General features: G+C 37.0%; 1 protein-coding gene across 10 annotated transcripts; it reads right to left on the minus strand.

Moving 5' to 3' along the window:
• Positions 1–17,575: 17,575 nt before the first annotated feature.
• On the minus strand, positions 17,576–54,278 carry POSTN (periostin). Of its 10 annotated transcripts, XM_013128668.3 has the most exons (24): positions 54,120–54,278; positions 52,527–52,625; positions 45,333–45,397; positions 43,911–44,068; positions 43,111–43,275; positions 42,154–42,300; positions 39,870–40,011; positions 38,487–38,699; positions 38,198–38,332; positions 37,969–38,117; positions 37,303–37,439; positions 36,436–36,566; positions 34,372–34,502; positions 34,094–34,196; positions 33,630–33,697; positions 33,010–33,055; positions 30,272–30,319; positions 27,093–27,188; positions 26,397–26,486; positions 25,037–25,114; positions 24,535–24,615; positions 21,662–21,748; positions 19,078–19,119; positions 17,576–18,819 (listed from the first exon to the last, which is right to left on the minus strand). In XM_013128668.3, the coding sequence occupies exons 1-24, from the start codon at positions 54,239–54,241 to the stop codon at positions 18,779–18,781; spliced, it is 2,574 nt and encodes an 857-aa protein (XP_012984122.1). In that variant the 5' UTR covers positions 54,242–54,278; the 3' UTR covers positions 17,576–18,778. The 10 variants fall into 10 exon arrangements, with proteins under 10 accessions (XP_012984122.1, XP_030903594.1, XP_030903592.1 ...); XM_031047734.2 differs by lacking the exon at positions 27,093–27,188; XM_031047732.2 differs by lacking the exon at positions 24,535–24,615.
• Positions 54,279–72,089: the final 17,811 nt, after the last annotated feature.

Here is a 72,089-nt window from a genome sequence, read left to right on the forward strand (position 1 = left end):
CCAATGTACTGAAAATGTGTTTGCACAGTTCTGTGTCCAAAAATTTGCTCACTCTGTAGGACAAGTGTCCAATTAGAGTATGATGGGATCACCAATGAATTCTTGGTGTGTGAGTGTCTGAGTGACTAAAATACATAAAGTTGTGCTTGCAATCATTTTATAACCTAATTTGATTTCCCCCCCCCCCCCCCAAAAAAAAAAAAAAAACAATGGATAAACCATCGTTCTAATACATTACAATAGCAGTCAGGTCCTCTACCAGTTTGTGTGACTGGGTGTCTTTTCTCATAGTACTATGAAAATGCAGTTAGAGCTGTGCTAATGATTAACTAATAAACTGTGCTGAAAAATCATTAAGGAAGGAATCATTAAGAAATGAATCTCTTCTTGTTTTCTTTGTTAAATGAAGAATTAAAATAGCATGACCAGGTTCATAATAAATATTCAATAAGTAAACCTTTTTTTTTTTAGCTGTTATTTGACTTTTATTGATTTTAACACACAAAGATATGAAAACACTGAAATAAACATTTCCTCCATTTTTAATCAAAATTATTGTGTGATCTTGATATAGATTTATGTAGAAGATTAATCCAAATAAAATTAGAGGTTTTAGGTTACTGTAGCTGTTATTCATGTGAATACATTTCTTCCTCTCTTCCCATTAAACACCACATAGCTTCATTAATTTTGGTTCTTTGAAGTTTTAAAGTCAAATCAGTAATGCACAGGTTAGCTGCTTTCAGTACAAATACATGGCAACAAGAGATCCCAAGGTTTGTGAAGAACAGCAGCAGGACAAATGACTCATGAAGCTTTTTACATCTTAACACACTCTTGTATGGAATTAATGAGCCAGAGCTACTGGTCTGCCCATTAAAATGGATCACCAGAGAATTTTGGTTCTGTTTTTTTAGAAGGAAACCAGCTTTTTCTCAAAGTATTTATCGCATCCTTACTGCAGTCTGTGCTTTCTTTATAATCACTACAGTTTCAGTTAAGAAAGTTTAGCTTGATTGGACCCACAAGAGCCAGAAAATGTCCAAATTAGTGGCAAAGAAATTCAAGTTATATATTTATTTCTTTGGTTTTTTGCTTTCATTTTTTTCAACAGCACAATCTGGGAGTGTATGACTTACTTAAACTTTATTTTATAATCTGGACATCAGCTTTTAAAGCATTTCCCTCTTCATCCAACAAATTATCAAGTGATATAAGAAATACATTGGTAGCCATAACTGGACAAACCACTGTTGCATGCAGTGCTGCAATACTTAGAAGTCTAGTCTGACTGGGATGAGAAGTTATGATGCTCTCCCCTGTGGGGGAAGATGCTGTTGTGACCAGGAGGATTCTGACTGATTTCCTGTTTACCCCATGAGAGACCTTACACAGAGCTTGTGTTTTAAGCTGGACACAGGTTTGCTGGGTGCTGAGCCACCAAAGCTGTGCACTCTGGAAAGCTTTTCTAGTCCAGTTTATGAATTAGCACCTCCAAAGTTATATGGCCCAGTGGGAGGAAGCTGTTGTCCAATGAAGGCTGGAGGGCGGACACTGCTGAAGTACTCACCTGCCACTTTATTTGCCAGGTCTCATCTGGCTCTGCAAGCTGAAATCTCTTCCTTGTATATGAGAAACTCCAGGCTCTTTGAGTGATTTATGGGATTATGTGAAGCCATAAATCTTCTGCTACAGCTAAATGCAACCCTGATACTGTTTGTATAACAATTTGCGTCAGCTTCGCTTGACCACATCTGTGTCAATGCAGAATTGCTGAACAACTGAGTAATGGCTGTACTGAAAGCGTGACTAAAATAACACCAGGATCCCTGGCCACAGAAAACTGTCCCAGCTTCATCTGGTTCATGAGGAATTACCAGAATTTGCATAAACAGAGATGAGTAAAAGTAAAAAAAGTAAAAGTAAAAAAAAGTAAAAAAAAAAGTAAAAAAGTAAAAAAAAGTAAAAGTAAAAGTGCCAGAAAACATGTAAGAAATATTCTACTTGGTGAAATTTACAACCTACATTTGTAAACTAATACAATATTTAGATAAGCTTTTGTTTTAGAATAAAATATTTGGCCCATATTAAGGATGTGTGTACTATAATGAGTGTGCGCTAAGACTAGCCCTTGACAAAATTAGCATATTTTCAAATGGTCCATTAGCTGCCCATAGAATACCCAATTATGGAAGCAAAATAGTAATTCTCAGACTGAATCAGTGCAGACGATTTCAAAGGCATATCAATAATAGCTTTTTCTATGTAACACTCCTTCTTACTATTTTTTGTACACAATGTCTATAACATAGACAAATTGTTTTAGGAACACTTAGAGAGCTTACAAGACACTAGTGGCAATGCTATTCTTAATGTGGTCCTCTCCTTGAATCCAGAAAATTTGTTACCTAGAAGAAAACTACTTTTTTTTTTTTTTTTTGACATGAGTTGTACTTGGTTGTGCTCTCAGTAATGGTTCTCTTTGTTAATTACTATCTGCTAAAAGATTGCTTCCTCCAGAAATTTTCTAGGATTAAAGTTCTTTTCCAGAATTGAACTGAATTCTATCCAATCAATAGGACTGAAAATTCATATTTTCTGTTTTCTCCCTTTTTAGAAATACCTCCCCCAGTGTTCTGATACTTTACCCTTCTACAAAATATCCTCAAGATTCTTTGGCTTCTAAGGTTATGTCTATTTCTTTTATTTCCTACAACTGCTTGGTGGCTCCTTTACTGTGTAATTTGGTGTTATGGGGAGACCGTGTATAATCATCTATGATGCCTGCTGTACAATTTGCTGTCTTCTTCACTGACAAGGAAAACCAGCCCTAGAGGACCACCATTTTTTTAGCTGCCTGTTATCTTTTCTAAGAATTTTTTAAATTATTATTCAGTTTTCTTTTGTGATTTTGTAAAGAAATCTTCATTGTGTTATGCTAAACATTTATAGTTTATGAAAGGAAAAAATAATTCGAAAGAACTGATCTCTTCATCATATATAAACATGTTTAAAGAGTATGATCTGATAAAAGAGGAAAAACTAGTTTGCTTTTTATGTAGACATGATAAGAATTTTCTTGGATAAGAGTTCTCCTTTTCCATTGCAGAACACTATTTAGGTACCGCAAAATTGCAGAAAGGCCAATTAAGTTTAAAGAAGTGTTTTTCTCAGGACAAAGGGTATGGGTGGCTATAAAGGAGAACTATTAAAGTTAAAGTCACAATGAGGTTAAGGAGAAGCCTATTAATATTAAAAATATAGACACATTACTTATTCAGCATAATTGTCCTGTGTCTTGGAGAAATGGCTTCAATGTCAAACAGGAAATGAAATCACTTTTCAACAAAGGCTGCAGCTTGAAAAAAGAGTGCATGGCTGAAGGTGAAAGTGTAAGAAAGGGTCAGCAGTTATTTAAATGAATAAAACAGTAGTAGCAGAATTTAAAATTGCAGCCTTTGTGAAACCAAAACTTTCAGACTTGTTCTATGAACATATTAGCTTTGATATCTTTATATCTGATTTTATTCCAAATGCTTAGATTTTCTATCATAACTAAATTTAAGCTTGTGCTATACAGTCAAAATTTCAGAATCTTCTTTTTATATTGACTGCAATCCTGTGGTCATGAGGGTAATTTAAGAATTTTGCTATGAATAGATTTACCATCTTTGGAAAATGTTGATATCCATCAACCAGAAGGTACCAATATGGCACATTTACTAAACTGGTCCATTATTTGATATTTGTTTTAGATGAAAGTTTCTACATAAAGTTTTGTTTGGCTTTTCTACTCCCATCTTTATAGAAAATAATATTCCTTATGGCATAGCTTCCAATTTAAAAAAAATATTACAGAAATTTCCTGACCACACTCTCCAGAGCAGAGATATTTCACCTCACATCTTACTCTTTGCATGTGGCATATACTCTCACTCAGTATGAAGACTACATACATTGTGAATGATTCAGCATTTCCTTTAACTAAGGAAGCAGAATCTTTCATAGGTTTCTTCTTCAACAAGATAGGATGAGGCATGAACCAGACATGGCCTTTTTTTTTGTACATGTGGTATGTATTTAAAGTATTTGTATCAGTGACCTCTAAGTATTTTTTGAGGCCATGAGGGTGTATGATAATTATTATTGAAGAGAATACTCTTTACCAGAAACAACAGAAACAATGCTTCTTTATTATTGTTAATTATGTGTATAGGATTTGTTGGCTACCTTTCTCCATACGTTTTCAAATTATAGACATTCCTTCAAATATTTTTACATTTTTACAGCTAGTTAAAAATTGAGACTGCCTAAATATTTTGGCAATGATGTCTAAATACTAAAGATTGATTCTGACACTGGGTACCTTAAAAGACTTTAATGAAGAGAGCTGAATATTGAGCACTCTGTGCATCAGGCTTACGTTCATTACAGTGTCACTTCCTTTTTTGGCTTTGTTTCACTTGCTCAGGCTAAGTGAGACAAAGCAAATTCCCAATTTAGAAACATGAAGTATCGCCTGGATAGCTCAAGTGTTTTTATTACTTACTGAAAAGGAGATTGAATTCAATATAGAGAGCTTCACTCTTGCACATATCTACTCACAGCAGAAAGCCTTGTTACCAGAGGTTAGTGTGTCAAAGGCTTTCTTGCAGTCCAGGCTGTCTGTATCTGCAGGCAGAGCACACACAGGGTGATCACACCAGCACCTGCACTTCCGCTGGTTTGTGGAAATAGTCATAAAGTGTTGGAGAATGCTTACATGAACACATTCATGCCCATGTGCAAATTGCTCAAACCAGCCATTTCAGCTAGCACCACGTATTGGTGCATTTTCAGCTGAGACCAGCTTGTGCATTGAGTTTAACCTAACCACTAACAAAAAATATAATGATACAAGTGATCTGACTATATTGAGGTGGAACTGAACTAGAGGGAAGAGAAATTTTTCTCAAGAATAACTCAGGGAAGGAGATACAACTTTAGCGATGGGGTGACATCTCACAATATAACCTGCCATATGGGATGGGATCAGGGCCATGGTTTCTGCCTCCTCTTTTACTGCAGTATTAAAGATCTATTCTGGGAAAAACTGATAGGGCAAAAATGCTACCCCAGAATTTTCTGTCAGTATGTTGGAACTATCCCTGTGTATGAAGATTACACTTCATATAACAATCTGGGATCTTAAGTTTCTGCTACAAAGGTCTTTCTGCCTGAAAGTATGCCTGCAATCAAGTGAGCATCATGTCATGGAATCATAGAGTCATAGATTCAGCTAGGTTGGAAAAAACTTTTATGATAATCAAGTCCAACCATTACCCCAGTGCTGTCAAGTCCACCACTAAACCATACCACTAAGGATCTCATTTACACAGTTTTTGAACACTTCCAGGGATGGTGATTTCACCAGTTCTCTGGGCAGGATGATTTGGTTAAAAGCATTCCTAAGACTGAATTAGCTGCGCCTGTTTCAAGGAGCTCTGAAATGCTGTTACCTTAAACAGAAACTTTCTTTAAGAAGCAACACCAGTAGGCCAGATTGCCCAGTTATACTATTGTTTCAGTAAGTTATTCTCTTGAAAAATAAAACTTATCATAGTAATCTACATCAAGCTGTATTTGAAGTAATCACATTTTAGACCACAATCAAAATGCTGCATTTTTCACACTGGTATCTGAAGGCTTGTTATTTCTGCAGCTTCATATAAGTTATAGTCATAATCTCAGACTTTCGTGTTTACTGTAAAGCAGATGACAGACTTAGGCATCTATCTCAGTTTCTGAGTCCAAGAGGAGAGTAATATACATCCAAACCACCTACCCATCAGGGAGCAAGTAATAAGAGCAAGATGTAAAGGGTGAGTGTCAGGATGGTGAAGCTAGGTTTTTTTCAGTGATGTCCAGTGACAGGACAAGAGGCAATGGGTGTAAACTGGAGCATAGGAGGTTCCACGTTAACATCAGAAAGAACTTCTTTACTGTAAAAGTGACAGAGCACTGAAACAGGTTGCCCAGGGGGGTTGTGGAGTCTCCTACATTGGAGATACTCAAGGCCTGCCTGGACAAGTTCCTGTGTGACGTACTCTAGGTTACCCTACTCTTGCAGGGGGGTTGGACTAGATGATCTTTCGAGATCCCTTCCAACCCTTGGGATTCTGTGATTCTGTGACTATCTCATATATCTAGTAACACACTGAGACAATGTGTTTAAAGGTTTAATTCACATCCGGAGTCACAGATCCTTCTCTTCAGGTAACATAATAGGTGAAGATTGAAGGGATAGTACAAAAAGAAAGGGAAAATACTACAATGTAATTTTGCTGCCACTAAAATTAATGACAAAACTCATAGAATCATAGAAGAGTTAGGGTTGGAAAGGACCTTAAGATCATCCAGTTCCAACCCCCCTGCCATGGGCAGGGACACCCCACACTAAACCATATCACCCAAGGATCTGTCCAACCTGGTCCTGAACACCACCAGGGATGGAACATTCACAGCTTCCTTGGGCAACCCCTTCCAGTACCTCACCACCCTAACAGTAAAGAATTTCTTCGTCATATTCAGTCTAAACTGCCCCTGGTTAAGTTTTAACCCATTACCCCTTGTTCTAGCACTACAGTCCCTAATGAAAAGTCCCTCACCACCATCCCTATAGCCCCCCTTCAGATACTGGAAGGCTGCTATGAGGTCTCCACGCAGCCTTCTCTTCTCCAGGATGAACAGCCCCAACTTTCTCAGCCTGTCTTCATATGGGAGGTGCTCCAGTCCCCTGATCATCCTTGTGGCCCTCCTCTGGACTTGTTCCAACAGTTCCATGTCCTTTTTATGTTGAGGACACCAGAACTGCACACAGTACTCCAAGTGACGTCTCACGAGAGCAGAGTAGAGGGGCAGAATCACCTCCTTCGACCTGCTGGTCATTCTCCTTTTAATGCAGCCCAGGATATGGTTGGCTTTCTGGGCTGCAAGCACACACTGAAGCCAGCTCATGCTCATTTTCTCATCAACCAACACCCCCAAGTTGTTCTCCACAGGGCTGCTCTGAATCTCTTCTCTGCCCAACCTTTAGCTGTGCCTGGGATTGCTCAGACCCAGGCGTAGGATCTCGCACTTGGCATGGTTAACTCCCACCAAAGTCTGCAGGGTTAAGATGTCTCCTTCCAGATAATATCCATCTACTGTCTCTAATCAAACAGCTGGCACAATCTTTGTCCCATCCTTTTAATCTTTCACATTAAGCTTATAAAGTGATCTATACTCCTGGTTCTGTGTAGGTCAGGTAGTGACTGCTTTCACTTCAGCCCTGACAAAAAGTTTGTGCATCTGTATGTCATGCTATCACCCTCATGTTCAAGTAAGCCTGGATCATACAGAGATTTTGTACCTGTGATGCAGTTTCCCTGAGGAGGATGTGGTGACCAATGGGGAGAGCAGATCCAGGTCACCTTCTGATAGTTCTTCATCACCCATAAATGATTAAGAAAGCCTTTAGGAACAGAAGTCATACAAAATGTCTGATTTGTATCCTCAACATTTGTTACTCCTTATGTGGTATTTTTGACTGCAAAAATAATTTTAATAGCATTCACACAAAAACCACAAAGAGTTAAATCATAAACTCACAATCTGATTAGATGACAGTGTGGAAGCTTGGATAGGGAGAAAACAAAATATCCAAGTAATCTGGGTTTAGGACCTTCATGTTGACCTTCATTGTCAGTGGCATACATTTTAATGATTAAACCAGAATCTACCATTGAACTGCCCTTGAGCAGAAGGAAGACAGTTCATGATTAATGGCCTGTGTTAATTCTTTAGCTTTTCTAAGCCATAGGCACATATGTAGCATCTGCCTCTGGCTGCTCACATGAAATTTAGTGAGTTTTTTGTCACTTAATGCTTCAAAGTGCCTGGTTGATGTCCTAAGTTCATTTGAATCATACTGTAGAACTGGGCTGTAATTTTTGACATTTGCAGTTGAGTACAGTTACAAAATGCACAAAACTAATAACATGGTAAATTCATGGTGACTTTGTCCATGGTCTGTATGGGCAGATGTAGCAGACAATCTAAAGATTCCCAGTGAACAAACTGCAGATGCATGTACTTTGCACAGATGGCTTATTTTCTTTTCTGTGATCAGCTAATACAGCCTGGTTTTGTCTTGTTATTTCAGTCAGCTGTGCTCCTACTCACAAGCAATTCTGGCTGTGAACCTAAAAGACTAGGGCCTTCTGCACTTTGAATCCCAGGGTTTAGATGCCAAGAGCCAAATTGAAATGGTTTTCTGCTGCCTAATTCTTGGTAACCCTGTTATCTTGGTTGCCAGGAGATGAAAACTTTCAGACCAGTAAGATTTTCAGTGATGAAATGGAAAGTAATCCTGAATTCTATAGTGATTTGCTGTCATACTTCTCCTGAAACAAATCTACCTGATTCATGAGTAGTGCCAAAAATTACATGAAATATTTTGTCATTGCACTGGTGTTAGAAAAAATTTATTTTGGTGCAAGGGAAATACACGGGGGCATTTCCAGCTAAAAAAAAAAAAAAATTTCAGAAGTGCAACTGAGTCTTTAAGTATTTTTTAGAACTCTAGTTGACCACTCTGGAGAAGGGTGTTTGGACCAGATGGCCTACAGAGATCTCTTCCAACCTTAAACATGCCATAATTCTGTGATTTCATAAACCACATATCCTGAACTAATATGGCATCATTAAGAAGGAAAAGGAAAAAAGTTGGCAGCCTTATGAGGCCATACAAAAAGTAAATCAAAGTCAATAGTTTGTTCAACACCAAAATAGGTCTCCAATTGTACAGATATTTCATGAAAGTATGAGCAAGTTCATTACTGTCACATTAACAAGACTGTTCATCCTTATAGCTAAACCAGATGTCTTTTCTGCTGAAGCACTTGATGGAACATGTCTGTCTAGCCTGATGGCAGCTAAGCCAGAAGAGGAACAAAATATGGGAATGTGGCTCTGAGGAGGGTGTGAGAGAATGACTGTGGGAAGTCACCACTTGCCTGGGCAAAGCATTATGGACTGTAATACTGGGGAACAATCCAGCCTTGGCAAGGAAATTGATAACATGATCTAATAAGAGTTTTCCATCTGTGATGTTTCTGATCTACAGCTGGAGAAATAATAAATTCACATTTGATGTACAGCTGTTTTATTCCAGACTCACTTCTGTTTGGATTGTTGCTTGTCTTCTCCCTGGCATTAGGGTATATTTGAGACACACATGAAGATCCACTATCTTGAAAACACTCCTGAGGCTTCTGCAGACTTGTACAGGAGGTATGTGCCTTTCAGTGATCACATGTGCTTTTGCCATGGTCTTAACACTATAGAATAATCTTTTCCAAAGACAACCACATCAATATCCAGTTTCATATGAAACTGCAAAAGGAATAGAAAATAGCTATATGCATCTTCTTTTAAAAAGCTCTTTGCGACGATTCCTCTTTAAAAACTGTTCTTACATTATTCCCTCTGTCTTATCAGCTAGTATCTAGAAATGAGTTATCCTTCTGCCCTCCCCATAAAACCAGTCCTTACCAATGAAGTCATAGCTGCTTTTTTTTTTTTTTTCTTTTCTGGAGATGGAAAAAGGAGGCTCAGCAATCTCATTTACCAATCTATCTATATCTTCCACAGCTGAGGGACACTTTGTAATAAAGGTCTTAATAAAAGACAGAAACAAGCCCTGCTAAGTACTCCAGACAAATAGATTAGAGCATGTAGCAAGCTCACTGCCCTGGACTTCAAGAGAGCAGACTTTGGGCTCTTAAGGAACCTGCTTAGCAAGGTTCCATGGGATATAGCCCTAAAGGGCAGGGGGCCACAAGATTCTTGGTTAATATTCAAGGATCACCTGCTACAAGCTCAGGAGTGTTGCATAGCGACTAAAAGGAAGTGCAGCAGGAGGGCTACGAGACTCCCTTGGATGGATAAGGATCTGCTGAGAAAAATTCACAGGAAAAAAGAGGCTTATAAAAGGTGGAAAGAAGGACAGGTGGCCTGGGATGAATACAGGAATATTGTCCAGGAAGTTAGGGACCAGGTTAGGAAAGCTAAGGCCCAATTGGAGCTAAACTTGGCAAGGGATGTTAAGAGATAACAGGAAGGGATTTTATAGGTATGTAGCGTCTGAAAAACAGACTAGGGACAACATAGGCCCCGTCTGGAAGCTTTCAGGAGAACTGGCTACACAGGATTTGGAGAAGGCTGAGGTTCTGAATGACCTCTTTGCCACAGTCTTCACTGGCAAAGGCTCTGACTGCACCACACAAGTCTTGGAAGGTGGATGCAGGGACTGTGAAAACCTAGACCTTGGGCCCACTGTAGGAGAGGATCTGGTTTGAGACCATCTTAAGAACCTGAATGTACACAAGTCCATGGGACCTGATGAAATCCATCCACAGGTCCTGAAGGAGCTGGCGAATGAAGTTGCTAAGCCGCTGACCATCATATTTGAAAAATCATGGCAGTCAGGTGAAGTTCCTGATGACTGGAAAAAGGGAAATATAACCCCCATTTTCAAGAAGGGGAAAATGGATGACCCGGGGAATTACAGCCCAGTCAGTCTCACCTCTGTGCCTGGTAAAATCCTGGAGCAGATTCTCCTGGGAGGCATGCTAAGGCACATGAAAAACAACAAGGTGCTTGGTGACAGCCAGCGTGGCTTCACTAAGGGCAAATCCTGCCTGACCAAAGTGGCCGCCTCCTATGATGGGGCTACAAAAATGATGGACAGGGGTGGAGCAGTTGACATCATCTACCTGGACTTGTGCAAAGCGTTCAACATTGTCCCACACGACATCCTTGTGTCTAAATTGGAGAGACATCAATTTGATAGGTGGACCACTCGGTGGATAAAGAACTGGATGGATGGCCGCACACAGAGTTGTGGTCAACAGTTCAATGTCCGGCTGGAGACCGGTAATGAGTGGTGTCTCTCAGGGATCAGTGTTGGGGACCGGTCTTGTTTAATATCTTTGTCGCTGACATGGAAAGTGGGGTTGAGTGTGCCCTCAGCAAGTTTGCCAATGACACCAAGCTGTGTGGTTCGGTTGATACGCTGGAGGGAAGGAATGCCATCCAGAGAGACCTCGACATGCTTGTGAGGTGGGCTGATGCCAGCCTCATGAAGTTTAACCATGCCGAGTGCAAGGTCCTACACGTGGGTCTGAGCAATCCCAGGCACAGCTACAGGTTGGGCAAAAAGGAAATTCAGTGCAGCCCTGTGGAGAAGGACCTGGGGATGTTGGTCGATGAGAAAATGAACATGAGCTGCCTTCAGTGTGCGCTTACAGCCCAGAAAGCCAACCGTATCCTGGGCTGCATCAAGAGGAGCTTGACCAGCAAGTCGAAGGAGATGATTCTGCCCCTCTACTCTGCTCTCGTGAGACTTCACTTGGAGTATTGTGTGCAGTTCTGGTGTCCTCAACATAAGAAGGACATGGAACTGTTGGAACAAGTCCAGAGGAGGGCCACGAGGAAGATCAGGGGACTGGAGCACCTCCCGTATGAAGACAGGCTGAGAAAGTTGGGGCTGTTCATCCTGGAGAAGAGAAGGCTGCGTGGAGACCTCATAGCAGCCTTCCAGTATCTGAAGGGGGCCTACAGAGATGCTGGGGAGGGACTATTCATTAGGGACTGTAGTGATAGGACAAGGGGTAACAGGTTGAAACTTAAACAGCAGAGGTTTAGATGGGGTAGAAGGTTTAAATTCTTTACTGTGAGGGTGGTGGGATACTGGAATGGGTTGCCCGGGAGGTAGTGAATGCTCCACCCCTGGCAGTGTTCAAGGCCAGGTTGGATGAATCCTTGGGTGATATGGTTTAGTGTGAGGTGTCCCTGCCCATGGCAGGGGGGTTGGAACTAGATGATCTTAAGTCCCTTTCCAACCCTAACTATTCTATGTTTCTATGATTCTATGATTAAGGTGTCTGTAGACAGATTTATCTGTACTTGCCATTGAGAACTGTCACAGCCTGGATTTGATATAGATCATGGTGACCAACTGACTGATGGGCAGGTATGTAAGTGCTGGGGATTGTAGGGACAGTGATGACCTTAAGAGGTTTCCTAGACATCATCTGTAGTACAGTCAGTAGCCTGAAGGGCCTAGGTAAACTGCAAATCACACCTCAAGTCACTTTTGTCTATACCACTGAAAATGTTCCTCTCTCTTGCCAGTAGTTTTTTCAATTAATAAACATGCTGTTTTGATTCCATTTAACATCACATTCACATCATATGGCTTCAAGGTGGCCCTGACTTAGAAAAGACAAGTCCCTGGAAAGGAATAACCTCAGTTACGAGGACAGCCAACTGTATCCTGGCCTGCATCAAGAGGAGCGTGACCAGCAGGTCGAAGGAGGTGATCCTGCCCCTCTACTCTGCTCTCGTGAGACCTCACTTGGAGTATTGTGTGCAGTTCTGGTGTCATCAACATAGAAAGGACATGGTACTGTTAGAACAAGTCCAGAGGAGGGCCACGAGGATGGTCAGGGGACTGGAGCACCTCCTGTATGAAGACAGGCTGAGAAAGTTGGGGCTGTTCATCCTGGAGAATAGAAGGCTGCGTGGAGACCTCATAGCAGCCTTCCAGTATCTGAAGGGGGCCTACAGAGATGCTGGGGAGGGACTATTCATTAGGGACTGTAGTGATAGGACAAGGGGTAACAGGTTGAAACTTAAACAGCAGAGGTTTAGACTGGATGTAAGGAAGAAGTTCTTTACTGTGAGGGTGGTGTGGCACTGGAATGGGTTTCCCAGGGAAGTAGTGAATGCTCCATCCCTGGTGGTGTCCAAGACCAGGTTGGATGAAGCCTTGGGTGATATGGTTTAGTGTGGGGTGTCCCTGCCCATGGCAGGGGGGTTGGAACTAGATGATCTTAAGGTCCTTTCCAATCCTAACTATTCTATGATTCTATGATTCTATGACAGGCTATGGGGTTACTTGCTGGAAGGCAGCTGTGCAAAGGAAGACATTTGGTCCTATTAGACAGCACTGTGTTTCCTACAAATAACCTAAACAATGTAGTTTGTAGATAAATGTGATCACCTCACACAAGTGAATGTCACGCATTTGTAATGAGAGATTAATTAATTATTGAAAATTAAAAAGAAAGGCATCAGAGCAGTCCATAAAAGAATACCTGAGATTTGTAATGTTTTATTTTTTATTCCCCCCTCCCATTCAAGTATGCTAGACCTATGCAAATATTACAGCATCTCATTTACACCAGCTCAGATAAAGTTAAACATGGAGTACAACAGATAACTAGCCTAATTCATAGTTATATGGATCCATAGCTATATACAATATAAAAAGTATATTGAAATGAGATGAAACACCAGACACAGTATTCTGCTATGCCTTCCATAGAATGGTTTTGGCACATGCCAGCTTGCAGTTTTTGAGCCAGTCATCTCATGCATTAGACTGTGAACAACAGATTCCAAGAAATGTTCCAACAGACAGCATAGACAAGGCTGCAAAGGTTTTGCTTTCTCTCTTCTTCCAACCCTTCAGGCACTTAACTCCTGTACACTTTACCACAGTTCATGCAATGCAGAACTTCCGTGTCACATTAAAGCAGCATCCTCAAAAGCACCATGTTATTTCACACGTACATTATAGCAGTGAAAGCAAAAAACAAAGCGTTCCCTAGCCCTTGCCAAGAAAATTGAACCACATGGGCACCAGGTGATAAAAGAAGCTGAGGACAAACTTGTGTAGTGGGAATGCACACTGCATGTGCCACTGGATCTAAATACACAAGCAAAGCCTCTAGTTCTGTTTTAGAATCATAGAATCATAGAATAGTTAAGGTTGGAAAGGACCTTAAAATCATAGAATCATAGAATAGTTAGGGTTGGAAAGGACCTTAAGATCATCTAGTTCCAACCCCCCTGCCATGGACAGGGACACCTCACACTAAACCATGTTTTTTTTTTCATGTGCCCTAGCATGCCTCCCAGGAGAATCTGCTCCCAGATTTTGCCGGGCACAGAGGTGAGACTGCAGTATAGATATGGAATTAAAATCAGAAGTCAAGAAGTCTGAGCAGGGAAGAGATGCATGAGATCAGTAAGTGGAACAAGAATGCAAAACCCAGCACATGAGAATGGGAGAACTTTATGATCCAAGGTATAATTGCTGATTCCATTCATCTGAGTTGCAAGTTCCATCAGAGAGGTTACTTCTGTTCAACAAGAAAGAAATCCATAGAAGAAAGCTTGAGCTCTGTGATATTTAAAAGATGACAGTTAAAGCAGCAAGAAAAGGAGCATTTTAATCTAGTATGACATTAGGAATAAATTTCTATGGCTGTAAAGGAGTTTGAAAAAGTCTTTTGAACAAAAAGTACTGCTACTTTTCAATAAAGAATGTCTGGGCTCCTGATGACATAGTGTCATCTTGATTTCTTCCTAATCAGTTGTACCACGAGGAATTATCCTCCTTTCTAGGTGGAATCTGTAGCTAATATTTCCTCTTCCGTGGTAGCAGTTGAACACAAAACTCATACATCACTGAATTTTATATTAATGCTGGTTAACAAAATGCTGATCTATTGATGTGAAAATTTTTGTGTATGTCAAAACCAGATTATTGCTATACTGAAAAAATCAACCTTTGGGAAATGTTTGACAAGTATTTATGCTTTCATACTTCCATTTTCTTGAAATGCTGTAAAAACACATTTGGAGAAAAGTGACACAAAGGAGAAGGTAAGCTTTTAATATCTTCATGCTTGTGGTTTATGCAGAAGAGACACAGAGGCAAACCTTCCTTTAGTAATTGAACATGAATCCCTGTGCCATCATGATTTTCAAAAAAAAGACTACATCACAAAAGACCCAATTACAAAGAGGATGGAGTATTCCCCGTGTATCTCATCGAACTCATACAAGGAACTTCTGCAGCTCAGTATTCAAAGGAATCATGTCACCTTTTATTTAATCAGTGCCTAGACTGTTATGAGGGGTAACAGGTTGAAACTTAAACAGCAGGGGTTTAGACGGGATAGAAGGAAGAAATTCTTTACTGTTAGGGTGGTGAGGTACTGGAATGGGTTTCCCAGGGAGGTAGTGAATGCTCCATCTCTGGCAGTGTTCAAGACCAGGTTGGATGAAGCCTTGGGTGATATGGTTTAGTGTGGGGTGTCCCTGCCCATGGCAGGGGGGTTGGAACTAGATGATCTTAAGTCCCTTTCCAACCCTAACTATTCTATGTTTCTATGATTATTATCTTCACTTCTAACGGAAAAAATAAACAGATATATGTATTAAACTAAGCACAGTTAACATGACTGCAAAGGACCAATTTAGGAATATTTTGACCACATAGATCCATGCCAAAGAAGTGTTCAAGCATCCTTGCTGGTCATTTCATATTGCAGATAAGAAAAAGAGGAAGAGAAGACTGAAGTGATCATTTTATATCAAAAAAACCCCACATATTCAGTGATCTAGAATAAGACCTAATTCTGCTAGTTCAGGTATTTGCCCACCTCTTAATTTTCCTCCAATAGCAACTATGGCCATAAGACGATTGTTAAATTTTCAGTCTTCTGACATATTTTTGTATATGCATTGGTCTGCACCTCAGTTTTAACTTTATCTGTAAATATTTCTCTGTTGAAACCTTTGCTCACTAATCTCAACCCTGGCAATATTTTATTTTATTTTATTTTATTTTATTTTATTTTATTTTATTTTATTTTATTTTATTTTATTTTATGTTATTTTATTTTTTACCCTTTAGGACTTCCATTCCATTTATAGCTTTGTGGTTGAAGTCTTTCAGTGACATTGAGAAAGAGTTTCTTGCTGTGACAATTTCAAGTTCATTTTTCATCAGCCCAGTGGATGCTACTATGATGATATCCATTAGCCATAATTTCTCTGCCTTGTGGCTTCTACTTGCATTCATTTATGTAATATATGAAAACCATTCACCATAGTCTCCTCTGTTCAATTCTTGTCAAATTATGATTAAGAATATACACCCTCTTTCATCACAAAGAAAAGCACATAGATATAATTCCTAGTTTCCAGAAAATCACAAGGTAATGATTAAACGTGTAATTCTAAACTTTCATTATTTTTAAAGAAAACATTAACATTTAGTGGTCTTATAGATCATGTATCTGACACCTACTGCTGACAAAACTGACAGATTTGGAAGCATTTCCAGTTAAATATTCCTTGGCATCAGTTTTTCACACAGGATACTAAAGGAAGCAGATAAAGGCCTTTCAGAATTCCATCACAAACTCAGCTGGGCATTCCTACTTATAAATGCCCAAGAGATTACAAGGAAACATCAAAGAGAAAAGTGAGCTCTCTATTATTAGTAAGCATTCCAACTTGGTAGAATGTTAATCCTTGTTTAATCACATGACATTAATTTAAATTACTATGAGGTGTGGAGAAATAGATAATGGGGCAGAAGAAGTTGTAGTCACAAAAGTTCTCCAGTTCTGCTCTTTGGTGAAAGACTATGCTGAGACAGAAATTACTAACTATATGAAAATCAATTGAAAGAACATGTTGATTTTCTTTCTACATTGAGTTGTGGAAGGATTCTTGTTCAGATTAACAGGAAAAGCCACACCATCAGTGATGGAGATATCAGTATACAGTGCAGGTAGGCGGACAAATTCTGTGTCCAAGGAAGGCCTCAGGGGACAGAGTGTATCAGGAAAACAAGTATTGATGGAGGAGTAGTTGCATTTCACTTGGTTGATATTAATGAAAGGTGAAGTACAGAAAGATATTTTGGTGAGTCAGAGAGGCTCTAAATTGTTATCAAATCAGAAAATATTACAAAATTAGTATTCCACATATTTATTACCACTTGAAAAGTTTAAAACATCCTACCACATGATAGGTTTTAATCTAATATCTTGCCGCCTTCTGATTCCTCCCCAGTTCCTGTACATACTTTATTTGTCATTTCCACTTCTTTTTCTTTCCCATCTCCTTATTTATTTTTGGGAGAAAAGAGCACAGGCATATTCCTCCCCTAAGATAATGACTGACAGCTCACTGTGGCACAACAGTGAAGAAAGCAGATTAAAGTTAATGATTTAATGACAGTCAAAGGTTGCCAGGGAAGATGACAGCTTTAGTTTATCCTCTAGGCAGACTTAAGAGTTCTCATTCTTCCATGTTATCTAGCTCTTAACCAGGATTAAAAGCTCTCCTTCCAACAAAGCCGTATGAGAGTAGATACTGAGATCACCTTATTGAGAGAGTCTGTCAGCCTAGTAAGGCTGTGCAACATATCAATCCAGTGCCCAGATAGCTTTGCCTTTCAGGGAGCAGTGCTCGTGGTATGTGATTATGGAATTAAGGAAGATTTTTAATTGTGTTTAAAGAAAGTAATACAGTTTAAGTGCATTAGCATGTGCTAGGTGAGAAAGGGAAATATCAGTCCGCTTCTGTGAAAGCATACGTTTTAACTAACACCACACTAAAAGCTTAAAAATATTTAGACCTTGTCTTACAAATAAAAATAAATATTTACAAAAGAAACCAAGCATAGTCAGCCAAATTCTTTATTGAGTATTTCTTTGAACCCAGAAGTATAAAATCACACTAGACAACTTGTCTGAAACTTTGGTCTGCAGAATTAAGGCACTTTGAACACATTTTTCTACTCCATGAGTAATTGTTTGCCAACTTTTGTTAATAAAGGCAAAGAAGTTTTATGAGTACAAAACTAGAGGTATAACATTGACATAATTTACAGACAACTCCACATTAGTACCAGGCATTAGCAAAACATGCTTTGATATAAAAGCTTTCAAGACATAGCCTCATTTTTGTAAAACCTTTTTTCTATGCTGAGTTAACTGTTTGCATGCATTTTATTTATCCCTTTTATAATCTACTTTAATAATCAAAATTTATTTAAGAAAATGTGGGAAGATGCTGAAGAATCTCAGTACATGTATTGACATAGCGAATGATTTTTCTTAAAAAGTCAACAGGATCTAAATTACATTTCAAGAAGCTCATAATGCTTGCTTTTCTTCTTTTTAAGAGCTTCCATTAGCCATATTACTAGAAGGCATTTGGATATGCAATGCAGAACAAAAAGAAAAGGATACATTTAATATAAGACACATTTGTTTGTTTAGAAAAGGTAACATTACTGGTGTCATTATGACATTAAACACATGATGAAGAATGACTTATAAAAAGCATACAATATTACTGAACCAAAAGTGCTATTGTAATATCTTGTATTTCCTTAGATTACTCCAGAAGTCCCTTGATGTGATCTTTTTTCTAGAAAGGATCAAATTTCAGTTATATTTCTTATTTAGAGGAAATAGTATTAAAAATAGTATAAAAAATACATTCTGTATTGTTCCCTGCTCTTTTTTAATCCAATTCTGCAAACACTTAGTAGCCAGCAAAAGAAGGAATCCTGGTTCTACAGAAGTTCCAAGATCCCACCCTGAATAGTGCTAACTATCAAGAGCAGTTAAAGCACCAACCAATGGAATACTCCTTGTAAGTACTGCATTAGCAAACAGCATCTGCAGCTTCACATCTTTTTTGTGAATTCGTGGTTCAGCTTACATTGTTATTGAAACAATGTCATTTTCTAAGGATCTTGCTTGGTTGTTTTTTGTTTGTTTGAGTTTTCCTTTTTTTTTTTTTTTAACCAGTTTCTCTTCCTCTCAAAGACCATGCTGTTAATTTATAATTCTGTGGATTCCATCTTGGAAAGCTTTTAGTGGTTAGCTAGTCTTGTCCTCCTTCTTGTTGTTCCCCCTTGGAAAAATGGGAAAAACCTGATAAGTATTACTTATACATAATATAGTTCCAGTGTATACTGCATTTACTCGTGAAACAGATGTAAAGAGGAAAGATGAAGCCCTACATTAAAATTTCTTTATTAAAAAAGCATCAACACAACTCTGACCTTTTGAGTTGTTTTCTTAAGAGTTTTTTTTTTCTCATGACTATCAACATAACTGAGAATAATATTTGATGCATGTTAGCACATTTAAATATATGTTTTGCTTTTACCTTGTGTCCTCCTGGTTGGTTGTGCTTTGCGTACAGGTGCTTCTACAAAATTAGAAATGTTGGTCAGAAATTATTTATAAAACCATTTTAATTAAAACTCATTAAAAATGTTGGAAACCCATTGCTGATTTGTGAAGTTTGTTCTTTTAGGTTTTCAGTAAATTAAGAATTTAATCCCATTAGCGTGTTGACTTGATGACCTGAAACAAGAATACTTACACAATTCACACATTTCTGTCATGTAACACTGTCATTCCTCCAATTCTGTCATGCACCAAATCTTAGCAACATTTCAAAAGTATTTTTACATTTTAACGGTATGAATTAATCCATTATTCACACCACTGATCTGCTACAGATGGTTACATGACGTAGGCAGGTGCCAGGATGTTTTGCCCATGCTCTTCAGCAAACATCATCTGACACTGTCAGCAATGTACAATCTCAGGTTAATGTACAGCCCAGGACTCATTCTCAGCTTTTGGCAGAGGATGCCCAGGTCTGATGAAGAGAATTACTTCAGGAATTATTAGTACTTCAGACTCAACCCTCATAAGATGGTGGCCACATTTCCATCTGTGTTTTGGCCTTGATTTGTAACTGCATTTTGAGTCCACATTTAGAGTTCAGTTAACTTTTTCAGAGACTATTGTTTTAAAGCATAGAATAGAGCAAGGGCTATTTAATACATACCACTCCCATTAATGGATACATGTGTTTTACAAAATACTGATTCAGTGAAACTATGGACACTTTTTCCTCTGTCTCATCAAAAAGTTGAGACATTTTTTAAACCATATTTCTCCTCACTGGGAGGATAAAATTTCACAAGTATAAAGAGAGAATTGTTCTGTAACTGTCACAGAAATGTTAGTGCAGTATTTTTCATTCTTTACAACCATCAAGTATTGAATTTTGCTTAACCAGCTGCAGTCAATAGCATTTTTATCCTGAAGCAGGGTATATAAATGCATAATCCTGAAACACTGGCTTCACATCATTACATCTGAGGCTAAATACTGGGTATCTGCACCAATATATTCAAGCTTTGCACTGCCGTGAAAAGAACAGAACATGGTCCACCCAAAGTATGATTTCCACACTTATATGCTGTCCATATAATTATGCTTTCACATAAATCTCATGGTTGAAGGTCACATCTGTTTGTCTTTTTCAGGCAATACTTGACTTTGTTGTATGCTTCATACTACTCAGCACTGAAGTCATGCAAACACTATGGTATAATTTCAGTATTTAGCATAGACTTCAAAATTAAGAAACCTACTTATTTAACTTCATTCTCCACAAGCCATAAGATTTTTTCCTACTGTGTTCAGTTCTGGGGCCCCCAACAAAAGAGGACATGAACCTGTATGAGTGTCCAGAGGAGGACTATGAAGATGATCAGAGGGCTGTAGCACCTTCCCTATGAAGAGAGGCTAAGAGGGCTGGGGTTGTTCAGCCTGGAGAAAAGAAGGCTCTGAGAAGACCTTATAATAGTCTTTCAGTACCTAAAGGGGTCCTACAAGAAATCTGGAAAGGGACTTTATACAAGGGCATGTAGGGATAGGACAAGGGGAATGGCTTTAAACTGCAAGGGGATAAATTTATATTATTTATAAGGGATAAATTCTTTTCTGTGAGGGTGGTGAGGCACTGGCACAGGTTGCCCAGAGAAGCTGTGGCTGCCCCATCCTTGGCAGTGTTCAAGGCCAAGTTGGATGGGGCTTTGAGCAACCTGGTCAGGTGGAAGGTGTCCCTGCCCATGGCAGGGAGGTTGGAACTAGAGTGATCATTAAGGTCCCTTCCAACCCAAATATTCCATTCTACAATTTAGTTCAAAGGCGGACAGCATAGTTTATTCTGCCTTATTTGAATCAGAGTTGGAAAAAGACATTCATACAAATATGAAACAAATCCCGAATAAGCTACTTCTTAACTTTGACCGAAGTACGTAAATATATGTTTCTTAAACTTGAAGAACAAATTCCTTGTATAAAGCCAGACTGAATTGTATTTGGTTCTTGTAAGAGGTTCATTAACACCATTCAGCTTTTTCAAACACAAGAACTTCCCTCATTATAAACAGGATAAAGGTAGAGAAATTCCAGAATTTTGTGAGATATTTACTCAACCCCAGAGGTTATATTCCCTCCATCTTACACCCTTTCACCAAGATGAGAACCCCTCACATGAATAGATCACATTAACACTGACAAGAAATAACTCAAGTTAAAAACAACTCACGTGGTCTTCTTCTGGGTGTGCTGCTTAGAGTCATGGCAATTCTTATGATGCTTGTTCCTTCAAAAGTTTTACCTAAGCTTTTTTGTTAGACATTTCTTCTTGTCTACTACACTTGCCAAATGTTTTAGTCACTTTTAGCCACAAGGTAAGCCTCAACATTATTCTCTGCAACATCAGTGAAAAAATTCTTTTCCAAAACAATCGTAAAACTCTTCTTGCTAAAATGCTGGCTTTAGACCTAAGTAATTTTTGTGAATAAATACTATAAAACCCCACCTGGAATGATCACTTCAGACAAAGCAGGTCTTGGTGATACTGGATTTTTAGACAAACTAACCTTCCAGATGGACCTTCTTGATTTCTCTCTCGATAATCTGTGGCTCTCTCTCAATTACTTTAGTAACCTTGGTGTACTCAGTTCCAGCTATGGTAAGCATTAAAAACAAATGAGTTAAATCTGGCATAGAATTTTTCCATATGCAAGGAGCCTTCAGTGGAAAAAGTGTCACTTTGGGGGAGTAGGAGTATGCAGGCCACCATATTATTCATGCTGTAAGGTCCCTCTCATTTCCTTGGCCCTGCCACAGGTGATTCCTTTTGTAGGGCTGAGTGTCATCCATTGCAATCTTGGCTTGAAGCTTTGTTTCAGCAAAGACTGCCAATTGTAATAAGTAGTGCTGGATATTGTGTAGCGTTACAGCCCATATCAAATCATCCTTTTACATTAGACAGCAACAATACATTTGTTTGTGACCAGAGTCAGATTTAAATGTTTAGGAAATCTTCAGTAAAACAGAAGAATTTTGATGTAGACAAGATGTCCATAAAACATTGTCACTAATAGCCACAAAGCAGCATGTGTGTCTGCTTCTATTGGCTAAAAGCATAGTAAGGTATTATCATGGCAGCCAAGGGTAGCTGACTGAATAGATAATGGAAAAGATAGAGAAAAATCAAATTAAAACAAGAGACAAGTCTGTCTATTTGTTCCATTGTAAAGCAGGATGCTTATGCAAACTAACATATAATAGCAAGGAAAAATAGTAAGAATTCAAGAGACAATATTGTCTTTTCCAAATATTCTAAAAAGAAACTACTTGTCTCTTTTCCATACTCATATAGGATCCCTGTGAGATGTGTGTCTACAGATTATGTCTATTTAATTGTGTATCTCTGTAACTGGAGATGTTTACAATTACAATTAGAATTGTTAGATTCTAACATAAGACCTGTTATGAAAATTTTGAATAGGTCTACAGATCCTGCAGGTAGAAGGAGGTGATCCCTCCCCTCCACTCTGCTCTTGTGAGATCTCACTTGGAGTGTTGTGTGCAGTTCTGGTGTCCTCAACATAAAAAGGACATGGAACTGTTGGAACAAGTCCAGAGGAGAGCCATGAGGATGATCAGGGGACTGGAGCACCTCCCATATGAAGACAGGCTGAGAAAGTTGGGGCTGTTTAGCCTGGAGAAGAGAAGGCTGTGTGGAGACCTCATAGCAGCCTTCCAGTATCTGAAGGAGGACTATAGGGATGCTGGAGATGGACTATTCATTATGGACTGTAGTGACAGGACAAGGGGTAATGGGTTAAAACTTAAACAGGAGAAGTTTAGACTGGATATAAGGAAGAAGTTCTTTACTGTTAGGGTGGTGAGGCACTGGAATGGGTTGCCCAGGGAAGTCCTGAATGCTCCATCTCTGGTAGTATTCAAGGCCAGGTTGGACAGTCTTGGGTGACATTGTTTAGTGTGAAGTGTCCCTGCCCATGGCATGTGGGTTGGAACTAGATGATCTTAAGTCCCTTTCCAACCCTATCTATTCTATGATTCTATAAAGTTTGATCTTTCTCTTCATTGGTTGGTTGAAACCTATAGAACATAGTCCACTATATGGAGGGATTTTCTTGCTATAATTTCTTTCATTTTCAGCTCTCAGTGTTCCTTGTAATTATTCAACACTTACAATAGGCATGTCCAGAGAGTAACTGTTTTCACATATTTAGGAAACTTAGGATAAAACAACCCTCTGGAAATTCCTATTTCTCACCAGTGATTATAGGCAAATCCTAGCTTATTAAATCAAATTATAGGCAAATTTGTAAAACTAAGGTTTAGATGTCTAAAACAGAAGAAAGAAATACAGTCCACAGTATTCATAGCCATATCTTGGCTTTTCTCTAAAACTAGCTCTATTACCAACTAGCATGGATCATTTATATTTTAGTAGAGAGCTGTTCTGTTGTTCAGCATCACTGTATTTTTTACTTAACTGAAGACACATCTACACCATAGTGTTTTTGAACAACTACATGATTTAGTTCATCAAACACACAGCTGGCTGTGAGGTACTTCACTAGTGGTCAAGTTTGTACCTTGATAAGTATTGAACATAAAATGAAGTGGATTCAATTCATTTATGCCAAGAGAAACATACATACATATTTTTGAGCTTCTGGCTCAGGTTTAAGCTAACATTTACTAAAAACACATCGCTTGAATTCTCTTTTTTTATTCCCCATTGCTATTATATGTAGTTTTCCTAAGCTACATTAAGCACAGAACATTCCAAATTCATAAATAAAGATTAATTTTAAGCACAAGTTCTTTTACTAGTTTTCGATAGCTACTGGTTATGTATTGCCAAACTGTTAGAATTAAGAGAGAAAGAAGGAAAGAAAACCATTCCTTGGAATGCTATATTTGAAGAGAATTATAGTTAATGCCTTGATATCCATCACCTTTAAGTACTGAAAGAAGGATGTTAAACATGCCTTTAATTAACTTGAGGGCAATGAATATTCATTTCTGAAGAACTGATAAGTAAGTTGAATTTGGCCTATTACAATACTTTCCACTTCATAAGTGCTTTTCACAGATTTAAATTCATTGGGGAAAAAAAAATAAAAAAGCTAACAGAGGAATAAATCTTCATTGCTCCCCTAAGTTTTAATTAGATAACTTTTTAAAGACTGAAAACCACCAAATATATTTTTTCATGATCAATATAATGAAAAAAAATATTAATCAAATTTCGGTACTTATTTCCATTTCACAGACATCTGAACTTTCATATACGGCATTCTATTTTTCATGCTATTAAAATTACACTTCTGCTAAGTCAGTCTTTAAAATGTTGAGATCAACATATCTGAGAGGCATTTCAGTTATCATAACCTGTTGCAAAAACGTTAGTTATAGTACACTGAATTACCTCCCTGCAGAAGTCTTTTGATTTCTTCATCTTCAAGTAAATGACCATCACCTTCAATAAATTTGGTCACCTTGGTAACCTCTGATAGAATACAGGTTATGGCAAGAAGTTGATTTACAGAAAACATTTGACAATTCTGTAACAGCATATTGCTGAATTAATCCTGTCATAGATTTTGCTGAATTACAAAATTAATCTGTTATAACATTAAATTCCATGTAAAAACTGAAAACACTATTTTATGAGACACATAGCCTATTATGTACTAAAGCCAGGCAGCATCAACTCTGGGCATGGCTGAATCATGAATATCAGAGACCCAAACCAGAACACTAGATTTAGATATTCCTCAGGTTCTGAGGTTTAATCTCTAGGTATGATTTTGCAGTATGAGCACCTTTGTTGAAAACATGAAGCATCCATTTAGTAATTACTTAAGTAATACATTTTTTAATATTGATTTTTTTTTTTTAAAGAAAGGGAAGAAAACAAGGATACTAACCTTCTTCAAGCAATTTCTTTAACTTTTCTTCATTGTCTGAACCACCTGCAGTAATTCTGGTATATTTTATTTCAGGACCTGAAAAAAAGATGTGTGAGACAGTGCTTTAATCAGATATAACAAGGCTGCCTTTAAAATTAGTTTTTCCTGTTCAACACTTAGGATGGTTCCATAGTTAAGATTCTTTAATCTGATTTTATGATCATTTACTTTCACTGTGTCCCAAATCAAAGTGCAAGAGGATTACTAAGACTTTTAAATCTATTCAGGAAAGTACTTAGACAAATTTAACATACATACAGTAAGTAAGTAAGATACAGTAAATATCTGCTCACAAACTTAAATTTGTGAGGGATATTAGTGAAATTTGAATTTGAAAAATGAGAAAAATGTCATTTTATAATTTTGTGTTGAAAAATATACCCACTTTTACTAGAAACCACTAATGTTTTTCATTCAATTATTTCCATTGTAGCAAATAGTTATATGGGAATAACTTCAGTTTCATTCTTTATTTCTCTTTTGATTGAATGACTTCCTGCTAAGTCACTATATTCCTATAGTTCTGTCTTTCTCTTACAGCTGCTCTGGTAGGCAGAATTTTAATGGCAGCATTCAGACTGATATTTAACCAAGCAGACCAAAATGTGTTAGCAAAGAACTTGAAACTGTTTAAACTTGCCCTCTTTCCTTTACAATTTCTGTGAATTTCCTAGAATTCTTAAAGAAATCTCTATTAGATCAAATATACTTGAAATTGGCCAATTTCAAGTATATTGGCCAAAGAATTTGAAAGTTAGTGTGGGAGAAGATCAAAGCACACAGATGCACATTAATTTTATCTTATATTAGCTGAATACAAATGGCAATGGAGGCCCCTCCTTACTAAGAAACAGAGAAATTTTTTGGAAATGGCTGTCAAGGAAGCTTGGAATGACATGCAGAAGTAGGTATCTACACACTGAAGACGTACCGTTGGTCAAATGAAACCTACCTGGAGATACACAACTCCAAAATTCACTCACACACAAAAATGTCTTCTATCTTAAAGAAAACCAGACTAAACAAATGCAATTAAAGCAGTCTCATCTCAGGCATTTAGGAAAGACAAAAAAAAAAGAAAAAACAAAGGACAATTTTTTATTGTTGTGCATTCTGTTAAAATATTCTTGCCATTTCTTTTATATGTGTGTGTATCACACACAGCCAGAATTTGGGCCATACATAGGCAGTGGGAAGCATTAAAGGAAAATGACCTCTTCAGGAGATGCAGTTTAGGCATTAGGACCAAATTTAGGTTATATTACGATTGTATCTAATGGTGAACTTTAATACATTTAAACAGCTTGGCATAATTTACCTTGAATAATTCTTTCTTCTGTTACTTTTTTCTCTGTCACTTCCACAGGTCGCCCATCAATGATTTTGGTGTATGTTTTAATAATTGGTTCTATAAGGATTTTTAAATTGAAGACATTAAGCAAGTAATGAACAGTGTTATAAGAGCTGTTTTTGAGATGCTGTAACTTACTGAAGGACACAAGGAAAAACTATAGCGTATTTTACAAAAAATAAAAATGTTCAAAAAAGACTAGGAACTATTTTTTCTCAAAATTTAGGGTGGTCAGATGCTGTTTTCCTTTTAAAAAAAAACCTAGATGTGAACTTTCAATGTCCCTTGCAAAGCAGAAGGCAAAATCTATCTCTCTAGCTCAAAAAAATTGCTTTTCTACCACAGAATCACGTAATGCATTTTTGATTGCAGGAAAAAAATCAACAAATAATTTTTAAGTGAGACATGTTATGTCATCATGCGGAATATTTCTGACAGTGTCTTGACCATAACTATGGGACACAGCTAGGCAAAAAAATTCCTTTTTGAAATGTACAAGTGAGAATGAAATGATGCAATAACATTACAAAGTTTCAAGAATGTGTTGTTAAAAACAGAACAGGTTTTTAACAGAACATCACCTACATAATTAGAAATTGACTGTGAATAGTTAACGATTCAGATTTTAACTAATACAAATTGAGTTGCTGAAAGCATACCAACCTCCATGAATCACTTTAGTTACTGTTTCCCCTTCCCTGACTATTTTGAACTCAGGTTCCCCTTCAATTAATTTAGTGAGTTGTGTGATAGATGGGTCTGTGACATAGGAAAAAAACAACATGTTACATAGTCATAAAAATATTCCACAGGGCTGAGATGAAACTAAAATTGTTCCCCCTACACTAAATAAACCAAATGACTACAACAAAGGATTTTTAAAATCTGAAAAACCATTTGCATTGATGCTGTGCAGTCTTTCATTTCCTCCCATGCAATCTTAAATTCAGATCCTATTGCATACTTGCTATTTACAATTTTATTACTTTTACATATCTGATTATTTTTAACATCTGTTGACAAGTGTCAGGCAAAAACCAGATCCTCAGAATCTCAGAGGAAGTCTTCCTCTCCATATAGTGGTAGAGAAAGCTACTCTGCAGAACTGCTGGAATCTTACAGCTATTGCTCCATGAGTGATCAGTGTGCAAACTACTGTATGAAAGCTTAGAAAAGAAATAGAGAAATGTTTCTCTTGTTATTTGCAACTAACTGTATAGGTATCCAAGAGGAGACTATGTCTTTTAATCAGAATTCCCTTATGGTTAATTTATGTATTTATTTATTATTTGTTGTTTTGGGGGGTGTTTTAGCTTGTTTTAAGAGGGTTTTCAATTAGACTTAGCCAGTGGTCACCCAGCTTAAAGAAATAAAAGTAAACTTCAGAATCAACTGGAACAGCTGTAATGATATCTACCAGCATTAATGTCTGACATTCTTTGAGTTGCATGGGAGAGGTCATCTTGATTTCAACAGACAAAACAAACCTCTTAATCTTGTGCAGTCCCTATAGACCACACTGATGCAAACACTATCTCTGTCTGAAACACTGGAGCACCGGATATGAAGTAAATTAAGAACATACCATTGATGCAGTCATTTAACAGGAATAACACAGTTCTGTAATGAGTGTTACAGCAACACTTCTATTTAAGAACTTGCTGTAGCAGACAGTTTCTTTATTCACTTTTCAGACTTAGAAACTTAACACAGTCCATCTCTTTCACTTTCATTAAAAAACACTTAAAAACTGTTCTTTATACAAATTTATGTAGAATTCAATACTGCATAGATTTATTTGGTTTTTAATTACTGACCAGGGTGTAACAGTAGCTTTCAATACATGTCCCTGGTGTTAATTGCTGAAAACAGTATAATCCAGGCTAACTAGTGTCCTTCAATAGTAACAAATCCAAGCAGACATTTTTGTTTGCTTTTGCAGCAGATGATTGTATAAGTTAGAATTTAGAGCTAAATAATTCATTTATTTGCTGCAGAAGAAATTATATGACAGGATCATAATGATGCCTAGTTATTTTACAGTTCTATTCATTTGTTCTACATTTTAAATAACTGAACAACCCATTGCTTTTTCTATTATTTCTAAATTACTGTACCTTCCTATGTGATCGATACAGCAGATGTATGCAAAATAAAAGGTACAACCATAGTTTGCTATACTGCCTACTCTAAGATTAATTCTTTGAAAATTTAAACCATTAAGATTTGGGTTTCAATCAGATTTAACTTTTAGATCCCCTTAATTTGCCTATGTATGGACAATGAAAGCAAAACTCAAGTAAGAAACACTGAGATAGGAAAAGGCAGACATCACCCTCTGAATTTGGTGGTGGTGGTTTTTCCTTTTTTTACTGAAATCTTCTTTCCATCCTGATCTGCTAGAACTTACTGACACGTTAGACAAATTAACATGCAACCTTGGCAGCTCTTTTTCTGCAGAAAATCGTGAGCTTAAGTGGTTTTGATGTGAGCTGCTACTCTCTCCTGTTACTACTGGTAAGCTCAGAAAGGCCAGAATTGGCTTTATTGGTGATTCTGAATCATCAGCAGGAAGTCTGTGCTGGCCAGAGACCATTCCCTGGAGCATGTCCCAAAGCAAAAATACTATAATGGCAGTGGAAACTCTTCAATACTCACTAACATATAAAACTACTTTTTCTCTTTCTGGTGAATAATATTTAGTTGTATATTTGACTACAGAAGTGCTCAGACATTCAATTTTTTTTGTTTCAGTTAACATTCAACTTCCAAACATCATGCAAATCAGCTAAACTATATACCTTGTCTTTAACATAAAAGAACAGGTATATACAGAGAGTGATTCACCTTTATCATAGGAAGATTTCTAAGATATCTTGGTTGAATAGCCATGTGCAATCATCTATCTATTTATATTGCTCTGTGGATCTGATCTTATGATGCAAACTAGGCAGTAAAGATCAGCAGATACATGCAAGATGGTGGCTAATTCTAAGTGGCATGAAGCATAGAGAAGCTGCTGAAAAAGCAAGATCATGTCATTTCTGCTGGGAGTCCTCCCAGAAACAATGATTAAACAGTCTGGACTTTTTATACTGCCTTTCTCTTCAGCTGGGCTCAGCAAGATTCCCTTTGAGCATTTCTATTTCAGTGGGGAACTGGAGCTCATTAGCTATGTACAGGATCTAGGGAAACCAATGGATGTTTTAGTCAAGTTACAAATCACGAGTGATTTTGGCAGTGCCAGCTCCACTTGCTGTTTTTTTCAGTTTCATCACTGATCTTCAAGTCATGCTTTTGTCTTGAGAAATTGAAAAAGTTTGGCTAACTGTCCTTCCCAGGCATCTGACAGATATTGGTATTTAGAACTGACTGAAAACCATTGAGAAAAGAACAGATATTGTTTTTTTCCTTCAGAGTATTAGAAACAATTCTAATTATTTTTTTAAATTTTTCAATAAAGAAGAGTTTTAATTAAAAGGCTTTTTAAAATGTTCTAATAAAAATAATCTAAAAGGACATGTTTTTACTGAAATTATGCAAAGATTTCAGGCACATCAAGAAATGGTTTAAAAAAAAGATTATTTTAAAATTATTTTTTTAAATGCCCATAGAAAAAGGAGAGAATCTATTCGGGAGAACAACTGCAGTAAACATTTTTATACAAAATGTTTCAGCCAGTTCTAATTGCAATATTTGTATCTTTGCTTTTCTAGCAAAGTGCTGAATGTCTTGGAGTTGTTAAGTACAAAATGCATCCTATAACACAAATACATGCAATATATATTCTATATATGTATTTGAACATATACAGAAATATATATACTAGGGGCCTCATTTACCTTCTTTTTTGATGATGGGCTGAACATTGCTTTCAATTATGTTAATTTCTGAAAGTATAGAAAATGGAATGTAAAGCACATTCTTACAGTTTCTTCATGGTAATCAGTTACATTTGGTCTGGTCAAAAAGATGTGGGTAAAATAATAGATATCAGTGGATGAAAAACTAAGTCTAGGAATCTAGAGTATAGATTTCAGTTCTAGTTATTAAATGGTGGTGTCTACAAGTCACCTGCAGACAGAGTCTTCTGCCATGCTATTTGCCTTTCTTTGTGCCTTATGATACAGAATCACAGAATCACAGAGTCCCAAGGGTTGGAAGGGACCTCGAAAGATCATCTAGTCCAACCCCCCTGCAAGAGCAGGGTAACCTAGAGTATGTCACACAGGAACTTGTCCAGGCAGGCCTTGAATATCTCCAACATAGGAAACTCTACAAGCCCCCTGGGCAACCTGTTCCAGTGCTCTGTCACTCTTACAGTAAAGAAGTTCTTCCCTATGTTAACGTGGAACCTCCTATGCTCCAGTTTACACCCATTATCCCTTGTCCTATCACTGGATATCACTGAAAAAAGTCTAGCTCCATCATCCTAACACCCACCCTTTACATATTTGTAAACACTGATGAGGTCACCCCTCAGTCTCCTCCAAGCTAAAGAGACCCAGCTCCCTCAGCCTCTCCTCATAAGGGAGGTGTTCCACTCCCTTAATCATCTTTGTGGCTCTGCGCTGGACTCTTTCAAGCAATTCCCTGTTCTTCTTGAACTAAAGGGCCCAGAACTGGATGCAATATTCCAGATGCGGCCTCACCAAGGCAGAGTAGAGGGGGAAATACCCACTAGTCATGAAACTCATGATAAGGTGAGGCACATAATAATAACAGCTCATACTGTTTCCTGCTTAAAGATTTGCACAATTCCCTGACATATCTTCAATGAAAATCTTGTGCTTTTCTTTATTTCAGGGAGCTGACCTGGTAAATGGGAAAAACCCTCTGACATTCAGAACTATTCTTACACTTGATAGAAGGTCATGGAAAGCACAACAGTGGTGCCCTTGAGAAATTGAGTTCTCCCTGTACACCTAAGACAGACTCAAATATTCATTGAATAACTCTGACAGATTGTTATTTGACTTGTATGCATTCAATGGTAGGGAAGCCTTTGCTGGTAGAGGGGTTTCATCCTTTCCATTGCCGCATTTAACTAAATCAATAGCTATGGTTTGATGTCTGACATTGACCTCCCTTGCTGCAGTTCACAGGCATTGCTTCTTTCTACTCTACTCTTTCTATCTATTTTCACTCACCATAGGAGATAGAATCATAGAATCACAGAATATCTCAAGTTGGAAAGGATCTATAAGGATCATTGAGTCCAACTCCCTATTCCTCAAAGGACTACCTGAAACTAAACCATATGCCTAAGAGCATCATCCAGACACTCCTGAACACTCAGGCTTGATACCATGATCATTTCCCTGGGGAGCCTGTTGCAGTGACCTACCACCCTCTCAGTGAAGAAGCTTTTCCCAGTGACCAATCTGAACTTCCCCTGGTGTAGTTTCATTCCATTTTCTCATGTCCTTTCATTGATCACCAGAGAGACATCAGCACCTCCCTCTCTGCGTTTCCCCTTGAGGGAATTGTAGACTGTGATGTCTTGCCTTTGAGGCTTTTCACCCTCTTGATTGCCTGCTTCTGGACACACTGCAATAGTTCAATGTCCTTATGCTGAGGAACCCCAGAGTGCTTGACACAGGGTTGCACCAGTGCAGTACAGAGCAGAACAATCACCTGACACAACTGGCTGGCTATGCTGTTGCTGGATGCACCCAGGACATGGCTTGCCTTTTTGACTGTCAGGGCACACTGTTGGTTCATATTCAAATTGTCATTAAGATAATTTCTTTTTTTGTTTCAAGAGTCTTTTAAATTCAGTGTGTCCATTCTCAATTTTCAAAAGCCTCATGTGATGTTCTTCACTTCTACTGAGAAATGTGTGTAGAATCCCATAGAAATTTCATCATCTGCCTGAAATCACATTTCCTCACAAGTCAAAGCTTCGGCAGGACCTTTGACTTCTGACAGATTGCTTCAATGGGTTTTACCTTATATGTAGAAGCTAAAGGGAAACCCTGAGAAAGGCTACAAGAGAGCAAAAATGGTTCATTTTTTTACATTTACTCCCTAAAGAGAAAATGGTTAGAATAACCACCTCTCTCACAAGCATCATATTTGCATGGATGGGAGACAGGTAAAATAGGTACATTCTGGAAGCATTTATGAAAAAAAAAAAACAACAAAAACCCCCAACATTTCAGTTCAGATTTTGGTCAATGCTACATCTTGGACAGTCAGTACAGTACAGTGCTACATCTTGGAGAGAGAGGCAGTACAACTCTGCTATGCACCAAATATTGAACCTTGGCTGAAAACTTAAAAAAACCTCAATCGTTTCCATATGCATCTTGCCTACTCCAAACAGTCTGAATATCTTACTTCAGGGTTATTTTCCTGTCACACATCTGGAAAGGGAAAAAACATGTACAGTAGCACAGCAGCCAGAAATATTCTACTTTGAGTCTTTCTCTTCCTGTGCTTCACTAGCACATCTTACTTTCCCAGAAATTACTTTCTTTTTGATTGAAAACAAAATAGATCTGCAATTCAAGATTGGAATTGGCAACATTTAAAAAGCAATCTCAAACCCATCTTGTAATATTTAAAATGAACTTACTGTAAAATGTCAGTGGAATCTCTTTGAAGTTACTGTCACGAACAAACTATAAATACAGAAAAGTAATTTAAAAAATGAAAAGAAAGAGCACTTTCCTTCTAGTTTCCTAATGAGTTTCAGTAGGATTCACTGCTTCGTTTATCTAGAGGTTTGTTTAGATCCTCTCATTCATTGTTGAGGGCAAATATAATCTCAAAAGGAAAGCTGAGATAGATAAAGATGCCTATGTGGAGAAAACCACATGCTATTGAGGCTGGTGGTTGTAATGAATAGCAATTTAGCCACTCAGCATTTCTTTCACAGACAGATTGCCTCAAGAATTTAGAAGTGGTTGATTTTGCTGGAGTGACAAAGTGTGCCTGAACCAAAGAACAGATTCTGGCAAGTTCACATTGGAGTTATACAAATGCAAATATTCTGCAAGTATTTGGTGTTGAGAAACATAAATTCTAACTATTAACTGCAGGGTATGACTCATGATTATATTTGGGTAATTGAAAGAAATTAAATGTGTTGTCTGCTGAAGAAACTGAGGGACCAGAAAATCATTTACAAATTATAATGTATACAGCTTCACAGATCCTGCCAAAAGAACAAAGGGATCATTATTCAAAGAGTACCTTAATTTGAATGTACTTAATCAACTTCTTCAGGATTGTGAGCAACTGATCATTTCCAACAGGCAGATCTGACAAAAGAAATAGGCATGTAAGAGAGAACATACATCTGTGTTCATTTTGCTTTAATTTACAGTGATCAGGAGATGCAATCATTCTCAAACACTCACAAAAATGTGTACTTGTACATATACATTCTTCCATATGAGTGGAAAAGGTAGCCTATGGCATGTTGTCTACCATTTATTGACTGTTGTTTACCATTTAATTGACTTTCACAGAATTTTGAAGAGTTTCCATGGTTTTAACCAAGGTTTTTCCACAAAATGAGTAGTGAGGTAAATTTTCAGTTTCTTATTCCACGCAGAAATCCTCTCTTCAAAGGAATCATATTTTTTGGAGTTATTTCACCTATGTAACCTGTTAAGAGCTCCAGAATAGTGTGTATAAATTCCATGAACTGATACCTGCTGGATATAGGAGTTTATCAATAACATGAATGACACCATTGGTTGCCATGAGATCAGATTCTCTTGATTTCAGTTCATTAACAAGAAGGGTATCATTTACCTGGTAAAAGATGAAAAGAGAACACAAGTTATTAGGGACATTAAAAAAAAAATCAACCCCAAACCCTAATATAATGTTCAGAGAAATGCATCCCGTTCTGTAATATGGATAGACATGGAATGTCAAATCTGTGTTACAAAGCTGTATCAGTGACACTTCTTTTTCAACACTTAACTGTTTTCAAGTAGAGTTTCCCTCCTTGGATAGTTTTAAGAATGTTTGTCACACCAGGCTCAAAGCCACTTCCAACGAAAACTCCTTGTGTTAAGTGATAAAGAAGAATATTCCTGAGAGCATTTTTGTCTCCTATTTAAAAAGAAATGTAGAAGTAATAACTAAGCAGTTCTAACACACATCTGCTTACCATTACATGTAATATTGATCATGCTATTACAAGTTTCATATTAATATTACATGCTGATATTGACTGTTATTAGGAGTTTCAGCCTTGATGAAACTGCAATGGAAAAATGCTGATTAGAATTTTTTACTGATGTCTCTTGCGGAGAAAATTTTCTTACTCTGCTTTTTGTTTTGATCACAGATATTACTGCAATTCACTTTACTACTGAAATGCAATTAAATGCTCTTATGCCTACTAAAATTAACACTGAGATTTTCTGACTGGACCATTCATGGACAGCGTCAAGTTACACGCAAAGCTTAAACATGGCCATTCAAAAGCTGATTTCACCAACTATCAGATTAGCTCTGTTCTATGCTATAATAGCTACTGGTTAAATTAATCTTTGTTTTATGTCTTTCTTACAAATTAAAAAAAAAAAAGTTTTTATATTCCTTAATAAGCAATGTAATGTCTTAAAAAAATCCAAGACAGACAGAATTCTAGACAGAAATCTGACACAAAAGATGGACATTCTGCTGTAAAAAAAAAAAAAAAAGAAAAGAAAAAAAAGGAAAGGAATAAAGAGGGTAAATTAAAATCTCATTTGCCAAGCAAAGTAAGTAGAAACAGAGTAACGACAGGAAAAGATAGTACATAAAGCCTTTGTAAAGCAGAATATAATTATATTCTTAATTACAGAAATAATCCAAAAGGGCATGGGCCTTGAGTACCACATCAAATTGTGGGTTAAGATAAAAATAATAGACCTGATAAATTCAATCTTTGTTAATAAAATAACTATAGCACAGAATCACAGAATACAGTCCAATCAAACAGAACGATGTCATTTACCCAGCTACTTCAGGTTGCAGCCTTGGGAAAAGCTTAAATTCATTTTATAGCTAGATAATATTAGTCATTTAAGTTGTTATTTTACTGTTAGTCACTAGAGACACACAACACTAGATGGTAATTTAGACCCTATCAGGACTTTAAAGAGATAGCTAGCTAAAATTCACAGTGCCTTATCAATGAGATAAAGGCTGTAGAGAGCTGGGTTGCTGCTTGTCAATGCTTTGAGCTGGTTTCTTTGAAGGCATTAAGGATTCATGGGATTTGGCTTCATGTCATCAAACTTTGACCTAAAAAGTGCTGTAATGGAAAATCTGACTGACCTTCTGATGTGGGATTCAAGGCAATCACTCCTGTATTTGTGCACAAGCTATGTTCACATTACTCTCAAATAAACTAAAAATAGTCTTAGTGCTGTGGCCACAGTCTACCTCTCTAGTGGAAAATTCTGCAGGAGATATGGACTATCCAGTGTTTCTTCTCTTATGGTAATAAAACATGATGTTAAAGAAACTACATAAAATTGAAATTACATAAAATTGAATTTAACAATTCATATTTAATATTTAACTTGTAGAGCACAAGTGTTAGAGATCACTGGGCAAAGAAGAGAAAGGAATGATAGGAAAGTCAGTATTAAATGTCTTCTACTGCAATGGCCACAACTAGAAAAGAAAGAGAATAGAAGAGACTTTTCAGCTGAAAAAAAAAAAAATATAACAAGGTTGAATAATGACAAGTTAAAACTAATTAAATGAATGCAGGTTTTAGCTTTGATGGTAATTACATCTTGGAATAATACTATATCAAGGATTGAAGTTTAAATTTAAATTCCGATTGGTTGTTGTTTGTTTGGAGTTTTTTTTTTTCCAAAGATATTTTCTCTATTCCCCAAGAAGGAATGAATTTAAGGATAGCCTATGACCTGCTCTTAGTCAAAAGTAAACTTTTATCAGATAGCTTTTGTGTGAGAAAAGCATTAGCAACCTTTCCCTTCAGTTTTACCTTTGCTTATATTTCTATTTTCCTTATGTTACTTACTTATCAGTATATCCTTATCGTCATCAGTCAAACCTTTAAAGGCATCATTAGTAGGAACAAATAGAGTCCACTGTCCAGGTCGTGACAGGACATCATCTAAATCTGCAGCTTTCACCAGACTGAGGAAAACACTGTTTACCACAAAGAAACAAACAAAAAATAATAAACTGCACGTGGGTTTAGGCATTTAGTTTCCTCATTTTTTGATAATGAAACGATCTCGCTATTTCTCAGAAGTGGAAGCAGGAAATCAGAAAAAAAGGACAGTCTTAAAGTAGCAGACTGAAGAAAAAGGATTTGAAGCGGAGGAAAAAAATAAGCTGTCAGACTGTATCAGGGCAGAATTTATCAAATTAAGTCCCCACCAAAGAGATGAAGAGAAGATGACAAGGGTGGTTGTTCTTTCTAAAAGTATTGACATACTTGCAGGAAGGAGACAGAAATAAGTACTAGAAGGGCATAAAATCATGCTGCACCCATATGGAATTGTACTACTCATTAATTAAACCACCAGACTGCTGTATTTATAGTTCTGGAGGTATTACCCAATTTTGTCTGTTTACTTCTCTGTCTCTGGGGTATTATGGATAACTATGTACCTAAACAACCATTGTAACATGAAGTCTGAGAGCCCTGTCAGCATATAGCTAGAGAAGAACACTTTCTTTTTCTTCCCCAACCTCCCACATTTTCCTTCTCCATTTTTCTTTTTTTTTTTTTTAGTAGGCAATAACGTCTTCCCTGTCCTCTGTGCTCCTCAAAATCCAGCAACCCGCAGTCCACAATTATTTCTCAGACCAGCTGTGCTGTATATTGTAGAGCTGTTACCTCTAGGAAAATCTCAGGGCTGTCAAAACCACTGCTCACCTAAAACGTTTATCATTCCTCAGCATTTCATGCAGAGTCTTTTCTGCTGGATTGATGATCTCTCTGAAGATGTGAATAAAACCATTCCTTCCTTCTTTACTTCCTCTGACCATGCAAGAATTTTCAATACATACAGCCTGATTAAAAGAGAAACAAGTGCAGCTCTCACACAGTGACACACATTTAAACATGCCTGATAAAATGAGATGGATACATACTTCCCAAAAGGTTTCTAAATTTAAAAATAATATTCATATGTATTTCCTACAGTCCTATTTTGTGTTCTTGCCAGGAAATCTGGTATTGCTTGAGAAAGCAAAAGTAGCAAAATCTGGAGTAAGTTAATATGGTGAAAATATTTCCAAACTTGATTTTTTAGTTTCCTTTGAGAATTCTCTTAACTAGTTCTAAACAAACAAACAAAATGTTAAAAATTAACTAACAGAGTGCCAAATATGGAATTCTGCTTTGTTTTCACAAAGTGTCTTCCATGCATGATATAGATTAGATTTTCACAGTTTCTTAGCCTGAAATCCATGAATTTTTTTTGCTAGATAATCATGTTGGTAAATATTGGAGATTTTATTCAGCTTTGTCTTTTACCCTTTCGTGAGTCTTCATTTTCATAGTTGGGATACATAGTGTTAGAAATCCCCTTTCACTTACTGTGCGATACACAAAAACTCTAAGCAATTTTCCTCCAATTGTCTCCAGCTCTTGTCCATTGTACAGTTCATTGAGCCCAACTTTCACTTTTATAATGTGATTCTGTAGGATTGTTTTAAGAAGGCGTTGATCCATCCTTAAGGTGTCATCTATAAAAAATATAAATATTAATATGTAGCATATATTATTTATTTTGACATCCAGAGCATAATATTTTGTGACTACTAACCTGAGAAAGCACCATTCAGAGGTGCCAGAAGAGTGTATTGGCCTTCAGGTCTTAGAGAAGATGCAAGTCCTACCTGTGTCACCAGGTCTGTAAAAGTTGTCTGCTGAGCACCACCAAGCTCAATGACTTGCTTGGCTGCCAATAAAGTAACAAAAGAAACATTTTAACACATAGTTTATTCCGTTTCCTGGGTTTTCCATGCTTATCCGTAACAGCAGATCTGAGGAAATATCGGTAAGATTGTAGAAAACATATTCAGTATAAGAAGCTTTTCATACACATCACTGACCAGAATCAGGAATTAAGACTTCATCAATGAGATGGATAACACCATTGCTTGTCACAATATCTTTGCGTTTTACCATCTTCACTCCATTCACAGTTAGACTTTCACCATCACAACCAACTTCAACTGTGTTTCCCTCCAAGGTCTCATAGACAGCTCCACCAGTGATAGCTTCAGAGCACTGGAGAGTATTTAAAATATGGAACTTCACTAGAGCTGTGGAGAAAAGATCAGGACATTAATATATAGGTACTTAGATACATATATTTTTATATATATCCATATATATACACAAAATACACATATAGGTGGGGGATAAAAATATCTACACTATTTTTAATAGCTTACTAGCTTATCTAGCACATATATTTGCACTGATAGATAATTTATTGAAAGTTATTTATTTGACAATTGATCCCACAGGCCTCTAAGAAACATCTATGATCAAATATCTTTGTCATCCGTCATATAATGAAAACTATACAGTTTCTGTGACAACCTGCCTGTAACAGAGTATATAACTTAGTGACTGTAGATAATATGCTCCAAATAGACTTCTAAGTACACAACTGTATAGGCTATGAAAATCCAGCCCAGATTTGTATTTTATCATGTTTTTCTATAATAATTGAGATTCAGTGTGCTATCCTCCGTGAGTACCAAAAGAATCAGCCAAAATTTCTGAAAGCAAACTGAAAAAAGTTAATAAAAAGCTACATCAAAAATATTGTGTTATTTCAGAATTACATTTTTAGTTATCGTCTCACATTAAAACTAGCCCAGATCCCTCTTTTCACCATTCTTCTTTGACTGACTTCATTGACTGAGTTAATCAAGCTAAAATGAAATGATTGAGAACCTGTTTAGGGCAGTGGAGAGCATAAAGGAGATGACAGAAATGCAGCTTTCCATTTCTTAGTAGCCCATTGCATTATTGTTCACATAACTGATTCAGCTATCATTTGGATTTCCTGTAGTTCTCAGAAAAGTAAGTGTGCTGACTGCTATAGTTTGTCAGAATATATAGCACAAATTCAGTTCAGCTTGGAGGGCCAAACTTAGCTTTTACAAGAACATTTCTTTTTTGTATGAAAAGCTGTTGGTGAGAAAGCTATGAGAAGCTCACACATTCTGTTAGCCCTACATTTCTAGAAGCAGTAATCTCTATCGTAACTGTGCAACTGAACTATCAGAAACATCAGTGTTTTGGAAACTAGGTTTTCAGTGACTTCTAATCATTAGGTAATTGGAAAAATCAGAGATGAAAGAAATAACTCCTCCAATATGCATGAAAGTACAGGAGCTTAATTTCAGAGCCGGTAGGATAAAGTTTCTACCACCTGATCTAGTCACCTCAGTCAGAAGGTTGAAAAAAAGGTTACATACCTTCAGAAGCCACCTTGTCACCCATAATCCTCTCTAGAACTCCCCTTGGAAGTCTCTCAAAAGCTTCATTAGTAGGAGCAAAGAGTGTGTAATGGCCAGGCCTCCCAAGAGTGTCCAAGACATCTGATGCGATGGCAGCAGCCTAGAAGATAAATTTGTTTTTAATGCTGATTATTTAAAATATTACCAAAAAACATTATTTGTCTTTTTTCACCAGATACCCACAGGTACTTTAATGCTTGACTAAGATCTGTGTTATGGACAGACAAAACTTACAATAAGGAATAGAAAACTATTTTTGTGGGGAAAATATGTCTTGATATACTGAGTTACCTCCTTAATGTAGCACACAATAATCAATAAATTCTGACAGTGATGACAACAAGGCAGTATTTGGAATTATTTTGGCCTGAATTTTTGAATGAAAAAATGTGAACATTTTGACAAATGTTGACAAATCAGATCAAAACTAATAATTTGCCCTTGAAATAATAAAAAAATATATCACAGGTGTATGACTAATTTGGTTGAACACAAGGAAGAAGTTCTGAATCACAAGAAGAGTCTGAGGAGCAACCTCCCTGCTCTCTACAGCTTCCTGAAGAGAATAAGTGGAGAGGGAGGCACTGATCTCCCTGGTATCCAGTGATAGGATACATGAGAATTGTTCAGTTGTGTTAGGAGAGGATTAGGCTGGACATTAAGAAGTATTTCTTTACTGTGAGGGTGGTCAAACACTGGAACAGGCTTGTAGGAAGCATTTCTTTACTGAAAGGTGGTCAATTTCCCAAGCCCATCAGTGTTTGGACAATGCCCTTAATAACATGGTTTAACTTTTGGTGAGCCCTGAAGTGATCAGGCTAGATGATCCCCGATCAACTTCCAACTGAAACAATCTATTCTATCCCATCTCAGGCTTTGAGGCTAGGAAAAATTATCTCTGGGTTTTGCAACCTCGTCTAGTGGAAGGTGTCCCTGTTCAAGGCAGGAGGTTGGAACTAGATGATCTTTAAGGTCCCCTTCAACCCAAATCATTCTATGATTATATGATTCTATAATTGTAAATGTTACTCAGCTCTGGACATTTAAAAAGTAATTGTGAGAATATATGATGGATTAAAAGGGTACTATGAAAGAGTATGCCAATATGAATTATTTGCAGATTTTCTAGAAAAAGAGCATATGTAAAATTGAACACATCTGGACTTGAGTAAAAAATTTACTCAGTTAAAGATGAAATATTATTAGCTCAACCTAAGACAGAGTGATAAAGTGTATATGAAACTCGTGAATTGGAAGATGGGAATAACCATCCTAAAAAAATGCCATATTAGAGTCTGAGGGTTGATTTTGTTGTGAATGGTTTCATTAGCACACTTGCTTTTGGAGCCAAAGTCATTAAAGCAGTATTAAGGGCAAGGGCACACACACAGTAATTGGCACGTGAATGTGCTATAAACAGGCAATTCACCCTTTGAAACATCAGAAAGGCAGAGTTTAAAGTGATGCAACTGAAAGAAAAACAAGTGATCCTAGCAACTAGAAAGTGTTTGTACATTTAGTTTTTTGAAGAGATTAAATGATGTGGTCGCCTGTCATGGACTAGATTTGAAGGATTCAGAAAGTCTTTTCCAGATTTATGCTCTGCATTTATAATTATGAATATTTTTTAAATTAAAGATATGGGGAAGGGAAAAGGACAACAGCTACTTGTGAAACTATGGCATGTTCTTTTAAACATGTGCAGCATGAAATCCCATTACACTAAGCAGACTCATCTCCCAGAAGAAAGAGAGATTAGAAACCTGGGCAGAAAAAAACTGCTTCCTCTCCACAAGAAAAATCTTTCTTACATTTATCTACTCATTCTCCAAAACATGCTATTAGTTAGGTTCTGGAATTTGTTGGGTTTTTTTTTTCTACCATTTTCTACCATCCAGTTTGAACTTTTTCTTATTTATTTAGCAGCACCAGATGGTAACTTACGACACACGTTGCTTGTGCTTGAAGACACAGTGCTTGAAGACACACTTTTTATGTACAGGGACACATTATGTTCTACTGATGTGGTCTTATTTGATCCACAAAAGAGAATAAAAAGACTTTTTATGTAAAATATACTTTGACTTTTTATATAGCCAGATTGGCAACATTAGTTGTAGCTCATAATTTAATTTATTTCTCTCTCTTTCTGAACTTCTTACTTCCAACTATCATACACAAATGGAAAAGAAAGAAAAAACCTTACAAGACCAGAAAAGTGTTTTTATTTTTGTCCACTTACTCTAAGAGATGAAAGATCATCTTCGACCTCAATGAAATCTTGAATAGTATTTCCAACAGCGGTGAGGACACGATCAATGACATGAACAACACCATTGGTAGCAATCTGGTTGCCATGGATGATCCTGGCACAGTTAACAGTAACAACCTATATTTGGACAATCAAGCAGAACATTAAACATTTGTTTGATCATATACTTGCAGTCTGATTCTTACAGATTGGCAATGTATGGACTGTACTTTCCATATTCATTGTTCCTTCAGTTTTTATTTAAAGTTTTAAGTAAAAACATGTAAGATTTCAAAGGCTGACTAAGCTTCTGGGAAGCTAGCAGTAGATTTATTCAGGCAACATTTATTTCATATTCATGCTTAATTTCTTAATGCAGTTATTCACTTCTGGTTTTGGTATATGCTTAATACAGTGATTGTATGAGGAGTTTTTACTAATGTAAGCTGTAGTCCAACATATAAGTTTCGATGCCTTTAAGACAACAAAGATCAGTGAATTAACTGGGAGATTTCTAGCATTTATAAAAGTTATTTTGTTTCTATGTCCCCTATGTTCTTAAATGCTTCTATCATGCACTCCAACTCAAATGAAAGATCTGATGTAAAAATTATCTTGTAAACACATGAAGATTAATACTAGATTTTCTCCCCAGTTTATTATGATCATATATTTTGGACACAAAAAGCTTTGTCTTTTAGGAAGAAGGTTTTGTTCATTTGAACTTTGATTTCTAAACAGCAAGAATGCACATTATTTCTTAGTGATTAGTCTACGTAGCAAACAAAATATTTTCAAGAGAAATTTTTTTTTTTTGACAGTGGCAACTGATTTGCTAGATATTAAACTTTCTGTAACCAATTTTCTTAGCTATAGAAGGAAAAAAAGGAAAAAAGTAATGGCTATAACTGAATAGATTTTATGAAAAAAAAAAGAGAGTAGACTTACCCCATTAGGATAATGGTTAATAAGCAATTTCTGGTCATTATACATAGACACCAGAGTCATGCCATTCTTAAGATCTTTTGTCAACATACGCTTGTTTACCATGTGGTGGTGGAGAGCATTATACAGTTCAATATTTACATTGTCAACCAAATTCCTGTGAATTTCCTGAAGAAGAAAGGAATTTCATTACTTAGAAGATTCAAAACATTCTTCTAGTCAGAAAGATGTACATATAGTTATTTTAACATATGCTTTCAATACGTACTGCAATGGGTATTTCCTATTAGGAGACACAACTTTTAATACTAGTCAGTCTGGCTCTACTTAAATGATACTTTAGTCTGATTTGCTCACAAATAGAAGACAGGAGTTCTCATCCCAGACAGGTTATTGAGCTTTGATTCAATATCTATTTACCTAAATATATCACTAAAAGGACACCTGAATCACTGAAAAAGTACAGTTGTAATCTACATCATGCAATTGCTGGAATTCCTGTGAATTTACCCCAAACTGAGCTAATAGCACTAACAATATTAATATTTTTCATGGAAGCATTTAATGAAGAAACACAGTTGCTTAGTACTACTGAAAACAAATTCAGACTCTAGATTCAGCCATGCATGTTAAACATGAAAATGAAAATAATTTTATTACAACTTGTGCAATGTGCTTTTATATCTAAAATATCAATATTTTTCTGGTCTACCTTATCAGACTATCTGTTGCAGCTAAAACATTAACTGAAAGAGTAATACAGTTTAACGCGTATATGTATGCATGAGCATACACACACTTACTGAATTTAATTGCTCCCAGGCTTCATTGCTTGGTGCAAAGAAAGTGAATGATCCTCGTCCTTCAATCTCTTCTCTCAGCTTTGATATGTCAGAATATTGCTGTGTGGACGTAGCTCCCACAATACCAAGTGTGCCATATACATGATCAATAGGAGCAACTAAAATAAACATAAGAACACTGTAAACTCTTCAGTCATCCATTTTCTCACAATCAAATGTATTCTGTTTCTTTTAGTTGGACAGTAGTACTATCTTTCTGAAACTGTTTAAACCATATTAAAACATTGTGCTTGGATTAAAATTCCATTGTTAAAACACTCAAAAACATCCAAACACATCTGCTTCTTTATTTCTTCAGTTTGCTTAATGAAAAATTAGATCAAACAAAACTGAATATTTTCATGTTTTCTTTAGAAGAGCTGTTTTATTTTGTGCCAACCCAACCTGAAATGGGTGTCTATCCTTTAAGGACAAAAGAAAATTCCATATATAATCACAAAAATTTCAATTGGGTGGGTCTCATTTGGTCATGGTGGAGCAGAATTGTTCTTGTGAAGCCTCTTGCTCTTCCAGTGTGTGGTTTATGCATAAGCTCTCGTCCAGAGAGTAAGGATGTCCATAGGCTCACAGTTAAAACAATGCTACATGAGACCTGAATTCAGCTTTCCTACTTCTAGGTTTTGAGAAAAAAGACATCTGTATGTGAGCTAGCTGTTCTTGGTTCTTTTTAAGGTCATGGAGAGTAACAGGAAATTCTAGAGTATGACTGACCTCATTCTAATGTCAATATCTAAAGCAAAATTTATTCATCTAAACAAACTCTGCCTTAGGTATGCCTAAATCTATTACTGAATGTAAAGGGCATAGTTCAGGTATAAGGATCTGAAGTTATTAATTTCTTCACAGATTACTTTTCCTTGCTTTGATTAATTTTATTTATGCAAAACAGAGTAGCAGAAATAAAGAAAATCAAGAATTTAAGTAATTAAGTCATAATTTTCATTCCTTGGTTTATTTAAAGCCTATAACACTCTTCTAGTAAATAAGATTCAAGTCTTCTAGGGAAAAAGGAATAAACAGAAGTTAGATATGCCACACCTCATGCCCTTGACTTCTGACCTTACTGGTACACTTTTAGGTTACTCTGAGATGTGGTGGAAATAGGAATAAAAGTTCTTTGGCAGCTTTGGGAACTATCATTCCTTTCAACTGCAAGGAGCTGGGAAATTCAACTTAAACTGAATGACCAAATTCAGTGCTGGCTAATTTCTAACTGTGTGTGCTGTATGCAAATTAAGCTGTGTATTCTCAGGCAGTAATTCTTAAAAAAAGGCAATAATTTCCCAAGATGACCATCTTTGAAAGTCTTCTGTGCTGTGATGGTTCTTATACTGACTCATCCATATGAAAACAAGCTTGCACCTGCAGGACATCCTCTTGTACCATCCATCTTCATATAGCCAGGACAGCACTCATATAAGACAGTTCTGTGGGATACAAACAAAGCACAATAAAAAATGTACAGGATAAGTGAATACTAATTTTAGCTAAGTCTAATTTTTAATTGATTTCTTATTGCTAAGTACACAGTCTCCAGTTCTTCATCCCTTTTTAACATTTAACCTTTTCTTTATAGACTACAGATTGGTTGTATTTTAATAAATACAAGGTTTTAGAATTTACAGAATGACTTCTATCATGAAGTATAAGTGCTAGGAAGGAAAATAGGATGGGATGTGGAACTTGTATAGAGTTATTAAAAGATGAAGCAACTAGAACAGCAGCTGAAGAAAATTAATTTAACTGATCTGTTTTGAAAAGATTAGATGGGATTGAAGAAAGGGAAAAATAAAGTGAAGACATTGATAGAAATTGGTGGCATCAGGGTTGTAAAGGAAAACAAATAAACAGAACAGAAATTAAAATGACAAATCTACATGATGCCATGTACATACTGGCTATAGGAACTAACAGGTATTTAGAAGAAAGTCCTGTGTAGTGTATGGTAATAGAAAGTGGGATGAGAGAGCCTCAGTTTTTCAAGGAAGACTGAAGAAGCTTAGGAATGAGGGAGAGAACTAATTAAGAACAGGCATAAAGCAGGTTACAGAGCAGGAAGTCACTAAAGACTGGATGGATGAACACAAGGGCAAGTTCACTGGTAAATGTAGTGAGGATGAAAACCAGACAACAAGAAATCAAAAACAGAGCTAAAGGATATGCCATCACAGTATACACAGAATTTAGCAATTCCTGGGATCAGGAACTGATATATAATGGTGTAAATAAAATATTCTTATTCTTGAATATGTGTATGCTACACATAAGAGCAAACTAGGGGTTAAATGATAATTCTAAACTGTAACATACAATTTACCATTCATGCTCCTATAAGATATAAGGTCTTCTTCATTAAAATGACAGAAATAAAAGGTCTACTACTATACATCTGTGACAATTTCTCTTCCCTTACACAAAAGTGCAGATTCACACAAGTTATCACAGTCTTGATTTTGGCTCGAGAGAGGAAATGCTGACAAATTATACAATCTTACAAAAGGTATAAAACAAATTTTAAGACAATAGACTCATATTACTTTTCCAATTATGGTATGCTGTAATCGACAAATTAAAATTAACATCACAGTTTTGCATAGTATATATATTTTTGTAGGTCTGGCTGATGTTGGAAGTGATAGAGTCCTGATCACTAATTTCCTGAAAATTTTGCTGAGCTTTTACCACCACATTCCAGCTTTACATTTGTAGGCACTTTGGTAGCAGCTGAGTACACTTCTCTCATTTTTCATAAACTAAAGCTGACAAAACATTAACCACAAGTACATTAAAATAAACAGCTTATTCAAATGAAAAGTTGATCTCAAGACCTTCAACATCCAAACTCCTTGAAGAGATTAAAAAATTCCAGACCAATGACTTTACAAAGCATGATTTTAAAAGTGAGGAGTATAATTCTGAAATTGACAGCAATGTGAAAGATCTGGCAAAGATTAAATAATTGTTTTTAAAAGCAGTCTTTTTTCCATGTGCATCTTTTCAATTGAGAAGCCCTATATTTAAACTACTTGTATAGTTCTTTTAATACATATTTTTCTTTAAAGTAATTCACTGATTTTTTTTCCTTGGAAATACAAGATTATGATACAATTTAGGCTACAGACTTTCTGATTAATAAGGAAATTAACTTTATATTCTTCCTTTTTGTTGCATCCCTGCCACAAGCTAATAAACCCCCTTAAACTGATTAAAGAAAACTGTGTAGTAGAGTAGGAGTCATAATGTTCTCTCAACTGTGTGACCTGCTTTGTCATGAGAAAATAATTTTTCCTTCCATGGAGCAGAAAAATCTCTCCCCATCACCCCATCAGCAGCTATGAAAGACTGGATTTTGCAGGTTTAATTAGCTTTTGAAAAAGGAAAGCGGAAACAGGGTTATCAGCATAGAATAAGACATGGCAAGTTTAGTCTGTTTACCGTACCCAACAATGACACAATTAATGAAAGGCAGAAAATTGGCTTAAGAACATAGTTGAGAAAGAAAATGTTTTTTTCAGCCAAGCATTACAAGATCAGTGCCTTTTTTACCATGTAACTTTTTATATACAGCCCAGGATTTCTTCTCAGCCATTAAAGGTTACTGTAAGCTTCTACTTACAGTATTGCTGTTCTCTTACAGTTAACTACAATTAGAATGCCATACATCAGCTGTGCTCAAAATGTAATGAGGAAGATGTAATGAGAAAAAAAGAGTTTTGTATGGAGAATATCATAATGAGGTTAAAATCAGATAAAACTCAGTACAAGATGCAGTTCCTCAGTACCACAGTACTCAGGTGAAGTATGATCACCCACCATAAGTTATACTCATTCCTATCTCCCTACTAGTTCAATATAAGATGGTGCCCAAACAAAGAAAACAGTTACTCAGATAACAAACAATGCTACATTCTTGAGGCTTTGGAGGCTTTGGTTTGTTTTATTTTTTTTGGGTGGTGGGCTTGGTTGTTTGTTTGTTGGGTTTTTTTTTCAATGCAAATTTGTTCTGATCTCATCCAAATGAGTGTATTGCAAAGGAAAAAGGGGAAGAGAAACACTATCTTAAGTCCTTGTTATTCTTGGCTATAAGAGACAGTTTTTAGTTTATTCACATCAGCTCTGTGACTCATCTGTTTCTACTCCTTGCTGGCATGGAGAAAAAACACTGCAGAGGAACAGTGGAAAGACTTTTGGCCCAATAGACTCATAGTTTAGCATCCCACCTGGATCTAATCTACAGCACTGGGTAGGAAGTGTAAATAATAAAAGCATTTTTAAATTAACATTTTATAGATCACATATACAAGTTAAGGAAGAGTTTGTAACATGTAGATATTAACATGAGAAGAGCCATTGCACGTTGCATTAGCATTCTTATTATAGTAACCTCTTTAGTCATGTCTGCATTTCTGTTTTGGATACAGAGAGTATAAAACTTCCATTGACAGCTAAGACTAAGTTATAACAGAAGCTCTACTTCAGTCACAACAAAAACCTCAAGAGTTCTACAACTGAACTTAAAATCATAGACTCCTAGAATGGTTAGGGTTGAAGGGGACCTTAAAGATCATCTAGTTCCAACACCCTGCCATGAGCAAAGACACCCTCCACTAGGCCAGGTTGCTCAAAGCCCCATCCAACTTGGTCTTAAATATTTTCAGGGATGGGACATCCACAATTTCTCTGGACAACCCGTGCCAGTGTCTCACCACCCTCATAGTAAAGAATTTCTTCCTAATGTCTAACCTGAATCTCTCCTCTGTCAGCTTAAAGCCATTCCTCTTTGTCTTGTCACTACACGTCCTTGTAAAAAGTCCCACTCTAGAATTCTTGGATGCCCCCTTTAAATATTGGAAGCTACTTTAAGGTCTTCCAAGAGCCTTCTCTTCTCCAGGCTGAACAAGCCCAACTCGCTCAGCCTGTCTTCATAGGAAACTGCTCCAGTTCTCTGATTATTTTCAAGGCCCTCCTTTGGATTCGCTTCACCAGGTCTCCATCCCTCTTGAGTTACTGTCATACACACTGTTTTCTCCCTCTAGCCTTGCTCTGTGCATGCTTGCACGAGTGTAGTTTTGCATAGACTCTTCATGCCCAAATCTACCCAGTCCCACCACTTGGTCTTCCTCTGGTAGGCCATAGCAGGATTCTTGCTTAGGTCCTTACATAGGTTCTGTAATATTATTTACAGTTTACATTCCTCTAACTGCTAGTCAGTGAAGAGAACAAAGTCAGCATCTGGCTTTAGTTCAATGAATTCAAACTGTTTTTCCCGACACATGAAGGTATATATCACTTCATAACTCATTTTACTTCGGGAGTTCAGCAAAGTAATGAATTCCTTGTCAAATTTCTGCTGAGACCACATTTTCTCTCATGGGAAGCCTTGACATCTATCTAGGAATAAAACCACAGGAACAGGTTGTTTCCAATATTGACTGAGAATATCCAAGTTCCAGTTTAAGTCATTTTCAGGAAATACCCTTCTTCCCAATGCGTCTGCAGTGGAATAATATGTAGTGCCAAAGATGTCAGTGGTATGGCAGACCTCACTCAAAAGGTGAAGTATTTTGCATGACTTGCAGCATGTCCTTTGAAGGAAAAGGCAAGTATTATAATGCAAAATGGAGGAGAGGAAAATTTTTGATAAATACTATTAACCTGTGGGTCCTGACAAAATTGAATGTAGAGGTGGGCAAACGAACCCACAGAGTCTATTTTGAATGGAAACTGATTATTATTGCCATTATCAAATGCATATAAATCTGCAATTTTTCTGAAAATTTACTTTTAACCTGTCTGGATTTGCTTGTAATATCAAGGCCAAAATCAAAATGGGAGAGACTAGTTAGAATTCCAGATATTCAATTATGTACCAGAAAAACTTCTGGGCATTTAGAATAATCAGACTGCTTGTCGTGTAGGAAGTTCATTATGATTTGCTCTACATGTACTGTAACTTACTGCTGTTACTGTCTTCCACCTCTTTAAGTAAGTAATTAGTAACCAATAAAGTTTACAATAGCAAAAACCTTAGGGCAACAGCTTGGCCCATGAATGCCAAGTCTTTTCCTCGGCTTTGATGGTGCCATGGTATCATTTTCATGTCTAGACTTACTTTAGAGTTAAAACTTCAAAGCCATGTCAGTGTTTGAAAAGCAAAACTGTGTATTGAAATCAGTGTCTCACTGTATTGGAAGTACAGTTCTGTTCCATTAACTTCTGGTATGCTGTCAGAGCACTGAAAACTCTCAGAAAGAAAATGGAAGAAAACTTCCTACTGCATTTTCCCTCATTTGGTTCCTTCCCTTTCCAGACTGGAAAGGATCCTTTCCAACACTGGGTTATGACATGTTTCAGGAAACTAAAAAAATGCAAAGCCTCTGGTATCCAACAGAAACCACAATTCAAGCCCATTTGTGGTCCTTGCCTGACTACTATCTGACTTACATGTCTGATTTTACAGTTTGCAATGATTAAAGTCAGATTTTAATTTGATTTAATCTGATTTACAGATTACAGTGCAAAAATCAATAGTGGAGGGATTTTTCTCACATAAAAAATCATTTGTGAGTCTTAATCAGTTTTACATTATTAAGTACAGGGATCATACTCAAGAAGAACTATGAATATAATTGTTTTTCAGCCAGCAAAGCTGAACCAGCCAAAAAAAAAAAAAAAGTAAACCATAAAGTTGGCTTTGGAAAAAAAAAAAAAAGGAAAAAAAAGGAAAATGATACTTTTTTCTTTTTAATGAGTGTCACATATGTAAATGCACTGGGAAGCATGAGAGACTGTAGCCATATCAGCACTGCTAGTGATTCATGCACACTCCACATAATCTTTTGTGCCGCCCCATTCAATAGCACAAGCCCAGATTGTGTCTGGGTCTAATTCTTTGTCAACATAGAATTCTTTGACTTTCTGTAAAGAACTATTCAATGAATTTCATATAAGTTTTGAAAGTCTTGTGGTTGCATTTCTTGTTTAAAAAACTTTCTGTTTGTAAGAAGCTCACTTGGATTCAATGTGAACTATGTGTAGTTTTTTAAATCCAAATATAACTATTTCCTCCCTAACCCTAAATTTATATACTTTTTTATAATTTAGAAACACTTTTAAAAACTTTAAGAATGGACTCAAAAATGTGGATCCTATTTACTCATGACTTTGACAATCAGGAGAACAAAAATATGACAAGCTAATTGCAAATTATCAGTTACTTCTTGATCATGCTCTCCTTTCTGTTGATCCAAAATCCTTCTCAAGACAATATAAGAGCTTGTTTACGATAGGAGTTGTCCTTGACTGGCTTATGTTGCTGACACTGGGTATTTCTCTTCCATACTAACCACTCTTAAGGAAGCCTTTGGCACAGAAACAAAATTTCTAGTCCCCATTATCTTATCATCTAAAAGAGTAGCTAATGTTCATTAGGAAAGTTTTAAATATAAATCTTACTTTAAATGGAGGGAAGTTCCTCATACATACAATTTGCACCACATATCAATATAACTTATCTCTATCTCTTAAGCATACAATCTCTCAGTTGCTATTCAAATTGTGTACTTAAATTTTACTTGTGAATTTGGAAGAGTTTTATAGGCTTTCACTAAGAGACTTTTAATACTCTAAGACAGTTGCAATTGAAGCCTTGATCCCCTGTTCACTTAAGCCTTTCTGAAAAAGTTACCCCAGACCTATTTGGACCCTGTAAGAGAATAATGGAAAAATGAAAATTACTTCCTGTGAGAACTGTTGAGAAATGTATCCAAGTAATTGCATAACCTCAACAGAAAATGTGGTACACAAGAAAAACATTTGTTTAGTGTATTGGATAAACAATGTCAGCCTCTGTTAAATTACTTAAATTCTAAGCAAGACAAGTGAAGCAGACCAAGTTCAGGACTAGGGGGGTTTGCATGTGTTCGCACTCTGAAGCTGCTCTATGCCTGACAAAGTTGTAGTGACTTTGACATTTTATCACAGAGAAGGCAACAACTTGCATTCTGCGAAGGCATGATAATTGCAATACACGTACAGATTCCAAAAGAATATCAGACTCACACAGATTTAATCTGTATCCACAACCATATTTTGATTTTGTTTTTTTCTTTGTAGAGAGAGGTGGTCTGAGCACACGGCTCTGCTAGGTAGTGCCAAGGTCTTTTCACAACTGGCCTATTAGGTCTCTCTGTGGTTTTGGGTAAGTCACTTAACTGCATATCTCTTTGTGTTTAAAACAGAGCTATGAATACTTAACTCAGAATTAGTAGCTGAGCCTAATTCTCTGAAGCCTTTTAAACTGAAAAAATACTATATACTATGCTGTCATGTCCAGACTTTCCAATCCTTTTGTGATATTTTGGCAGTAATTATTGGATCAGTTATCCAGGTGGTTTTAGAAGCAGCTAAAGAGAAGCTTTAACCCAGCAAAATTATGAAATGAATTCTTACTGTGTCTGCATGAAACAGCTTGTCTCTGAGAATATGAGAGTTTCCTTATCATACATGATACTATTTCAGTGAATGGGGAATAGTTTTGAAACACAGCATACTTACGCTTTCTTTCCACAGATGGCTCCCTGGTACCAGTTTCTGCAAGTGCTGAAGTATTTCTTTTTTGTTCCCATAACTTGCTGAAGGGCACAGACATTGGGGCTATGGGTGGGAGTGAGAAACATTTTAAAAAGAAGTTTCTGTACATCTTTGGAAAAGTTCTATGTAATGTGCCTTGAATACTGTTTCTGTTGAGCAAGAATAAAAAATTAACATTCAGTTCCCAGGGCAGGTGTGTTTTCAAGCAAATACGGTGCAAGCTCCTGGGACTCCAGCTGGGTTTCTTTGGAAAGACCACCCTCCCAGCAGGGAGAGAATATTCCCCTCCATTCTGGTTTGACCCTCTGTCTCTGATGGGCAGTGATCACCAGCTGTGCCTAGTCAAGTCTTAATGTGCCTTACATTACTCCCTTTCCCCTGCAAAGTGAATTACCACCCACCAGGGATGGAGTTGTGAATACCATCAAGCTCTTTTTATTAAAGTTTTGTGTTGTACACATCTGTGCAGCTGAAGGTCATGGGGAGATGGGAAAGAAAAGTGCATTGTTCTTTATGTAGAAGGAAACCCTGTCTTCTGTAAATCAATCAGCTATTTTGACTACCAACCACTTGGAGTAGCGCAGGCACCTAAGTAAACATTCTGGGAATTACTGGGGACCAAAGGGTAAATTGGCATGTAAATAAAAGGAGTCACAGATTTCAAATGAGGAATACTTGTTCCTTAGCATGGTAGTGTACAGAAAAGGAATTTCTTAAGGGCAAATTCCATGGACCAGAGGCACTTTGCCACTAATAGAAAAAAGTAAACTTAAAAGTTAGAACATATATTTTTACATCAGTATGAAGTCAGTGAATTTTTTTTTTATTTAAAAAGCTCAGTGTGTGCGAGTTTAGCAGGCTGAGGAAATGTAAGAAAGGAAGATAGGATGGCAAAAAATCTTATTCACAGCATGCTTGTTACTCAAGAAGACTGCAGGAAAATATCTTTAGACACATTTGTCTCCCTGACACAAGCTGTTAAAATTATTTCAATGTTTCTGAGCAGTCTGACTTAGGAGCATTGTCCTTTGCACACCCTGCTGAACAGCTTGCTGCACTGCTCTAGCAGGAGCAGAAGTTTTACAAAGGACTCCCAGTATATATTCTCATGTTAGAAAGCATTTATAAATAGAGTTCATGTTTTCCGTTAGAATGGAATAAAAAGAGCAAATACTAGTTATTTACAATAACTAGGCGTTAACTCTATTCAAACTTTTGAAAATATATATTAAACATATCTGGCATCCCATTACATTAATTGTGAACTGTAATTAATTTCAGTGATTCTAAAATGCATGTATTTTATTCATTAAGAAGTATTGATTTTAGATTTTTTCCATATTTTATGAAGTTTGACAATATTCTGTCTCCTTTTGAAGCTCCCCAGAAAGCTTTTTATTGAAGAACAATTCCTGTAAAAATTAACTGAGAAAGAATGTTCTACTTAATAGTAAAAATTTATAGTGAAAAATTACATTTAATACAATATGAGAAGGGAGGGGAGAATGAATGTTAACAAGTTCCCTTTTAAAATCAAAATAATATCCAGTTACTTACCCTTGGTCGCGTGCCCTTATTCGGCTATGAGTTAAAATCTTGTCATAGTGAGCAGAAGCAGCTGCTTGTTCAAAAGCAGACAACAAAAAAGTGGAAAAGGTGAATAACAAAAAGATCTTCATCTCTATTCCTCTGTTGCTTCTGGCAAGTCTGGAAGAGAGAACTGGCAAAGGATCTGGAGAGCTGACAACTTATATACATGTTGGAAGGTGGTGGGAGGGATCCACAGGATAACCTGAAACTTCGTACCACCCCCCTCAGAACAGCAGCTTTTGCTGCCAGATTCAGTAACCTCAATTAGTACCATACATTAATTATATAAAACATTTTTTTAATCCCTAGTTGACTAATTTCTTCCTTATTACAGACAGCTTAGCATTTTATTGTGCTGACACAACAGCAGAGAAAGTTTGAGAAGTTTAGACTTTGACTTATGGTTTTGTATTTATAGCACTGAAGCATCCAGAGGTCCCGTCACGTGTGGTTTTGCTCAAACCCAGAGGAAGATGCTGTCTCTTCCCATAAGAACTGCACTCCTTTTCTTTCTGTGTCCTCACAGCTCTCATCTACGAGCTGTTTAACTAGTGAAGTTGGTGAAACTTCTAAACAATGTTGCTGTTAATAAGCTGGAATAGCTTTTTTGTCTTGAGGAAAAAAGCTGTATTAACACACATTCTTGATTATGAAGCAGTTACATAATCAAATGCAGTATTAGCTTAGAGATTCATTTTAATTCTAATAACAGTTGTTGTTACATAACACTTTTATTCAGAGCTTCCTGTAATCATATAAAAATCACTGAGTATCTGAAAAATTTAATATGTACCATTCTATACTTATTAATTAGTCTTAGGGAGCCTCTTGTGAAGTAAATGGAAAATGTAAGTCCAAGATGTAAATGAGGGAACTGAGGCAGAAGGGTGAAGTGACTGGCATGAATTGGGCATGAGCCTCCAGTGAAATTGCAGTCATAAGTTTATAGGAGCAGTCGGTGTTCAGACTGCAGTCTAGGAGTATGTGATTTTCATGTAAAGGAAAAAAATTTGGCATTTATATGGAAGTGTTTGTATGTGAATACAATTTCAAGGTATAATCTATAGATAATACCAGATCTTTATAAATTGAGGTGAGTTCTAATGGCAGTAGTTTGCTGTAGTTTATTCCTCCAAACCAGACTGACTAACTGGAACCGGAGGTGTATAACTAGACATTAATGCGGTATTGGACTGACACACCTGGGACCATCGCCTGTGTGTAGAACAGACTGAAATGGGGTAAAAAGCAGTGGACTTTCCTACATTTCATCATAGGTAAAGGTTGTAACTAGGCATAGGTATATGGCCATTTTATGATTCAGGTCATGCTTTACATAACCATAGCACTTCATGGTTTCTAAGGTTAAGAGCAGGGACATCTGGTTAATTGCCAGGTGTACTTCTTTTCTACTTTGATCTATGCACATTCTATCTGCAAAACACTCAAAATAGCTCAAGGAAGTATCAGCATCTCTAGACTCATTGCATGTAAGCTAAATAAAACTCCAAACCAGAACACCCTCACTGCCAGATCAGCTGATGGGTCAACTCTGTGATATAATATGACAATTTTGGGGAAGATGCCAGTGCCACATTTCTTCTATTTCTTTCAGGGCTTTTTACATCTTTCTGGTCTTTGCAGCAAGAAATAAAGTGAGAATTATCACCTTTTAAATGCGTAGCTATGACATTTCAAGCTGCTAATTTGCCTCAGTTGATTAGTGTTTGTTGTTCTCATTCTACAGATGAAAAAAATCAGAAGATACTCTGTTAAAGCAACTTGGCAAACTTCAGAAAGTCCCAAAACTGTCCCAGAATGCAGAAACCTGTATTCTCAGGAGTGCCTCCCTCTTGAGTCACTCAACTCTCAGCATAACTCATTTTCTACATTTAGTTCATGTTCCACACTTACCATGTCAGATAAAAAAAATGAGTAGAAATTACTGCTGCTACATGCACTGAGCTCCTGTAGTTTCCAGAGCTATCCACAAGGTAAAGAATGAGCAATCTGAGCAGGGCAAGTATACTTATTTCCATATTTTTTCAGCTTTCTGGTTAGTGATCTAACCTCAAATCACAGCAAACCCCATTTGTTTCCTGTGAACAGTAGGCTATAACTCTTGAACTGGTAGTTCTTATTAATAATACCTTACTCTTCTCTGTCTACACTGTTTTTTAATTATGATAGGAATTGGACATAAAGGGAACGTATAGTGATCCTAAGACCTTTCAGCTTCCAACTTCTATGCATTAATGTTATAAAACTCCCCTTTCCACTTCAGAGCCAAATTAAAGGATAATCACTATTAAATCTTACAGATACCCTGGTGATAGAATCATGTTAAAGATGAATATCAAGAAGATAAAACAATCCAACTACATGAAACCTATTCCTCATTTAAGCTTATGTTTAGCCTGGATATAGGAATGAATAATGAAGACAGGCTCTTTTTTGCCTGTGATATAATGGCATGCTGAATAGCACACCAGATAAATAACTTTATAATTTTCCAACTAAAGTACTGTCCAGATTAATCAATGCTTTCTTCACTTGTGCTCCCTGCTACTTTATTTATTTTAAATAGTTCTTCATTTAGAAATGGTGGCTACCCCAGCAAGTAGGTACCTTAAGTTTTTTATTCCTTTGGTTAAACGCTTTATGCAATGCCATTCTTCCTAAAGGATGCGATGTTGAAATTCTAATTATAAATGTTGAAACTCTACAAAATATATTAAATCACCTCATGGGTGTGAATTATTATTGTAGTAATAGGACTTTTTATAATCCATAGCAGAAGAAACATATACAAAGAAATGAAACAAATACAGAGCAAGTGTTGATCTTCATCTTCCACTAAATGTAAATAGCATAAAGAAGACAAGTCTTAAAGTACCAGATATGCTGAATTTTCTTGTATTTCTCTAGAGACCCCTAGTGGAGAGAACTCTGTAAAAGTCTACTCAAGGCTGCAGTAAGTGTTTACGTTAAGAATTTATTGTGTAATAAAGCAATTTGGTTTATTATTCCTAAAGAGGATTCATTTAAATATATGATGCAAAAATCCTTGCATTCAAAAATTTAGGGGCTTGAACAAGTGCCTTTACATCAAATTGAAGTAGCACAAGCATCCATCTATTAGTAACTTGTGTTTAATTCTACTGATGATGTGCAGAAATTTAACAAATAAAAATGAAGGAATTAATAGCTTTCAAAATATTATCTTTCCAGTTAAAAGCTACAGATGTTTTAGATCACTAACAATGTATGTCATGTGTTACACATATTATGCTATATTTTATAACTACTTAATGTGTTTACTTTTTGTTGTGTATGTGTGTGTGTTAAGCAGTAAGTCTAAATGAGCAAAAAATTCTAGAGATCAAAAGAGAAGCTTCCTCTATCCTGTAGTTGTTGCCTGAATCCTTAAGTTTCCTTTGGAAAACATGATTCAACAAAAATAGGATTTTTGACATTAACTTCACTTAGATCAGCAATTTGCATCTGGAGTAAGTTTCAGTGTCTCTTCTTAAGAACTAGTTTGGTTTTAAGAATGCCACTGACATATACTAGAATCATAGAATTATAGAAGCAAATAGGTTGGAAAAGACCTTTAAGATCATCAAGTCCAACCATTACCTGAGGACTGCCATGACCACCACCAAACCGTGTCACTGAGGGCTTCATTTACACAGTTTTTGAATACTTCCATGGATGATGACTCTATCACTTTCCTGGGCAGCCTGTTCCAATGCCTGATCACCCTCGCTGTGAAGAAATATTTCCTAATATCCAGTCTAAACCTCCCCTGGTGCAGCTTCAGACTGTTACCTCTTGTCATATCACTTGCTACTTGGGAGAAGAGACCAACACTCACCTCACTACCACCTCTTTTTAGGTAGTTGTAGAGAGCGATAAGGTACCCCCTGAGCCTTCTCTTCTCCAGACCAAACAGCCCCAATTCCCTCAGGCATTCCTCACAAGACTTATTCTCCAGACCTTTCACCAGCTTTGTTGCCTTTTTCTGGACCCGCTACAGCACCTTAGTGTCTTTCTTGTGATGAGGGGCCCAGAGCTGAACACAGGATTTGAGGGGCAACCTCACCAGTGCTGAGTACAGGGGATGATCACTTAGCTGGCCCTGCTGGCTATGCCATTTCTGATACAGGCCAGGATGCCGCTGACCTTCTTGGCTGCCTGGGCACCAGCTGTCTCATGTTCAGCGATCAATCAGCACCCCCAGGTCCTTTTCCACTGAGAAGATTTCCAGCCACTCTTCCCCAAGCCTAGAGCATTGCATGGGGTTGTTATGGCTCAAATGCAGGACCTGGCACTTTGCCTTGTTGAGCCTTATATCATTTGCCACAGCCCATTGATCCAGACTGTCCAGATACCTCTGCATATCCTCCCTATCCTTCAGTAGATCAGCACTCACAACCAACTTGGTGTTCTCCACAGATTTGCTCAAATGCACTCAATTTCCTCATCCAGATCACCAGTGAAGATATTAACACTGGCCCTAACACTGAGTCCTGTGGGCCACCACTTGTGAGTGGTCACAAACTAGATGTGATACCTTTTACCAGCACTCTTTGGGCTCTTCCATCCAGCCAGATTTTAACCCAGCAAAGAACCCTCCTAGCTAGGCCATGAGCAGTCAGTTCCTCCAGGGAAATGTTGTAGGAGACAGTGTCAAATGCTTTACTAAAGTCCAAATAGACTATGTTCACAACCTTTCCCTCATCAACCAGGCAAGACACCTTATTATAGGAGATCAGGCTAGTCAAGCACAACCTACTCTTTATGAATCCCTGCTAACTGGGCCTCATCCCCCCTGTTTTCCCGCAAATCCTTTGTGAAGGAAAACCTAAGAAATCCATTGTCCTTTAGAACAAACTAAGATGTTGATGTTAACACATGTTTAAGAAACCTAGTGTTTGTAAAGCGCAAGGTAATAAAACTTAGAAGTAAAGGGTTTAGTTGTAAAAGAGTTCTGGGCCACTTGCAGTTGGGTTATGTGGCTTCTCTGCACATCTGTTTCACAGGAGTGTTGTAAGGGAGCTGCAGTCAAGGAAAAATATATTTACCACCTGGTGGCTTACTGCAGCACTACTTAAGAACCCTATCAAATAAAGCATGAAAAAGCCATATAAAACATCTCCTGTTTCCTTGAAAGTATAAGCAGAGAGGCAGTGGGGATAAAGATGTAAAGCAGAACCAGCTTAATCCAGTTAGAATTTGTACCTTCTGGAGATTTAGATCAGAAATAAAAAACAACCAAACTAAAAAAAGATAATAAAAATTCAGAGTGTGGTAAGCCTGGCTACCAGCACAACTACCAATTGAAAGAAATTCCCCTGGTGTAGTGAGGGACCCAGCAATGCTTAAACTAGATGAAACCTGGTTTCCACACAAACTCACACAACATACAGAGATTTTAAAGATCAACTAGAGGGAAGAGGGCTTGATGTTCACATAGATGCACAAAAATCAGAGGTATAAAGTAAATATACTAATAGTAGTGATAGCAATAAAAAGAAATAATGATGATGATTATGATAGTAATAGCAAGAATAATAACGTAATGGAAAGTTTGTAAAGTAATAAAATCAAGCTTGGTTTGACTGAAGGCAAATGTTTTGTGTGTTTTAAAGGGGATGGATTATTACCAAAACATTCACTGCAGGATTTCTAATTTAAATGTCTGACAAATGTTTGCTGCTGTCAATTATCTCCTTCCTTTCCATACCTATTCTAGTGAAGATGAATTCATATACAACTATCACCATAAATGAGAAATGGAATATACCTCAAGGAAGTAGCTAAGAAAAACCTGATGGTGAGCACTGTGACAAACATGAGTGCACAGGTTTATAGTCAGTAGGGCTTCTAGGGAAATTTTAATAAAATAGTCCAAGAAGGCTCCTAATATTTTCCTCCTCAATCACCAGTATTTAGATGTTAATGTATTTTCTTAAGCCACCTGCTTATTTTCTGTCACATCAGGGTTTTACTTTAAGGTATCCTAACTCACTTTTGAAACATCATGACCCTGCTCAACTGATGAGTTTTCATGTGATCGTTTCAAGCTAGAATTCATGCTACCAATCTTACTTGGTACTACTTACATCTTAATGGCAGAGCTAGTCATATCAGCTCCTCTTCTATCCCAGATGGAAAGAAGGCAAGTCAGATTTTAGGTAAGAATGATCTGTGTTCTGTAAGTGCCTCTCTCCTTTAACAGCAGAGCAGATGGGATGACTAGTTTGAACTAGCCTAATGTTTAGACAGCCTGATGTCACATGAGAAGAATCTCATCCCTTGCATCTATTCTTGAATGGTCTGTTTTTCAGAGAATAGATGCTTAGAAATATACTATGTTGAATAAGATTACTTTGCAACACCATATGTTTTCTGGTGATCAGCTGGGTTATTACATTTTCCCTTTGTTATTTCTCAGCATAATGACTAGACCCAAAAGACCTCTTGCCAATATTCCACTTAAATTTTCACTTTTATTGAGGTCATCCAATTAACCATAGCTGTACCACACCTGCAAGAGCCAATTAATTCTCCTACTGTTGGGTTTATTTACTCAAGTGCTTTAGACTCTTCTCATAAATCTCATTAGGGTTTTCCTTGCCAATTTAGACAATTACAATCTTCTAATGTTTCCCTATTACCTAATTTTTCCAATCACTATGTTGCTCTTTCTGAACCTAGCCTCCCTTGTTAAAAATCTCTCAGCCAACAAGATATACAAAAGTGAAAGCAAATCTCAACATGATTGTATTATGCTTCAAAAGAAGCCAGTGCTAATTCTGGATTAATTTCTCTGGTCATTTACAGAATCACAGAATCACAGAATCCCAAGGGTTGGAAGGGATCTCGAAAGATCATCTAGTCCAATCCCCCTGCAAGAGCAGGGTAACCTAGAATACATCACACAGGAACTTGTCCAGGCGGGCCTTGAATATCTCCAACATAGGAAACTCTACAAGCCCCCTGGGCAACCTGTTCCAGTGCTCTGTCACTCTTACAGTAAAGAAGTTCTTCCCTATGTTAACGTGGAACCTCCTATGCTCCAGTTTACACCCATTATCCCTTGTCCTATCACTGGATATCACTGAAGAAAGCCTAGCTCCATCATCCTGACACCCACCCTTTACATATCTGTAAACACTGATGAGGTCACCCCTCAGTCTCCTCCAAGTTAAAGAGACCCAGCTCCCTCAGCCTCTCCTCATAAGGGAGGTGTTCCACTCCCTTCATCATCTTTGTGGCTCTGCGCTGGACTCTTTCAAGCAATTCCCTGTCCTTCTTGAACTGGGGGACCCAGAACTGGATGCAACATTCCAGATGCGCCCTCACCGAGGCAGAGTAGAGGGGGAGAAGAACCTCTCTTGCCCTACTAACCACACCCTTGCTAATGCACCCCAGGATGCCATTTGCCTTCTTGGCCACAAGGGCACATTGCTGGCTCATGGTCATCCTCCTATCCACCAGGACCCCCAGGTCCCTTTCCCCTTCACTCCTTTCCAGCAGGTCAACCCCCAACCTGTACTGGTACATGGGGTTGTTCTTCCCCAGATGCAAGACTCTATACTTGCCCTTGTTGAATTTTGTCAAGTTTCTCCCCGCCCAACTCTCCAGCCTGTCCAGGTCTGGCTGAATGGCAATACAGCCTTCTGGTGTGTCAGCGACTCCTCCCAACTTAGTGTCATCAGCAAAATTTACTGCAGGACTCAGACGAAGGACTCTGTTCCTTACTATCAATATTTTTTTTTTTTAATTTCATTTGGTACACATATGCAAATGGCTTTTCTCCTCATATTTCCACATATTTTTTTAAACTTATCCTATACATTACTATGTATTCTCAAGCCTAACAATATTTTAAGTTATTTAGCAAAGTAATTTCCTATTATTTTTCCCCATGACATGCAGCAGTGAATGCATGACATCATAGCATGTGTATGTATATGGGTATTTGTCATGGTTTGAGCATGTTTTGAGGGTGTTTTTGTTCAAGTTTTTTTCCAGCCAGGTGGAGGAGGGGAGTCCGGGAGGAAGGAGAGACAGGACACCTGACCCAGGCTAGTCAATGAGGTATTCCATACCATAGCACGTGATGCCCAGGATGGATACTGAAAAAGGGATCTGGAGAGAAAAATGGAGGAGGGAGCACGCGGTGCTCAGCCGGCCAGGGTGGAGTGAGTTATGGGTCGGTGGCTGGTGGGGTGTTGTATTCTTTTCACTTGCTGTTTGCTGTATCATTATTTGTAGTAGTAAATGGCAGTAGGGGTTTTGTGTTATGCCTTAGCAATTAAACCGTTCTTATCTCAATCCGTGGGGGCTACATTCTTTGGATTCTCCTTCCTAACTCTCTGGGAGTTGGGGGACTTGGTTTAAACTGCGACAGTATTAAATCAAGAAAACATTGCTAGATGGAGCAGAATGACAGCTCTAAGCCATCTGAATTTGGGAAAGAAGTGGAGGTGAAAGGAAGAATTAAAATTACTGGTTTTGCAGTTGAGAGTTGGAGATACCGATCAACATTTGGGCTCTGTGATATGTAAGGAAATAACCATCCTTGGGTATCCTTGGAAGCTATAGGTGTCTAAATTTTAGGCAAATCAAAAGAAGTTGTAAAATAAATCAGATCTCTTAGAAAGCATATTTTATAGTCATATTCTGATGGGAGAAGAGATATTGTTAAATTTTAAAATATCATGGCACATACTACAGTTTTATTAAAAATCATCCTATAATGTTTATGAATAATGATTACATTTAAAATTGTTAATAAATAAGAAATAAAGAGATCCAAACACAAAAAACTATATTTACTGACACACTTGTGCATATGGCAATATTTTATAAAAAAAATACTGTTATACAGTTTAATCTTGATCTCCAAATTCATGTCATTTATCCTGAAAAATAAAATTAGGGTGAGGAAAAGCCTCAGGAAATGGGACTGTTAATTCCTCATCCAACAGCAGGTGATGCTGTTGCCATAGGCAAACAATTCTCTTTAGAAAAGGAACATATCTGGTAATGCAGCCTGAGGTAAGATCCACAATATTAGCAGGTTTTTCTGCTTATACAGCACATGCTAAGCATCAGACCAACACTGAGATAAAAGCTGAGTGCACCTATTAATAGGAGTTAATAAGCAATTCAGACAGCAGTAAAATGCAGTACACAGTTCCAAAGAAGCAGCAAAAGCCGCATCAAGGGTGCTTGCACTGTCACCCACTAATATTTCAAGGTTGTCCTGGTATTAGGTGGTATGACAGTGAACTACACTGTTTGTCTCTATTCTTTACTGTTTTAAAAAAAAACACAGACAAGCAAACAAGCAAGAGAACAGAAAAGCCTACCAGTCAGCCAGTACGATCCAGTATATTTGTTCACTTAACATGTCTCCTTGCAAATATTTTTTCCAGTTGAGATTGAAATGACAGCAAATTGTCAGCAAGATGCATTCTAAATGGACAAATTAAATGCTTAATTACTCTGCTGGAAAGTTTTTACAGATTTCAAAAATAATTTAATCTACTGCAGTGCAGGTAAATCTTACCACATTTCTAGTTAATCAAAAGGCAATTTATTGCAGGGCCTGCATTGTCAGGATATATGTTGCAAAGATCATAGAATCATAGAATAGATAGGGTTGGAAAGGACCTTAAGATCATCTAGTTCCAACTGTCCTGCCATGGGCAAGGACACCTCACACTAAACCATATCACCCAAGGCTCTGTCCTACGTGGCCTTGAACACCACCAGTGATGGAGCATTCACAGCTTCCTTGGCCAACCCATTCCAGTGTCTCACCATCCTTACAGTAAAGAACTTCTTCCTTATATCTAATCTGAATGTCCCCTGTTTAAGTTTCAACCTGTTACCCCTTGTCCTACCATTATGGTCCCTAATGAAGAGTCCACCCCCAGCATCCAGATGAGGCCCCCTTCAGATACTGGAAGGCTGCTATGAGGTCTCCACACAGCCTTCCCAGGCTGAACAGCCCCAACTTTCTCAGCCTGTCTTCATACGGGAGGTGCTCCAGCCCCTGATCATCCTTATGGCCCTCCTCTGGACTTGTTCCTACAGTTCCATGTCCTTTTTCTGTTGAGGACACCAGAACTGTACAAAATACTCCAAGTGAGGTCTCAGTAGGAGCTGTTTTATCCTTTTTGAATTTGTTGATGTTTACTGTCAAGTTAAAGTAAAATTCCAAGCTTCTTGTTATTTACAAACTGTAAAACCATGACTGCCATGAGTCCTTCCTGTTATAGCATGTCTTCACAACCAGGAATATACAGGTTCTAAGGCACAAATCAAAACTGTAAGAAAGGTACAGGAATTTATGGGGGCGGTAGCCTGTGGTCATTGAGAAAGTTTTGCATAAGAAATCAAGAGAAGAATGGGAATAATCTGCCTTTAAGATGAAATAAGTCTTTTAAGTTAGGCCTTTGATCGCATCATTAAGACTAAAAGAACTGGTATTCCTTTGCACTGAGTATAACGTAGAGATACTTAGTAGTGGCTCCAAATACTTTCAGCTTTTATAAGATGGATGGTGTTAAACACAAGGAAAAGTGCCATTCTGGAAGAAGTGAAATGGATGGAAGGGGAACAGATTTGGCATTAAAATGAAGGTTCATAAATTATTTTTTTTCTCAAGTTTCACATACACATGCGATACCAAAATGCATTTAGTATTACTGCTAACTAAAGAATGTAGTAGTTATATCAAACGAATGGGGGGAAAGAAATGGTCTAGGCATCTAGATGCAGTTTTTTGAGAATTATCTGTCAGGTTCTCAAGCAAGATCTAAAAAGTACTTCTAGTTCAGATTATTTTTTGATCTAGAAGCAATATGGCTTGCTTTCATAAGTCACTGCATAAACTGACTATGAAATAAATCATGGATAAGGCAGTGATAAATGCTAAAAATTGATAAAAATATTTTTCAGTGAAGAATATATCTAAAAATTTAATAAAAATTAATATAATTCTTTTTAGGAGGTTGATTATAAAACATGTATTAAAATCTTGTGTTTCACGAATTACTGGATATCCGCAGCTTCTACTCAAATTGAGCAGGGAGGAAGTGGACCCTGGGTTCCTACATGTTTTGAAATACCAGGCATCTCTCTTTTTCTGACATTCATGCTTGTAATCACTTTCCAGAGCTGAAATTAAATTCAGAGAAATTATTTGAGATATGACAGGATGCATTGACTTTATTCTTCCCATTACCATTCCTATTTAGCCTGTTGGGGTTCCATAATTTCTGAAGACAGGGAAATTGTCTGGTGTCCTTTCCCTAAAACCAGCTATAATACATGGCACAAATTTTAGGTATTTCTCAGTATGTGGTTATGCTACTGTATTTCAAGTGTAGAATAAAAAAGATAACAAAACAGAATGGGTTATGAATCAGGGTTCCCATTTTATAAACATTAATTCCAAAATGTTGATCTTAAGATATGTACACTTTTCTAGGAAACAAATTACCTCTTCTAGGAAAGGAAGTAAGTAGGGTTTATGCTTTTCAAAATTATGGGTTCACCCAATAATCTCAATAAATAGTCAGTCATAAAATCATAAAATGGTTAGGATTGGAAAGGACATCAAGATAATCTTGTTCTAACCCCCCTGCCATGGGCAGGGACATTTTCCACTAGACCATGTTGCTCAAGGCCCTATCCAACCTGGCCTTGAGCACTTCAAGAGATGGGGCAGCCACATCTTCTTTGGGCAACCTGTTCTAGCACTTCACCACTCTCACAGTAAAGAATTTCTTCCTTATATCTAGCCTGAATCTCCCCTGTTTAAGTCGGAACCCATTACCCTTTGTCCTATCACTACAGTCCCTCATGAAGAGATCCTGTTAATAAGAACTCTGCAGAGGCATTGTCACATACTAACGAGATCCTTTAGTGAGTTTTCATTGGTGCACAAAAAGAAACACAATGAAAATGACATCAATTTTTATAAAAATCATGAGACTGTCTTTGCCATGAATATCTTTAAAAGCACAAGTTGTCTTCTGAAGAGCTAGGATATATAGAATCATAGAATAGTTAGGGTTGGAAAGGACCTTAAGATCATCTGAAAATATGAGTTATGTCACCTTTCTAAAACAGATCATATAAACCTGCCGGAAGGGAATCAAACTCCTGCCTCTAACTGGGTTCCATATTGATCCAGTAAAACACATTTACTGAAAAATGTGTAGATTGCAATTGAAATCAGATGTAGATTTCAATTCAGAGAAGTCATGTGAACACTTTTTTTTTCATTTTAGACTTTTCAAATCATGCACAGTCAGACTTGATCTGTATTACATGTTTCCAGATGCAGTTTAATATTTGCACATCAGTTTTATTTTCAGTCCCTTAAAAAATATAAGACTTTTCATAGGAAGTGACATCTACTGTATCTTTCATTATTAAACTGACACTTCATTCAGCTTATAGATCACTACTTCTAAGGCAGAACAAACATAATCAAGCAGAATATAATCTACCTTAACAAATCAGTAGATTTAATGCTGCAACTCAGGGAAACATGATTTTCTCCTTGACATGAGGAAAAGGCTGAGGAAAAGATTAAGTATATCAATTATTGTATTTTGGAGGGAAAATGAAATCTTTATGTATAATGTTAGGCACACAATTATTATTTCAGGGATCAGTGGGTTACCATAGTAATACAACCCAGTGGCTTTTGAAATACGTTATTTAGCTTAACCACTGGGGGGAAGGATTTACTGTATTCAGAATCAAACTTAATCAGAATGACAGAATAATTTTTTCCCATACCTACATTGAATAGCCCATAGCTTCACAGAATATGGTTACTGCTTACTTACAGATCTGTCTTTTGAAATCATTCTCACTTGTACTACTTAATTCATGAATATATTGTGAAGGACCAAGAGTAAATCACTGTAGTGGTCACTTTTTATATTATAAGGACCTCATCCATGGCTTTGTGTGATTCCTACGTATTTTGTGGTGCTTGCAGAACACTAAAAGTTACAGTTACATAACACAGGTCATTGCTGTGGGTTGGCATTTACACTGGTTTCAAACTGCATGCTTGTGAGAGGAAGGTGCAATAGGCAAAGTCGGAGCCCGTCTGATGCATCACTAAGTGACACAGTTTACTTTCTTAGCAGGCAGCATTCATGGCAAACAAGTATTTCAGTATCAGATAATCTCTTGCTGCAGAAAAGCTGAATTAATAGGAACTGGACTGCAATACTGCCTTTTAGGAATAAAAGCTCTGTGGAACAAAACAAGCATCTGCATGCATAGAAAATCAGATGTGTGGCAAATTAAAAATCAGATTCATGTAAGTTCATGGAAAGATAAAAGTACTGAATTGTTATGATGATGAACAAAATTGCTGTTTGATTATTCTAGCTCAGAAAGACTTATAATTTCTCATATCACATAAAATACAAAAGTATAAGCCCGAACACTGCACTATATGTCTCAGATGCCAGAAATATCTTCTTTGAGAGATAACAATTGCAAAAGCAGATGCATTTTTTGTATCCTTTTCCATCATCCATAAAAGTTCATACCAGATGCTTGAGTGAGTGGGTAAATTATACATTTTGCAGTACAGATGATGTCATTATAGTGCTAAAGAATGTACTGTACATGGCACAAATCTGGCTGATCATTAAATAAATTTCAACTCCCCTAAGTATATTGAATTCTAACGAACTTATGGCTAATAAACTATTAGACACATGGCAACCACCTCTTTAAATAACTAGACTGTGGCTTTCATTTTAGTGACTGCTCTGGAGTATTAATATCAGAAAATTTAGATATTGTGTGACTTACTCTAAGACTATCCAAGCAAATAGCCAGTACCTACAGATCATATAAAACTCAGACTTTTGGTTAGTGTTAACAGTGTGCAAAGGATTAGCGTCTTAAATGCTACCAATACAAATAGAAATAACTTTATGAATCTAGTTAGAACAGATAATGGACAAAATAAAAGTGATCATACCCTACTGACTTTCAACAGACACCAGAGTTGTAAATTACCAAGTGACACATTTTCTAAATGTTCATCATCTTTGAAGTTGCATTCTCACATGGGAAGAAATCAACGCAACTTTAAATTCTTTTGAAAGTTTGTCCCCAGGACACCTTTGAAAAAAGTGACAGATTTCAGCACTAGAGCATCAGACAGTACACATGACTGAAGTTTCACTTTCAGAGATTGGAACAGTGCTTCTGAAATGCATGATGTCCCAGTATAGGGTTAAAATTTTGTCACAAAAATATGGGAAGCCAAGCATATAGTACAGAAACAGATCTTTGGAAAATAATCTACTTTAGGAGAAGTTTATGTTAAATTGGATTTCTCCTTTTTTCCTTTTTTTTTTTTTTTCCATCCAGTTTGGGGAAAATTCTCCGCTGAGCTATATGATCCTGATGAGGCCTGAAAAATCATCTAAGAGAAGACATGACAGGTACCATGTTCTCCCCCACTTCAGAAAGTAGGACTGGCAGTGATGGTGAAGCAAACACAGCCTGCAGTTGAGAACATCTCACCACAAAGACAGGAAAGAAAAGGGAGGCACTCTGGCCTCTAACAGTATTCATAGGCTCCCTGGCATCCTTCATGACTTCTGCCTGGGGCACCTGAAGGCTTGTGCCTGGGTCTCACTGAGAGCATGAAAGGGCCTTTGGGTGGGAAGAACATGGGAAGAGGGACATATGCACACTGCCTAGGGAGCAGTCAGCCTCTACACACATTGAGAGAGCTTTGTCCAGAACAGCAGGACGACTCAGCACTTTGTGACCTTGCCCACCTCTTCCATCCTCCATCAGTGGACTTCTGCTTAATCTCAGTCCATATTCACTTATCAGACTCAAAAAATTAGTTTTCAAAAGAAATTAATAGTTGTTATTAAGGACATATTAGTGTCAGCAATAGATAATAAGCAAGCTAGTTGATGTCTTAGGTCCAGCCCAAAACAATCTTATCAGAAACAGTTGGGAAACTGATACTGGATCATGTTTCCTACTAAGTACTACCTAAGAATGCACAACAGCTACTCTAAATAATTAAATTATCAAAGAAACATTGTCCAGTCTTCCTCTGGATGAAACAGAGGTGCCTTCAGGATCTGCATGTAACACAGAACATAGGTATTCTGCTTTTCTGCAGACCACGTTTTTCAGTTGATAATAATTTTTTGGCTTGAGCAATTACAAAGCCTGATACTCCTTTTGTCTGTTTCAACTCTGTGAGTTTCTGTATTTCTTTCATTTATTCAGCTGCTAACTTAAGAACATACCTGCTTTATGTGCATAGATAGTGACGAAAAATGTTTATTGGCTAATTACTGATAATACAGATAATAATTTCATAGTTTTGATTGCATAGATGAATATTTCCAACTAATAATTGATTTTGGCTCCTTTCTGTATGTGTTTTGTTCTACTGCTGGATTTTGACTTTTTTACACCCATGTGTTTTTTTTTTTACTGTGGTGGGTGTATCAATGTCAGGGAAACATGCCTGGTTTTGAAGATCAGTCTTCCTCTGAAGAGGTACAAATAGCTCTTCACTAGTAATGCCACAAACTGTCTGGATTCCTCACTGGTCAAGACAGATAGTTATATAATTATTCTAAAATGAATCTACCATTAAATGTCTAAAAGAACAGGCTGCCCAGAGAAGTGGGGAATGCTCCATTCCTGGCAGTACTCAAGGCCAGGTTGGACAGAGCCTCGGGTGACATGGTTTAGTGTGTGGTGTCCCTGCCCATGGCAGGGAGGTTGGAACTAAATGTTCTTAAGGTCCTTTCCAACCCTAACTATTCTATGATTCTTTGATTCTGTGTAGTGCTTAAGAACACAGTTTAGTGGTAGACTTGGCAGTGTTGTATTCACAGTTGGACTCAATGTTATTAGAGGTCTTTTCCAATCTGAATGACTTTATGATTTTTTTCCACTGAGGTTAAAAGAAGCCTAACTTGTCGCTTGACTTCTAACCAGTTAAATTAGGGTGGATGTACTTATACTTTGCATGCTTTATAATAGAATAAATGATGGCGAGGATGCTGAATGAGAAATATATTACAGAGCTTGAGAAAGTGTGCTAGTAAAAAATTCAAAACTGAGATTTTGTAATTAAGGGGGGAAAAAAATACTGTAAGAAGAAAATCTGAATTTTATTGTCATCCTGGACTCTTTTTGAAAATAAGAAAGAACAAATAGTACCATGCTCCTCCTCTTTGCAGCCAATTAGCAAGTAAATTATATATGGCAATAAAAAGTTTTTAACTGTAATATCAGGCAATGAATTTTATAGTGATAGAATGCAAGGTATAGGGTGCAAAATGTACCCTGACAATTACTGTGAGCTGTAAAACTGCATAATATTATTTTCTTTTTTTTCTTTTTTTCCCCTCTTTTATTTTTAATTGGCAGAAAATAGCATAATATTTAATGTCTATTTTGCTTTTCTTTCAAAATAATGTGGATGCTTTACCTTCCCAGAAGTCTTGGAGTTTTTACTTAAAAATTAAGTTAACAATACTGTTTGCTTCAGTTGTAAGGCTACAGCAGACATTCTTCCACTGGACTGAGAGAAGGAGAAAGAAGGAGGCCATGTCTGGTTACTCTGCTTGATGGCTTGCCATCTGCAACTGGTTTTATTGTTGTTAGTTTTCAGAAGTCAAACGTACTTATCACATACATCTGTTTGTCATGTGAAATTGATATAGAAATTATCAAGTTCTGCTGTAATGACTCTTGCTGCTTATGAATCAGGCTACTTATATGAATCAGGCAGACCCTGCGAGAAATTAGCATAATGGAAGAAAGACACAAGATGAAAAATTTAAGCCACCAAGCTTAATTTAAGCTACTTCTGCAGTGCACTGAAAGTTACAGAAGAACATAATTCTATTCATCCTAGGCAAAATATAATTTTCTGTGACATGCATCACGCATGAAGCATACTGGGGCTGGTTAATTCAGGTGATTCTTTCTATAGAATTTGTATTTTAGAAAGTTGACCAGAGAATAATAGTATTTTATTCTGATGCTTCCATAAAACATTATTTCTCTTGAGCTGAGCACCCTAAACTCTTGGAAGTGGGTTTTTTCAGACTTCTATACTTGACCAGTTTGACACAAACCACCCTTGATGTGAACATGTCATCACAGCTTTATGGAACAATTCTTTGTTGATATTATGTTTTACTTCTAATAAATTAACAATCCAGTTCTAGCTTGAGTAATACTAGATAATTCTGGCATGAGTAATCATCTGTTCCAAGATTTCTTCTTACATATAAGATTGCATTTAAATTAATTTAGAGTTTGTTCCTATGTACTTCTCACACAGACCTTAATTTGAATATGATAATCCTCCCATGTATAATTAGAACCTGAAATTAAATAGGATTAAGAGCAAAAAAATGGGAGAACAGCAGCCCTGGGGATATTAAGATTGATCTTTGTTTCTAACAGATGGTGTAGGCATAGAGGTTAATAGTGAAAAACCTTACAATTTGCTCTGTCAGTTCTAGCAGTGCTTCCAAATGCTTTGCCCTTTATCACACCATTGCTTAGAAACACTCAAGGACTCCTTCTGTTTCACACAGTTCCCTCTGTCAGGATAAGGATGGCTAAAGGGGAAAGGAAAAAACCTGCACACACTTTAATGAAGGCCTTCACACCTCCCGAGTAAAGTAAAATGGAAGACATATAAGTGAAAATGAGGCTGTCAAAATAAATTATAATCAGTCCAAACTGTATATAAAGTTCACACCAGACTTTAAAATATACTGCTAACATTTAATGAGAGTTGTGATTGCATGTGGGTTTTGTGTCATTACAGAGCATCTGCACATTTATGCTGATGCCTTGCCCAGA

Source organism: Melopsittacus undulatus, chromosome 2 (genome assembly GCF_012275295.1).
Source record: "Melopsittacus undulatus isolate bMelUnd1 chromosome 2, bMelUnd1.mat.Z, whole genome shotgun sequence".
Taxonomy (NCBI): domain Eukaryota; kingdom Metazoa; phylum Chordata; class Aves; order Psittaciformes; family Psittaculidae; genus Melopsittacus; species Melopsittacus undulatus.

Excerpts from the sequence above, each read along its gene's own strand:
- POSTN (XM_013128668.3), bottom strand. The coding sequence starts at position 54,241 with ATGAAGATCTTTTTGTTATTCACCTTTTCCACTTTTTTGTTGTCTGCT. Across the intron at positions 43,276-43,910 it reads CCTGGGAGCAATTAAATTCA|GAAATTCACAGGAATTTGGT; the intron begins GTAAGTGTGTGT and ends TTTCTTCTTCAG. Across the intron at positions 38,118-38,197 it reads TCTGAATGGTGCTTTCTCAG|ATGACACCTTAAGGATGGAT; the intron begins GTTAGTAGTCAC and ends TATTTTTTATAG.